Source organism: Rousettus aegyptiacus, unplaced genomic scaffold (assembly GCF_014176215.1).
Source record: "Rousettus aegyptiacus isolate mRouAeg1 unplaced genomic scaffold, mRouAeg1.p scaffold_m13_p_1, whole genome shotgun sequence".
Lineage (NCBI taxonomy): Eukaryota > Metazoa > Chordata > Mammalia > Chiroptera > Pteropodidae > Rousettus > Rousettus aegyptiacus.
The window spans coordinates 137,961,095-138,030,195 of record NW_023416284.1 but is presented as its reverse complement, the minus strand read 5'-3'; the positions used below and the strand labels follow the sequence as shown (position 1 = coordinate 138,030,195).

Here is a 69,101-nt window from a genome sequence, read left to right as displayed (position 1 = left end):
CAAAACATAATTGCTTTTATTAACTTACAATGTGCCTTTATTAGAAGGGAAATTCTTATTTCACTACTAATGAAATGCAAATGACATGCAAGCCTTCCCAGTCAAAAACCATGCTGACACTGACAGTTCGCATGAAAATCAAGCAAAAGAATTTATTGTGAGATCAATAAACCTCTTGTATCCCAGCAAGAAAAGGATGCAACTCATATAAATGAGCCACTGTCTAGAAGCTAAAAGGCACCAGTTGGACTCAAAGAAAGAAATATGTTCACAAGATGATGTGGGCAGAGCTAAGATTGGGGGCAGAAGACTTACAAGGTAAATATGGACACCAGAAGTTTCCACTTTGTTAGCTTTGAATCCTTGTTTCTTGTTGACGGACAGGACCTAATGGACATAGAACTCGCTAGCATCACATAAGATCTTCATTGGTTTTTCCTGACTAAAGCAGGCCCTGTGTCTGGGGTATACAGACGGGATTCCAAAATAGGGAGCAAAATTGTACGTGTGTATTTTTCTGTTGAGAATGTCCCATAGCTTTCATCAGAGTATCAAAAAAGTGTACACCAAACCCCTAATCCTCACCTCTGACTGCCCCTCACTCCTCCAAAGAAAGGTTAAAAATTACTACACTAAAATGCTGCTGTGGGAGAAATACAGTCTTTGCTTGACAGAGTATGTCAGGAAAAGGAAAATACAATTACTCACTCTTCTGCCTAAATTTTGTAAAAGTGAACACGAGGGCTGTTAAAGGTGTGAAAGCCAAAAACTGGGACATGATTTAAATGGCCTCTTTTTGGTCATTCTTTTGATATTGAATCAGAAAGACATTCTGGGATTCTGTTTTTAGACTTAGTTTTGTCAGGATGGGATGGTAGAAAGCTAGTCTGGATTAATTAACAAACATTTATGCATTGTTTAAAGAATTTGAACTCATATGAAAAGATTGCTGATTTCGAATAGAGGTAAGTAGTTAGATTAATGGGTGGCTGGCTGGCTGGCTGGATGGATGGAAGGATGAGAGATACTCAACCATAATGTTATTATCAAAGAGCCTTAGGGAATGGCCATAGTGTGGTGGGCTATCCAGGCAGCTCCTATCCCCACCCTGACTCTCTCCCACCCTTACATACACCTCCAGGTGATGCCCGAACCCACACCATGACTTGACCTTTGCCCCTTCAGGCCTCTGCTGTCTGAGTACCCACAGATCTGGCAGTTTTGCACCCAGAGCTTTCCCTGAGAACCAATCTATAGAGACTGAAACTAACTCTTGCAGAGGTAAATCTCTCTATGCTCCCGAGATGACATCTTCCTCTGAGATCAGTCAGTTCAGGCCCAGGGAACAGGCACTCCAGGGACCTTCTGGGGCCAAATGCTTTTGATGTTTTTTGTAGCCTGATAAGCATCTCTGCTATCCCTATTCATCACCCATCATTTTGACACCATATACCAGCTCTTTCCTATAATCTCTCCCTGAGACTTGTGAATCAAAAAAAAAAAAAAGTGGGTTCTGTGAAAATAACCTCACAGGGTGATCTGATTATAAGTTCCTAACTGGGCAGGTCATGATGGGTAGTCATGCCCTAGGCCTATGACTTCTTTAGCAAAAGGTTTCTCTTTGCCTTAAGCCCACCCTGTCTATTGTTTCTGTGCATCTAGGTTAACACACCTTTGGAATAAATTGGAACCACCCTCAAGAGAGCACTTAATCCTGTTAACTGTGCTGTAATTCAATTCCTGCCTTGCTATCTCTCACCTTCATATAATCTTCTTCTGTTCCCTCCTTAATTTTGAATGCATTGAATGCATAAAAGAAACTACAAAACTGCCATTCTCTGGAGCATATGAGATCTTGCTTCCCAGCACATGTTGTCAGTTTGGCTCAAATGACCTCATAAAAATTCTCTACAGTTTTGGATGTTTCTTCCTTCGACAGGCTGTTTCTTGAATTCATCTTCCCTAACTTTAGTCTCTATAAGTCCCATTTATGATTTACTAATTATCTTAATTCTCAAGTCTTTATTGAAGTTTCCTTTATTTTCTACCTTAATGAAACATGGCTCTCCTCTGAGAGAGCCAGTTTGAAAGGCAGTTTCACATTTTCTATGAACCTCAGAGTTGGCTGAGGGGGTTCATACCCTCTTCACTCACTGACATTACTTTTGCGTAAAAGCTCTCGCCTCTTCAAGTCTCAAGTCCAGCTCTCCTGTCCTCTACTTCTCTTCGGTAGCCAAAGCCCCCTTCTGGTCACCCCTCTCAAACACAGGTGCTTGTTCTTCTTCCCCTCCATATGTCCTCCCATCTTTCTGAGTAACTCCATTGTGGACGGTTTGTATCCTACCTCATCAGCAACAAGACTTTGTCTCTAGAGGCTTTAATCTTCATGGTTACATCCAGCACTTGGGTCATCTAAGAACATCTAAATTCATAGATTGGAGCATCCCACTCAGAAGAAGAGGCCCCTCTAATTCTATGATAGAAAAACCAAGAATCCAAAGAAGAAAAAATTTAAAAATAACAAGCTGGGGAAAATATTTGCAAAACAATTTACAGACAAAGAATTGTTTTTCTCACTTAGGAGCTCAAAAAAGTCAATAGAAATTACCGATAACCCAGTAAGAAAAATGAACAGTTTGTAAAAAACTCGGTACAAATCCATCTTTCAAAAAAAATGTACTCAACCTCACATGTAATAAGAGAAATACAAATTTAAAACTAGAATGAGACACTACTTTCTCACCAAATTAGAAAAGAGAAAAACATTTGAAGAGTATGTGTGCTAAAGGTATGAATAAGGGAACACTTTCAAAACCATTGACAACACGGCCGTATGTATCACGATTACAGTTCACATCTCCTTTGACCCAGAAATCCTTCTAGAAATATATACGTATATATGTAGATTTATTTATTTATTTACTTCTGCAATATTCTGTGCTGCTATTTAAAAATAAAGGAAAGAATAAGGAAGTTTGGAAGGTCTATATTTAAGACAAAAAAGAAAAGAAAGTAAGGTGCAGGATAGGCAGTTAAATGACACAATTCGTATAAAAATAATTTAAAGCAATATATTTGTACATGTATACGTGTACATGTATATGTAAGAAATGCTTTTATAAGGCATAGAATATCTCTGGGAATAAACACAGAAGCTGATGGCTGTATTTGTCTCTGGGGAGGGGAACTAGGGAACAGAGTTGGGAGGGAGACTGTGTCCCTTAGAGTCCCAGCAGGAAGCTGAACTGGCTATTTGGAGGAGCATTTAATCAAAGGACTATTTACAAAAGTGCAGAGCCCCAGGGCAGGAAGCCATTACCACCCATCCTGCTTCTGCAGAAGGAGAAATGTGTGGACTGAGTTCCTGAAACCTGAGAGGGTAGCCATGTGGAAGAGCTGCCTGAGAGGAGCCATGGCCTAGGGAGACTCCACAGGAAAATATACCAAGGGTTAATCATCCCTTCCTTACCCTCCTCCTGTCCTCCAATCTCCACCTAAGGTAAACTCCCTGAGGGAACTTTCAGTGCAAAGATGTCACTAATGTCCTTCATGTAAGTGTCCTTTATGTGGGTCAGCCTCGGACAAGGAACAGGGTGGGGAAGAGTCAGAGTATATCTGGAGGCAAGGGGGGAATAGCAGCATAGAGATTTACTTTTCAATGCCTTCTTCAATATAGCTTTTGAATTTTGTATGTGTTCACGTATTGATATTAAACATAAAATTCATAATCTCTTTTATAAAATAATTGAAAAATATTTCTTTCCCCATCTATCACCCTTGCTTTCCTCTTTCACGGCCAAATTTGTTGCAGGTATTATCTGCTCTTACCATTCAGCCCTTCATTTTCCAAGCCTAGCTTCTGCCCCCTTGACACTTGAAGGAGCTCAGCCACCAACATTAGCAACATTCATTCTTCTGGCTAAATTTATTTTACTTGACTTTGGGGAAATATATGACACTATCGATCCTTCCTGAACCACCATCTCCTTCCCTTGGGTTCTGCTGCCCCAACACCTGTGTGGCTTTCCCCTTGGCCTCCTCTCCCTTTCAGTTCCCTGGATGAGCCTCCCTTCCTTGGTCATCCTCTAAATCTAGTATTTTGGGTGTTCTGACCTTAGCCCTTCTCCCCTCACACATATCATTAACCCTCACATTTTACGTATACTCCTTTGCCTTTGATGACCCCCAGCCATCTCAATTCCAGGTCCATATTTTTTTCTCTAAACTCACACATCCAGTTGCCACTGGCCCTCTCCACTTAGGATTCCATAGGCTGTCTGTTTTGGGCTGAATTGTGTCTCCCTAAAATCCATATGTTGAAGCCCTAAACCGCAATACCTCAAAATGTGACTATATTTGGAGATAGGGCCTTTAAAAGAGTAGTTAAGGTAAAATGAGGTTATTAGGATAGCCCTAAAATCAATATGATTAGTGCTCTTATAAGAAGAGGAGATTGGGACACAGAATAAAAGAGAAAAGACAGTGTAAAGACACAGGGAAAAGATGGTCATCAACAAGCCAGGGAAAGGGGCCTCGGAAAAGATCAACACTGCCAACACCTTGATCACAGATTTCTAACCTCCGGAACTGTGAGATTTATGTTAAGCCACCCAGTCTGTGGCACTTTGTTATGACAGGCCTAGCAAACTAATATACTGCCCAAGCTCAAAATGTCCCTTCTCATGACACACCTTCTTAATTGCCCCTCACTCACTTGAGCCTGGTTCTTATTTGCGTAACTTTTCTTAGTATCAAGCTAGTCTTATAGAAAGCGTTTTCTGGTTTATAAAATGCACAAGTCCAATGGGTCAGAAAGTAGATCGGCAAAGTTACCTTATGGTGACATACTGGCTTCCAGCTATAATATTAAGATTCAGGACACCTGGGTAGGGTAGTACTAGATCTCTTCTCTACAAGTCGAGCTAAGAAAGCAGAAACTTTACAATAAGATTTAGGATAACATTATCAAGTAAATTATTTATTTTTGAATAATATTGAGATATTTTAGTACAAAACATCTTAAATTTCATTATGTACAACCAGCAATAGTGTCAACATCACATCCACTTTTGCCACAGTGGCAAGGTCTTAAATCTCTTAAGTTATATCTTGAAACATGAAGTACATTCTTGTGAAAAAATTTTCCAAGATTAATGAAATTTATAAAGCATGTATTTGTTTATGCTCTTTGTGTTGGCACCTGATACAGGAGCTATGATAACACTAATCTCACAGGATTCTCTGTCTTTTCTCTCTCCTCTCCGTTACTCCTCCCCACCCCATCTCTCCTGCCAGCGACTTCCTCCTTCAGCTCCTAGCACTTGGACTAAGAGCTCTCAAAAGGGCTATGCATTGCTGTCCTAATTGATCTTCTTGAATCTTGATTTGTTTTCTTTCCATGTGTGATTCTACTGTTGAGCCAACCCTTTAATCTGTATGTCTGATGTCTAAACTTATCAAGAATAATGACTTGATTATTCATTAAGAACCACCCAACTTGAGGGGGTCCCTTTGGGTAGAGTCTTTGATCCTCCCCATAAGCCAGTGGTCTAGACTATTGTTAATCAAAGTGAAGTCTGGTCTCACCTGGAAGCGTGTTAGAAATGTGGAATCTCACACCCCAACCCAGAGCGTCTGAGTCAGAATTTCTATGTTAAAAAGGTCCTCAGTGATTCACAAGCACAGTAATGTTTGAGAAGCACAGATCCAATTGCTGCTCACTTGATCAGCACTGATTTAGTTGTCCTTTGTCATATCATCATGGCCAGGCTTCAGAGTCACGTGACACAGACATAGCGATATCTGTATAAGGAACTGTCTGAATCCACCTTTCTTGAAAGGTGACAGTATAACTGGTAGGCATTTGAAGCCTTGTAGCCAATGGATTTTGACATAGTTCAGAATTGAGTAATGTAAAGAAGAATACCATGGACAGCGCTCCAGCGCTGGTACTTGGTGTGAAAACATCGTAGGTGGTTAAAATCCCGAAGGGCTGCTAGTGTGTGGCACGGTGTGTTTGAATCCTGGCACTATCATTCTCTAGCTCTTGAAAGTGACCTTTACCTCTCTGAGCCTCAGTTTCCTCATCTATAAAGTAAGGATGACAATACTCATCTAATACACGTTGTTTTGAAAAGCTACTGAAAAAAAAATATCGTTAGGCAGGCAGGTGTTCAAAATATATTAGTATCTTCCCTTTTTTCGTCTTGTAACACCTCTGTTAAAGTTATTAAACCAAAATCCTTGAGAAAGAAAAGTAACATGTCTCTAGCTTGTAGTTAATGTCCATGGTGATGACACCAAAGCTGTCAGAATTGGTGGTGGCAGTGGGAGGGGTGGATTAAAGATGCCCTCTGTGGATCCCAAGGTCTTCATTCCGTTTCACTAGCAGAAAGACCCCAGATGGGGACTTGGATGGCAGATATGCTCAGCTCCCTTTACTTCACCCTGCAGGGCAGGGTCCTACACACTGTGCAAGAATCCAGGGGATTGAGCCTAGGATCTGGCTCCACATGGGATTCATTCTGAGAAGCCTTTCTTTGAAGAGTCCCCTCAGCAGCTCTGCTAAGCCAGTTCTGTTCAGTTCCCCTCTGGCTGTTAATTAACCACCACCCCTCTTCTGGAGCTCGGTCTGCCCCTCAGCCACAGTCTTACTTCTCTCCGTGGCTGCATCGCACCCCATTCATGTAGCAGCCTTTCCACGTAGGGAGGTCCGATCTTGAATGAAGACCCACTAAGACTTGCACTGCTGCTTTGCAGTTACAGCTGTAGCTTTTTTCCTTGTTTCTCAAAGCTTTGTTTTGACATTCTCATACCAAAGTTTTGCTCAACCCTTGGGTTCGTTGACTCTTCAAAGACTACTCTGCCCACTTTCACCTTTATACAGACCTGAGTTTCATAATCTTTCTTTCATGCCACGTGTCTAAAAACTAAACATCAATCTGCACCAGATTAAGATTATATTTTAGTTTCTCTCATGGGATTTTATTTTACCTACACTTGCATCTTACAGGAGTTCCCTGTAGGGTGTCTCTGAAAATTTGAACGAAAGACCAGATAATGCTCAATGATTATCTGATACTCCCAGGAAGCAGCAGTGGACCACCAGCCTCCATGAATGGGTGGGGCAGGTCTGCCTGCCAGAGCACTTAGGAGAGTGAAATGCTGCAGTGGCTCTCTGGGATCAAAAATTAACCTTCATCTGGTTTTTAATTTGTTTTCTGGGCACAAGATGTGCCACTATGGATTCTCCCTTTGCCTTTTATACTCTCCCACTCAAGGTGATTTATGCTCATCCTTATGGCTGGACCTACATACACACTCAGGCAAATAATTCAGTTACCAAATATCAGTGTTATATTCTTTAAATATTGGTTTGACACTTTATGAGAGCAAAAGGCTCAGTGTGATGTGGGAAGGACATAGAAGAAGAATGGAGAAGCACTGGTGCCAGGGCTCTTTGTCCTCCCCCTCTCAGCACAGAACATTTCTGTTCTGATCCCAAACTTGCTCAGTACGTCTTGTATGGACAAGGCCCTGGAGTCTTCTGGTCTTCTCCCTGGAAGGCAGTCTGGTGACCACCTCTGTCTCTCTAGCAGGCCCTTGAGTTCCACTCTTTGCCACCTGCTTATGGAAGCTTTACTTACAATCACACACTGCTTCTTCCAGAGAGGTCGCATATACAAACATATACAGCCGTGTTGGAACCCATTACTGCTGGTGTTTGGGCATCAGCCTGGCTATTCCCTCCCTTCATCGTGTGGGCTTATATTTTAACAACATGACCACACTCGCTGCGTGATATAAGGGTTGGTGTGGTAGGGGAAGTAAGGAAAGGCGAGTCCCCCTTCACTTAAATTTCTGCTCCCTCATGCAAAAGCCCGGAGGGTTCCTAAATTCATCTTTTCACCTTAAGAGTGATAAATCCCCTACTTGAATTTTTTTCAGTTCCTCCAATTTTATCCACGCTCTTGCTAAAATCTGTGTGTACCTTATAAACTTCCATGGAATGCAGTCTTATTTTTGAACTTACAAACTTAAAAAAATGAAGTTAAAGGAAAAAAAACAACACGCACACAATTTGACATATTTTCTGCATCGAAAAGGAAAAGAAAAACAAAACACCCCACATCAGCGAGTTCCCCAATAATGATTTCAAAGGGGAAAGACATGAGCTGGGTTTGTCAGAGGGAAAATCTTGGGTACATTTTTATTTGTCACACCAGACATCTCTTCTTCGTAAGCACATGGCCACGACCTGAGTATTTATGCAATGTAATGAGAGTGTTTTTATAAGTTATGCAAACACAGTGTTTTGCTGATGGCCAGAACCGTCTAATTCCCGACCTTGATCCGGGTCCTGCTTCCAGCCCCGCCGGGGGGCGTTTCCTGCCCGCAGCTCCGCGCGGCCCCAGGTGAGTCCTGCGCGCTCTCCCCTCTCGGGCCTGCGGGAGGGGCTGGAGCGAAGGCGGAGGGCGGGCCGCGGGTTGGGGGGACCCAGATCCGGGCCCTGACTGCAGTTTCCTCCCGGCGGAGCCGCATTTTCAGCTACTCCGCAGCCCTGCCCCAGCGCGCGGAGCCTTTCCCGGCCGTGCCGCCTGGAGGCGCGGAGCCCGCCCGGCGCGCCCCAGCTCTGCGGCTTCGGCCGGGGCGGAGGCCGCCGGACCGCGGAGATGCGGGGCGGGGGCAGGGCGCGGGGTAGGTGACTTTATCCCGCCTCTGTTTCTCTGCCCCGGGGAGCAATGACATCACGCGGCCTTCTCCAGGCGCCGACACAAAGAGAGGCGCGGAGAGGCCGCTGCGGGGGCAGCCGGCGGCTGCCGCTGCCGCTGCCGCCCAGGGCTCTGGGGCCCCGCCGGCCAGGCCCGCCGCCCGCGGCCCGCGCCCTTCCTCCTCCGCCTCCTCCTCCTCCGCCGCCGCCGCCGCCGCCTCTGCCTCGGTCGCAGCCGCCCGCGCCGCCCGCGCCCCCAGCGCGCAGCTGAGCCCGCGCCCGGCCGCGCCGGCCTCTGCCCATGCGGGCGGCGCGGGCCCTGGGAGGGGCGCCCGCAGCCAGCCGCGCAGCATGCACTGGGGGGTTGGTTTTGCCTCGTCCAGGCCGTGCGTGGTGGATCTGAGCTGGAACCAGAGCGTCTCCTTCTTCGGCTGGTGGGCCGGGTCCGAGGAGCCCTTCTCCTTTTATGGGGACATCATCGCTTTCCCTTTGCAGGATTACGGTGGGATCATGGCAGGGCTGGGCTCCGATCCCTGGTGGAAGAAAACACTTTACTTGACCGGGGGAGCTTTGCTGGCCGCAGCTGCGTATCTGCTCCACGAACTCCTGGTCATTAGGTGAGCCGGAGAGAGGGCCCCGCGCAGGGGCGCCGGAGGGGCACCTGGCCAGGGCAGGGCTGGCGCGAGGGGTCACGCCGCCCAAATGCCCAGAGTCCTGTCCTTATCTTTTCCCCGAGGCAGTCTGTGGTCACCTGGCCGTGAGGGGCAGTTTAGAGTTGCCAGGAGAATTAAACTGGTACTGAGAGAGAAAAACATTTGTTTCCCTGTCTTTTGGTGCTGAAAGCAAAAAGTCTCTGGGTTGTTTTGGAGCAAAATAGCATGTTATGAAATGCCCTTAGGAAGGTCCTAAGTGCAATATGTTTGCAACAATAGAATTAGGCCCTTTAGATATACTAAGTAACACTTTTATGAAATGCTTTATTTATTTTTAGGTAATAATGCTGGAATATTACCTTCTAACCTTATCTTTTACTTAAAGGTTAGTTCTTTACATTCCCTCCCCAAATGTTTAACATCATCAAAAGGCTGAAACTGCAAAACCTAGAGAGACCTCTGGTTCCCTGTTAAAGATGCATGGCCGAGTGTAGTGTGCAGTTTTGATGCGGCCTTAACCTGGTTATCTGGTATCTGGTATTTAAAGCTAAGCACCATCTCCAGTTTAAGTGCCTTTGTTGTGTGAGCAGTAGGAGGTCTGAGGACGGGACTAACACCAGATGAGCATGTTGAACACAGGAGTCACCCGGTGCTTTGAACCGTTGCATCTGCTGCCTGCCGCAGGATGTTTACAGGATTGACTTGGAAATACCAGAAAATGGAGGCCCCTGCCGTTGGTACATCCAGCCGGACCCGAGATCTTTGTTTGAGTAGGGTAATACTATAGGCAATTGAGAGGGTCGTTTGGCTAATTGATACGTTAATTTGTGGTTAAAATTTCTCTGCGTTTGAGCCCTCTGTCACTGGGAGATGGCCAAAAGCAGGCAGTTTTCAATGGCTTAGAATGTTCCTCTTGGCTAGTATATTTTAAATAGTGAGAAATGTGTCCACATTGCCCTTTTCCAGTGGGGGAATCCCACACAATAGGTTGTAAACAAAGACAGTGATAGGTGACCTTTAGGAGGCCTGCAGGGATTCCAGGAGGACATTGCGAGGGGCTAACTTAGGTACTGTGTATATTATGAGAGGTGGGAAATCATTTAGGTCTGGAGAAATGTACTGGCTTTCATATTATTTAGCCATAATCGAGAAGTTTTATTTTGACTTTATTATACATTGAATGCTCTCACTTCACACAGTGCCCTTCATTCTAGTTGAACCAAATAATTTTAAAGCGAAATTCTCTCTAGATCATTTTATATTTTTGCTACTTTTGGAACTCCATTTCAAGCTGTATGATACCTAAAACATTTGTGCAGTAATTTAAATGGTAACCCTGTTGTTTCTCAATTATATCCCAGTCCAAAACCTTTTCAAGATCCCAAACTATGTGGCTTCTCACCAGTTGTACACTTAGTGAGGGATTGAAGGCTCAACTACACAGGACTGAGTCTAAACCTTGCTTAAATGACCTTGCAGAAATAACAAGGATTTCAGAGTTCATCCTGGAGCAGGCCACGCCCTGATAGGTGTGGTCACTGGACTGAGAGCCCTCTGCCCACAGATGTGCCCTTCCCCACGTAGGGGACTACCTGGATACTTTAGATTGAGACGTTTATAATCCTTGGTTTATTCACTTTTGTTTCTTGACATATTTAAGTTGATTTGGAAAACTCTGTTTTAATGCAAGTAATAAAAATGGCTACCCATTTTTGAGCCCTTAGTAGGGTCTCTGCATAGAAGTGTTTGAGTTACATGGTTGCATTTATCCTTTACAACTAGCGTTGAATGCTTGATCCCCATTTTATAGGTAAGGATATTGTGGCCACCGAGGTTAAGCAACTTGCCCATAATCACATAGTAAGAGGAGTTGGGTCCAAATTCAAATCTGAGAATGTGTGTCAGCACAAAGTGAGCCTGCACTTTTTACCCTTGCCTCCTAGAAAGTACCAAGTCTGAAATAGGGTTTGATGAGGGAGAAGAACAGAAATGTAGAGAATTGGGGCATAGTTCAGGGAAGACAGGCGTATGGCAGGGACCTGAGTTTTTGACAGCCTCTAGGCACAAAGGGATAGGGAAAAAGACTGAGGAAGGTGGGGAACTGAGAATCAGAGGTTACTGTTAGAGACTTCCACTTAAGGTAAATCTAAGTTTTAATTGTCTCTGCAGTTTAGACAAAACACAAAACAATCCAAAACATATAGGATGGACAGTATACCTTGAAATGGCTACGCTGAGTTCACTGGCAATTTTAGTCTTCACCACTGTACTTGGATTTGCTGCTGCATAGACTCAACCGTAATCTATGGCTATGTCTCCAGAATGGAAAGTAAATTTGAGAATTATTTATGTTTCATTAATGAGTATAACCAAAGTGGCTATTTTGGATTTTATCCATGTTTTCTTCACTACAATATTTTTAAACAAATATAGTCCTGACCTTCTGTTTCTCTCTTTCTGAATGAAGGTATCCTAGCAGCTATTTTAATTTCATTTGGTATTTGGAAACGTATTGTTTTAAATTAAATGACTAAATAATGACTTTGTTATTGGTAGCTCATTTGCACTTTAGGCACAGGGGCATACCCTGTCCTAGAAAACTTAGGGAATCAGCAGCCCATGGGTCATCTGATCCCCATAAACTAACAGCTCATCAGCCATTCACAGAGGCATGGTCATCTGTGATGTCCTTCACCATGAGAGTAGAGCTAGTCTTGCTGCTCTAAAGCTGTTCTCTTATCAGAGCACTTTAAAAAATATAGGTGTTCAGGAAACAGGTCACCTGCTCCTCTGATCCTAAGTTAGAGAAAGGTTCCTGATGTGTGGAAGGAGGGTCCCAGGACCAAAATGGGTTCAAATTCACTGTGCTTTTAATCAACTATGTGACTCTGGATCTGAGAGTAAGCTACTTGGTTATTCAGTTTCTTCACCTGTAAAATAGGGATGATAATAGTAGCCTTCCTCATAGAGTTGATTAAATGAGTTAACATCTGCGAAATACTTAGCACATAGTTTGGCATATAGTGGACTTTCAAAAAAAGTTGGATGTCATTAGTTATAGACTTTTATCAGAAAGTTTCAGGCTTGAGTGGTATGAGTCAAACTGTCTGTTTTAATAAAATTAATTGAGGACTTGTCTATTTTGGTGTAGTTGAAGTGCTTAAGATCTTGGGAACTGGAGCTATTAACAACTTGATCTTAAATTGATATTCCTTGGGCAAGTTATTAACCTCTCTGAGCTTCCATTTCCTTGTCTACTGTAAAATATAAGTACAGTATAATATACTAATTTTAAACTATAACAGTATCCACTCTATAGTGTTACTGAAATAATTTAATATGTATTATGTATAAAAAGTCATTGGCATATGTGTTTGCTACATGTTAGCATCCATTCTTATTATGACATGGCTTGAGTCAGCCATTAGAATTAGATCGTTTCTAATGGGGGTTTTAGATTTATCAAGTGGCGCAGGGCATTTGATATTTATCTCCTATCCTTTCAGTTCTTAAGTATTTGCTCGGCTAATTTCCATGACAGTACTATTCTGTGACTTGAATTACTTGACTGGACAAAATCAGTTAATTGTCAAATTTACAGTTTTCACTTTTTAGGAACATAGTTTAAATGGCTTCTTAATTTTAACACCTGACCTCCCAAATATTTCATCTAAACGAAAACATTTATTTTATAGTAAAAATTGCCAGAAAACAGCAAATATTTTTATTCTTTGGACCAGTATTTAAAAAATGAGTCACTCCTCGCTTGTTAAGTGGAATGGACACTCTGGTAGTAAACTTCTCCAAAAGAGTTTATTTTATTGACTGGAGATGCTGCAGTAAGTGAACATCTGTGTCATGATGTGATGAAGAGCTTGTCCTTGCTTGGGTACAAGTACATGAGGGATTAAACCAGGAATGATGTGAGGGAACCAGAGGCGCAGGGAAGGCCAAGGGGAAGAGTGGGAAGTGGTTGGGTATAGTGAATGATGGAAATTGCAGAAGGTTCCTGTGGTGTATGAGGGGCTTTGTGGAATGTTAAGATTTAGTAGCTTAAGGGGATAAGATCATATCTCTTTGAGTGAGAATAAAGTCCACTGCTCTTAGAGAATGCTTGATAGGTCACCAAATATTTACAGATATTATCTTATTTAATTCTCAGGATAATGCTGCAGCATAGGTACTGCCCTCACTTTCTGTGTGAGAGAGCAGAGGTCAAGGGTAACGTGGCCAATAGGAAGCAGGGCTTGGACTTGACTGCATGTGTTCAGACTTGGTATTCAGCATTTGCTCTACTTTTGATGACTATTAAAAAACTGTACGAGGGAAGTCCTCCCCATCCAAAAAAAAATAGCCAAAGGAAAAGGTAGATATGTGGCTGAGACAGAAGAAGGAGAAAAGGCAGAGGTAATAAGCTTCATGCTGTGTGGTGAAAGTGGGGGCTCTGGGAAGGTAGAGGGGATGAGAGAGCTCAGAATCTGGCTTCCTCAGCACCAGAAGTGAAAGGCCAGGTGCAGGGATGGATAGTTTGGAAGAGGTACCAGAATACTCAAAGTCTTAGATTCCCTACAGATTTACTTAGAGTAAATCTGCACTGTTATTCCATGGTCCTATGGATGAACAGACCACTAGAGCAGTCTATGGTCAATTACATAGGCTCTGACTACCTGGTTCAGTCCAGGTCCTGCTGTTTACTAGTAATGTGACTGTTGTAAATTAATCCTCTGTGCCTCAGTTTCATCATCTACAAAACATGGATAACAGTAGTACCTACCTTGTAAGGTTATTGTGAAGCTTAAATGAGATAATACCTATGAAGCCCTCAGAGTGATGCCTGACACGTAGTAAGTGCAGAATATCATTTTTATCCATCCAACTGGATAGCCAGTTGGGGTAGAGGTGGACCTGTCCAGACAGTACTCTTGCTGTCCATAGGCTACAGGTACCAAAGGCAACCGATACGTACTTTTCTGAGCCATTGGGGTCATAGTAAAATCAGAGTTTGTAAGGTTCTTTTGTATTTTGACCAAGCTTCCACACTCTCAAGTGCTTCTGGGTGAGGTAAGACCCAGTGACAAACAGATCTGCTTGTTTGTTGAGAAGCTAAAGGAATCTCTGAGGAACTAAGGGAACTGAATATATAACTGAATATATAACACGTGGATTGTTCTTTATTTCTGTTTTGGTTTTAACAGGAAACAGCAAGAGATTGACTCCAAAGATGCTATTATTTTGCATCAGTTTGCAAGACCTAACAATGGTGTTCCCAGTTTATCTCCTTTCTGTTTGAAAATGGAAACTTATTTAAGGATGGCTGACTTACCCTATCAGGTACTTGTGTGCACATGTTTTGTTCTCATGACAGCAGTATCCGTTAGAGAGCAGTGCCTGATCGCTCATCATGAGAACGGCTGGCACTTGGTGCTAGAGGGAGGGGGTGTGGCTGGCACTTGGTGCTAGAGGGCGTGGGTATGAAAGTAGCAGGGCCTAGTCATAGGTAGATACTTAGCAGACTTGACTCTAGGGTCCGTTGATTTTTGCATCCAATTTAGTGAGGGATCAAAAGGACCTGGAGTTTTTGTAGGGTTCAGGGCCATTTTTTTCTTGATACTGAGTATACTTTGGTTGCGTTTGGGTTTGCCTACTAGGCAGCTATTAATAAAGGTGGATCTGACGTGGTTTTTCCTTTAGGTTTCTTTTTATTGACAGCTTATATTTTGTCTCTCATGACTTCTGGGGGCAGAACACCTAGCAGACCACCAGGGAGATATCTGTAGATTTTGTGAGAGTGTTTCCACAGTGCTCTGTGTTGGGTGAGTGACTTTCAGGGAAACAGTTGCCCATTTCAGCATTAAAGAATGAAGAAAAGAATGTATTTAAGGGTATATTTTTTCTCTAAGTAGTGTTTAAGCTGCGTTTCACAAATTTGACAGGTCGTGTTTTCATTGTCATTCAATTCTGTGTATTTTTAAAAAAAATTCCTTTATGTTTTTCTTTCTTATATAAGTTCTATTCTTATGCATTTTTTTTTTAAAGCTTGACTTTTTAAATTAAAAAAAAATTTATGGTCAAAGCAGGTAGTTTTTATGATGTTAATTCCTTGTCATTTACTGACTAGAGCCTAGTGCATGGCTACTTTTTTTTATAAATATTGTAAATAATTATGTATTCTCTGGGTATAGAGTGCTCTCTATCTACTTGCTCAGGCATGTTTTACTATATAGTTTAGACCTTCTGTATCACTGCTTCACTTTTTTGTCTGCCTGTTCTAGCACTTTCTGAAAGGAGTGTGTTAAAATGTACAAGTGTACTTGTTAATTTATCTCATCTTGTCATTCTGTTAGTTATTCTATATGTAAAAGTATTTACGTATTAGAGGTTATATTGTTAAGTTAATATAATATGAAAGATCACATCTTTTACCATTTTGTTTCTTTTTCTAGCATATAGCAGCCATTTCTGTCCCTTATGACTTTTTTAAACCTTGAATTCTATATTATCAGATATTGAGATTGATTTGCCAGCTTTCTTTTGACTCCTATTTGCTTGGGATATCTTTCTCCATCCTCATTCTCTATTTTTTGTTTATTTGTCTTGTATAGACAATGTATTATTTACAGCCAATCTGAGAGTTCCTAATTGGTGAGTTTAATCCATTTATACTTGTTGTTATTGTTTTATTGGGATTTATTTCTAACATCTTATTTAATACTTTTATCCTTACTATTACTTTGTTTTTAATTTTTCTCATTTCCTGCTTTATAATGGATAGCTTAAACTTTTTTTTGTCATTAAAACAAATTCTGTTTTTGTTGTCATAATGGTTGCTCTTAAGATCTAAATCTGTGTTTATTACTATTTATTTCTTAAATGTGTCACGTTCTGTATTTGCCTCTAATGATGCAAATATGTTAACAGGTTCATGTGAACCTTGTGTTCCTCTTCCCAGCCCTCATCTCAGTCATGGTGCTGTTTTCTAATGTTTTACTTCTGGAATTTTGGAAATACTATCTCCCTCTCTCGTTTTTTTTCTTTTGACTCTTTTTTGGACAACAAATCTTGCTAAGTTATTTGACTAGCTAAATTTCCCATATATCTAGCCTATAGGATTTATCTTATTATCTGAGTACTTCCTTGATGCCTATTTTTTGTGAGACTTTAAGTGGCAAATCTTCAGTGGCTTTGCATGCCTGAGAACATTGTTATTATGCACTTATATTTGATAATTCTACATTCAAAGTTTTTTTCTTTCAGTGATTTAAACATTATATTTTCTTTGGGGTGTAAAAATTAAAAAATATTACTCCATTGTCTTTTCGCGTTGATGTTGCTATTGAAAAATCTAATGTTAATCTGATTCTTTTTCATTCTTTTTCTCTCTGGAAGCTTTTAGAATTTGCATTTAATCTCAACTTTCTTAAATTTCACTCTAATGTGCCCTAGTGTGGGTATTTATGTATCTCATTTGGTCCTCTATAAACTCTTTTAATCCAAAGTCTTTAATAGCTTTTTTTAATTCTGAGGAATTATCAATTTTCTTCAAACAATTTTTTTTTTTGTTTTCCCTTCTTTCCTCGTCTCTATTTTCTAGACACTGAAACCTCTGCTTTTATTTTCTGCATCTCTTAATGTATCCCTTTATTCTTTTCTTCTTCCTTCTGGGAGAAGTTATCTCTCTGAGCTTCCATTGCTTTGCTCTGTTCTCTTCCTGTATCCATCAGAATATTTCTCTCATCTATGGTGTTCAGCTCTTATATTTTTCTTCTTAATATTTCCCCTTGATTTGTATTACTAATTTCTTCCTTTATCTCTTACAGGAATTTTTTATGCTAATTAATTTTTTTTGGTCCATCCCAATAATTCTGCTTCATGTTGTGTATATCCAGTTGCTCTTCCCTTACAGTGGTTGTACTCCTCAAGCGTCTGGTAATTTTGGTTTGAGATCTTTTTTCACCTGGGATGTCAGCTTCCCTGCACGAGAATTTGTACTGAGCAAGAGCTAAAGCTCAGGCCACAGATCGTGTGCCCCTGAGGGTGCTGAAGAAAGGGAAGGAGGTGAGCCCAAGGCATCCCCAAATCAGTGTGGTCCCTCCCGTTTGCTGCCATTCCTCCAACTGGCTCCCACTGATGAGGGGTTTACCTTTACATTCTTACAAAATAGCGTTGGGAGGAGGTGGCTGGAAACAGGAGCAAGGAGGTTGGAAGGGGAGGGCTCCTCACCCAGCCAAGCTTTTGGCTGTCCTGATAACGATATTACCCCTCCAACTCCTGATGCCGCATGGGTTGTGCTTTCTGAGCCACTCTCTCTACTGGAGAGGGAATGGGCTCAGCAGTGATCTTCCGAAGGCAGCGCTGGGATGAGATGAATGACATACTCTCAGCTTGATAAGGCTGTAATTGAGCCTGAGAATATGACGCAGTGGCACTGAATCTGGACTTGGGTACTGGGGAGACCTGGGAGGGCATGGGGTCTTTATGGCTAGGAACCGGAACGCGAGGGTCAGTCTGGAGAGAGAAGCCGGGAGATAATTCAGGACTTTCTAAGCCAGTGATGGAGGAGAAAATAGCAGTAAGAACAGATGGCTTGACTCATCTAACGGCATTGAGTCAGATTTGAAAGATTGTTCAGCTTGGTGTTGGCGGTCAACATTTGAAGTGTGTCACTGAGGGACGCAAATTGAAGGAAGAGGCTGCTGTCCAGCAGGTGCCTGTCTCTATTCTATCCTCACTCTGGACCAAATTGCCTCCTTTAGCCATAACAACTTTGGGTCCAAAACCTGAATTTTGTGCTGTGCAGTCTCTATGTCTGCTTTCAAGATCTTGTGGCACCCCTACCCCTGATTAAGTAATCCTGCTTTTTGCAGCAGCTGCAGCTGCTGCCAGGCTGTTCTGCCCTTTCCTTTCTTGTCTTCTAGTCATCAAGTGTTGATTGCCGTTGTCCTGTCTTTACCAGCAGCCTAACTACCTTTGTTCATATTTTAGAGCTATTGCGTATAGTTAATGTAACTGATGCAGCGGAACACATGTCTCACTGTGAAGCCTGAAGCTATTACGGAGGCCTTTGAGAAGGCCTTCCAAAATTGTCGTCTTGTTAAGTATATTTTTAATAAAAGGAATGGTATACAAGTAATTTTTTCTTCCGTGAGGTCTCTACGGAAAATAAATGGAGGGGATGTTCAGCGTGGGGCAGAGATCTTAGGTAAAAGGAAAGCGGCTCCGTGGTTGGGAAGGGGATGCATTCTGCCTGCCTGGGTGCCTTGAGCCCCCGTGCCATCCGCGAGTGTTTGTGTTGCATTCAGGTGGTGCCTGGGAAGTGCTGGTGAGCTCATTTCTCCACGATCAGTAGAGGGATTTTGTCATATTCCTAGGGAGTCCCACCCTCTGCCACTTCTTTGCTCTATGCATTTTAAAAATTAGGATTAAAATGTCATATTCCTAAGAACATGACTTTATATTTGAAGATTTTTTATTTTAAAACCTAAGTGAGCCTAGAATAAATATTTGATGACCATTAAGCATTCACAGGGCCTTTTAAAAAAGCCCAATGTATTGGTCATAGTTATCATCCTTTTAAAATCAGGGTATAAATATTGGTAGATCAATTTTTAAAACTTTTTATTTCATAATAATTATAGATTCATAGGAAGTTGCAAAAAATGTCGGGAGATCTTGTAAATATGGTTAATTTTTTAAAAACCGAAAATAGCTTTCCTTTTTTTTTTTTTCAGATTTACATGAACATGACATATGGTTTTTCTGAGTATTTCAAACAATACATAAAGTGTTAGTGGAAAATGAAAATCACCTGACATCCTACTAGCTAGAGATTACTGTTACTGACATTTTGACTGTCCTTCCTTATATTTCTCTAGACATGTATAAAGACATTTGCATGTATTTCACATATTAATTCTTTTTTAAATAGTAAGAGAAAGAAAAAAGAAAGATAATGGCTTCTTGGAATTCTCTGCTTTGGCTCTCAGTCCTAACTTTTGATGTTCTATTTATTTTCTGACCTTGTTTTTTTCCCTCCTATCTTTTTGAAATTCTTCTAAGCTACAGACAAGTTAAAAAAGTATGCTGAACACCCATGTGCCCTTTATTTAGATTAACCAATTGATAACCTGTTGCCTTCTTTGCTTTATTTCTCTTTATATATTCCTTTATGTTCGATTTTTTCTTTTTTTTGATGAACCATTTAAGAGAAGGTTGCAGAAATAATGACTCTTCACCCCTCACTACTTCAGTATGCATCTCCAAAAAATAAGGACATTCTTCTATACAACTATAATACATAGCGGGTACCTGGATTTTTTTTTTTTTTTGGTATGTTATATTCCACAAAACTTGCTCAAATTACCTCTAATTTAGTCAGTGGGAGGCCTTTCAAGATGGCTGCAGTGGTACAGAAAATGTAATGAGTATAAATATAGCTGAAAAGTTGGGGGCATCATGGAAATCAGAGACCTCACGGAAATCAGAGTCCCAAGACACTGGGATTCTTTTAAGGTCTCAACTTCTCCGTCTCTAGATGGTGATGGTGATGTTAATACTTCTGGTGAAGGCAGTTTGTCAAACAATTCATGTGTGTTTTCTGATTTGATCCTAGCAACTGCTATTACATTATCCCCATTCTAAAGATGAGGGAATTGAGGCCCAGGAAAAGGTAGGGAGGACCGTGAAGGTTCAGGGCCACATAGTGAATTAATGATGAAACCAGAATTTTAAATCCAGAGCCTATGGCTTCACTGATGTACTAATAATGTAATTATGTGTAGGTGCATTAATCACATCTGGGACAGAGTTGCAAGGGGAAACAATCACTTGGAAAAAATATAGAGGATTAACCTCTTCATCCTTTGTTTCAAAATTACTTTCAGAAACTACCCTCAGTGGGACCAGTTAGACTACAAGTGCTTAAATAAAAATAGTCTAAGATTTCTTTAATACATTTAAAGAAGTTTAAGAAATTATTATGTAATATAAATATACACTTATATAAATGTAGTTGTTATTTTTAAAACGTTTTTTATTTTAAAAGTAATATAATTACATTCAGAAAAATTGAAATACATGACAAAGTAAAGATCACCTCCATGTCACATAATCTTGCCAATGACTTGACATTTTTGTGTTTCCTTTTAAAAATATTTTTTCAATTCATCTAGTTTTTAGTTAGATATAATGACAGTGTCTCTAAAATGTCTCCTGCTTTTTAATCTCATATGCAGAATAAAATATGATGAAGAAAATATACTAGAACTTTCATTTTCATAAGAGTTGATCCTTAATTTTTATTACTCCAACTTAAAAAAGTGGTCTAGATAAAATATACCAAATACCCAGGGAGAGAGTAGTCTAGTGGGAAAGGCAGATGTGTAAACAGAAATTTTATAAGGGGAGGGAAATGTACACTGTACAGTGGAAACATAGAAGAAAGGGAGATGATAGTTACATCTTGGGGAAATAGTCATTAACAAGGTGAAATTTGACCTGAATTTTTGGACAGGACTTTTCAGAGAATGGGGAAAGGGATTCCTATAGAAAATGAAGAGTGTACAAAGTCAGAGAGGTGGCAAAGAATTTGACTTTGTTTGGAGTAGGTAGTTTGGAATTCAAGAGACCAGAGGGACTGATGGCAAGGAGGCTGGGCAGGTGGGCGGTAGCTAGTGTGGGCCTTGACTGATGCGAAGGGGCTTAGACTCGATCCATTAAAGCCCTTGGATAATTTGAGCAGCAGAGGTCTTGTATCTCATTTGCATTGCAGACAGTTTCCTCTGATAGTATTATGGAGGCTAGATTACATTTGTGACTGACAGGAGTCCAGAAGGGGATATGTTAGGAGGATTTGGGTGTTATCAAAAGAAATCTGAAACTAGCACTATCTTATATGGTAAATTTACATCTTAGTGTACAAATTACAAGAATGTCAGATGTACTAGAAACTTTTAGAGATATGTGACATTCCCCCTGTCAACATCAAGGGTGATGTCTAGGGCTGCCATGTATGGTTGTGCAGGTTGTTTACTGTACAGAAGTACCTGGCCAAGGACTGGGGGCAAGGAGTACTTGCCAAGCTGTGAGCCCTGGCACGGACTCTATTTACCCAGAGGAGGTTCCATTTCCCAAATTGCACAAAAGCACAATGGCTAACAACAGCCCCAATAACTCCCTTTTCCAGGCAGGGCCCAGAATAAATTTCTTTAAAATAAGCAATGAGATAAAATATCAAGATACCAAGAGACAGAGTCAGAGTTTCCAGTACTCTCCATCAAGGACAGAAATATGCAACATTAAGGGAGTGCCTGCTATTTTCAGCCTTCCAAAAAGGTGATATTTCCTCAAAGGTCTGAGAAGCCTGGGACCTTCCGGCATAGTCCAAGCCCAGCCCTCTTGGGCACAAATGGACAGCTGCCTTTAATAGCCATGATATCTAGCTGTAACCCTGTTATCTCACTGGAGGCCAAATTCAGGGATCATACATACCACACACAATATACAAACATAATTTTTAGACACAGAGAGACTTAGCAATTTTGCAATATTCTGGGTTTTTTTTTGTTTTTTGTTTTTTTGTTTTTTGTTTGTTTTTTTTATTCCTTTGAGATGTGCTGTTTGGTTTTTGGGAAAGGCAAACGCACATTTTGGTGTGATTTAGGTGAGGACAATTAGAGCAATAGTCACCTTTGTTAATCTTAGTGATTTCTCACATCAAAAAACAAAAAACGCCCAACTGGTAATTTTTTTCATTTCACAGCAAATTTTGGTTTCCAGTCTAAAGGAAGATTTGACCAGAGGTCTTCAGGAAGGGGGCCGTCACAGAGTTTTCTGTCATCTGCATCTTTGCAAGGCGGTATCTTCCTGTGCCGGCCCTGATCCCAATTGGATGCCCCAAAGCCAGAGATGGGCAGGTCGTGTGGGTCTGCAGGCCAGATTAGGCCCCTGAGCTAAGAAGGATTTTCACATTTTTAAATAGTTGAAAAAAGTCAAAAGACGTATAATATTTTGTATATTATATTCACATTTTAGTGTCCATAGCAGCTTTTTATTGCTACTTTCATTCATTTCTGTGTTGTCTGTGGCTGCTTTCATGCTGCAGTTGCAAAGGTGAGTCGTTGAGACAGAGACCAAATTTACTGTCTGGCCCTTTACAGAAAAAGTTTGCTAACCCCTAATCTCGAGAAACAGTTTAAAGACGTAAATGACTGATGTATTTAAAATGTAATGGTGTTTTTCAAAAGAAAAAATAGCTGTATTGAAATAGAATAGGCAGACTGTGGACTGCACATATTTAATGTATACTTTAATACATTTTGACATATGTAAATGCTCAGTAAAACACCACCCCAATCAAGATAGTGAGGTTTGCATCACCCATCGAATTTCCTTGTGCTTCTTTGTCATCCCTCCATCCTGTCACTTCCTGTCCCCCATCTTCTTTGGCAAACACTCATTGGCATTCTGTCATGTAGATTAGTTTGTATTTCCTAGAGTTTTATATAAATTGAATCCTACAGTAAGTACTCTTTTTTTTTGGTTTGACTTATTTCATTTAGCAACGCTGTCTTAAAATTCATCCGTGTTATTGTGTGTATCAGTAGTTCATTCCTTTATATCGCTGAGTAATATTCTATTGTAAGTTTATAAAAGAATTTACTTAGTCGTACCTCTTTCTGGGCATTTGCTTTTCCTCTGGTTTTTGACAATTGCAGATAAAGCTTCTCTGAACACATGTGTGCAAGTTTTTGCATGGATTTATGCTTTCTTTTCTTTCGGGTCTCTCTCTCTCTCCCCCCAATAAGCCAGAACCCAAGATAAAAATCTATGGGAGTAAAGTAATATTGTCATGTGAGAGAAATCTTTTTTTCTCCAAATGTAACCATTTATTCTTTTAAAGAGTTTATGTGCTGAGAACATTAACTTGAATAGTATAGTCGCTATCAAATATACAGTTGGAATGTCTGTTTCTGTTAATCATTCAGTGAAATATAAATAAAACATTGTTTTTATCTTTTTAAAATTTATTCTGCTTAGAACTATTTTGGTGGAAAACTCTCCGCTCAAGGGAAAATGCCTTGGATTGAATATAATCATGAAAAAGTTTCTGGCACAGAATTCATAATCGACTTTCTGGAAGAGAAACTTGGAGTGAATTTAAACAAAAACCTTGGCCCTCATGAAAGAGCCATCTCCAGAGCAGTGACGAAGATGGTGGAGGAGCACTTCTACTGGTGAGTTCCACAGGGTGCTTGGTGAGTGCTCAGGGCCTGTCCCCATCCTTTGGAGTGAGCCAAGTTCTGTGTCCCTTTTCAGATACTCCCAAACCTTTTGTTTTGAAAAGAAAACTTTTCAAAAGTTTTCTGCATTCTGACTTACTTAGAAGTTACAGTGGTGACTGTTAATTTTCTAGGTAATCGAGAGCAGGATTGACGCTGTCCGTAGAGGCCCAGCTTGTACATATTTTAGGCTTTGTGGGCCATGTCTCCGTAGTAACTCTAGTTGATCCTTGAACAATGTGGGGACTGGGGGGCACTGACCCCCACGCAGTTGAAAATCCATGTGTAACTTTTGACTCCCTCAGAACTTAACTACTAACAGCCTAGTGTTGACCAGAAGCCTTACAGATAACATAAACAGTCAATTAACACATATTTTGTATGTTATATGTATTATATACTACATTCTTACAATAAAGTAAGCAAGAGAAAATGTATTAAGAAAATCATAAGAGAAAACACATTTATGGTACTGTACATATTTATCGAAAAAAAAATCTGTGCATAAATGGACCTGTGCAGTTCAAACCTGGGCCATTCAGGGCTCAGCTGTACTCACCTCTGCCCTGCGGTCGCAGTGCAAAAGGGGTCATAGATGACATGCAAATGAATAAGAATGCCTTTGTTTCAATAAAAGGACTATAATTTGAATTTAGTTGAATATGAAATTTTATACTTTGATTTTTTTCCCTCAACCATTTAAAAATGTAAAAATTACTTAGCCTGTGGCAGTCTTTGGCTGACCCCTGATCTAGACGGCAACTCACCGAAGTGAGGTAGATATTTCAGTAGATGGGGCTCCTCACCAATACAAGCTGCTGAATTAAAGTAACAATGCAGCAGATACCCGGAGGAGGAAGCAGAAATCTAAGTCAGGAGTCCTAGGCGAAATAAATTATGCCAGCTTTGTCAGATTATTGTCAGTTTTCCTTAGTTGACAAGAGAGTCTCTGTTCCCGAAGTAAAGAATCTTACTGCTTTCCAAGTGTCTGTGCCCTGACTGCCTGACTCCGAGCTCATATTCCCGGAGACAGAAGCATCACACACACCGTGTTTATGAGCTGCCTCCATTCTGCACGTGGCGCTCTGCTGGCTGTGGCACCGTGTGGGTTAAACAGATACGGTTCTTCTTGCTTTACAAACTCATCATCATGTGGGTTTTCTTTTTCTTTCATCCATTTTCTGGAGTTTTGGCACCTTTCTATACACCTCCAGTAGGTAAAAGACATTTTTTCTCTGATTTCTGCAAACTTTTATCTTTTAATTAAGAATCGCTAAGCTCGCTCTTTTTTGGGGGACATTAATTGTTACTCTTGGGTCAGTAGCTTACCCAGTAGCTTTTACCTCCCCTGCTGAAAGCTATCTACTCAATGTGGGGTTGACTGTAGAAGGTTCTTCACCATCACCTTCCTATTTCATCTCTTCAGCTCTCTTTCTAAAGAGAAAGCTTACTGTTCTGTCTCTTGGCCTTTAATTAAGTGATCCTCTGTTTTTCTTTTCCTCTTTCTACTTTCAGTTCTTGCCCAGTTTATTCCAGGGCTGACCTGAAGTACTGCTTCTCTTCCCATCTCACACAGAGGTGAAGGTGGTGGGAACAAAAAGGGAAGCAGGCAGAGAATGGAGACATAGGTGCAGATCTGTGTGGGAGTAATCACAGACTTAGTGTTCCTGGAAGAACCAGGTCTCTTATAGTAACACGTGTGGAGAACTGCTGGACCTCCCATCTCAAAGAGTGCAGGGGTTTGCAGTGTGGACCAAAATGCATGGTTGCAGGTGACATGTTTAGCCCCAGAGAAAAACCTGTGGGACAGAGCCTGTCTTACCTACTTGCCAGGTTCCAGTCCCAGATTCGCAGCGATTGAGGGAAGTGATGAACCAACACAGGGCCAGCATGCTGACCCCTCAGTGCCTTGCCTTGATGTGGCCCTCCAAAGCTCTTTCTTATTTGATCAAGGGGCCCATTAATGGAGGGGAGGGGGTTGCTAACACTTTGTCAGCTGCTTGAAAAGAAGCCGAAAACCTTACATTTCAGTTGGTGCTTCTGTTACAACTCTTTGATTTCTGTGGTGGTTCATAAAATTTATATTCTGATTAGAAAGACTTGTCTGGCAAGATTCCCAAGTACCACCCATCACTGCTTCTAGTTCTAGGCGTGTGCAACGTTTTGCATATGTTTACTTCCTGGTAGATGTTTATCTTCTCTTCTTTCCCCTTCTCTTCTTCAGTCCCTGCTCATATTTGCTGGGGGGCAGGGTGTAGTGGTGGGGGAGGGAAGGGTGGTTGAAGGGAGGTGGGGAAGAGACGGGAGGTGGTACCCTGGTAGGGAAGAACCTTAATTTTACAGACCACAAACCTCCAAGTGCTTGCGGAATTGTTTGAGTCATACGTAGACTTCTAGTCTCTTTAATTAAGAAAATACTTTTTTGGGTTAGCTACTATTTCTCGTTTGTATCTCCTTAAGAGTTAATTTGAGGAAGAAATAATGAAGGTGGGTTGTCAGTTCTTGACTGAAATGCAAATATAGTGAACTTTAAAAAAAAAATTCCTGATTCCTCCAATTCCCCTAAGTTTCCAGTAGCAGAAGGAAAAACAGATATATCTCTGTTTCACAAGTTTTCTAAACCTTTAGCCAACTTCTCGCTCTGGGGAGATGCTGAACAGGTTTTCCCAAAAGCTCTAAATCCTAATGGAGAAAAGACTAGGTCCCCTCATGGTAAGAAAATACCAGAGGCAGAGACTCTGTGAACTCTCCTCCCTTGGCCACCTCGCCTCTATCCCCTTATCAAGTCTCACAGGCAAAACACCAAATGTGCACCTGTGGACACTGGGGCCAGCCTAGGAAACTGACCACTGTATGTAGGAAGATATTATAAGATGAACTTTCCATGAAAGCTTGTTAAATTCTGAGAATGCAGAGGTGGAATTGATTGTTCGATTCAGTGTATTCAATTATCTGGAGTTTTCAGATATGTTTATTTTGTCTTAAACTTTAAAACTATTTCACTTCAGGTGTGATTTTCTGAAGAGCAAAGACAATGGAAAGCTTTCAATATTATGTAATGTGACATAATTCTGAAGCTCGGTTTTAGGTCTGTTCAGATAAGCACACTCAGCTAGCTAAAAGTGGTTTTCCTTGCACTTGAAAACCATACAATTATGTTCCACTTGCTTTATAAAACTATTATGAAAGATGAAGAAGACAGATTTTAATCTCCTTTGTTCCATTGAATGCATAAGTTAGATCCAATGCAGGCAAGTCGGTATAAAGGGAAGTCTAGAGACACAGGGTCACATTGCTGGGATGAAATTGATTTTTGGTAACAGAAACCATAACTTCTGTGTGACATACTGTCTCCTCACAGACATCAGAAAGTGTCTTAAGAGACTTCCAACCCTACAGGGAAGTGTGTAGGGCACTGTTATCAACTAGTCATAACATTTTCACCCGTAAAAATATAGGAATTAGAACAGGGAATTCAAAGCCACTTCTTAGGTGGCCATAATTTTTAAATTTTGAGTTTTGTTTTTGGTATAGTTTCAGTGACTGGGGAGATGGGAAGCTTTAATAAAATGACTTACCCAAGATCTTCTCTAACAGCCAGGAGACTCTCCCTGATTACCACTCAGTTACCTTATTCTCCTCTGATAACTCCCTCCCAGTGTTAGATGCAGTGAGTGAAGGCTCTTACTTGGAGGAGCTAATCTAATACCTGTGAAATGTCGTGAAATTACAAAAGCCCATCATATGCTCCTGCTGCACCCTTGAGCATTTAGAGTACAAGCAAAATGTGGCAAGGATGTGGCGCAACACTGAGAAAGGCATTCATGGTCGGGAAGGCTACGAGCAAGGCCTCACTCATCAAACAGTGGTTTGCCATGGTTTGCAGTTTCCCACACACTGATATTCATTAAGCTATGGGCCAGGTCTTATGTTAGGTTGTAATGAGAGAGATTTTCATTAAAAATCCGGAGTTGGCTTTTTTCCTCCCTGTCGTCTTGATCTTTTTTAAAAAAAATGTTTGATCAGGGTTTGTTCTTTAGTTCTGACTAAGATAATCATCATTAAAAAGAAAATTCTTTGAACCCATTTTCTAGGAGAGATCAGATACATCAGTTGCAATAAAGAACATGAGTATCAATTTCCTGGAAAGAGGCTCTCAGAATGATCAACTATTTTAATTGCTCAGCCTAGTGTAGTTTCCAAATTAGCCCTCTGCTGCCTCTCCCGTTAAGAAGTCATGACTCCTTGTGCAGCAGGCCTCTTCCCAGGGGAGAGTGACACAAATCTCAGAAGAGAGCAGTGGCAGCCCCGTCTTCATTCTCCATAGGTACTGCAAATCTTTCCATTTTTCTATTTAAATATTGTTACCCCTTAGAAATGGTGGTTAGTGGTAGCTGGTTCAGAAGTGAAGCCTTTTTTCATTCAGTCAATAATCCATTCTTTCAGCAAATTTAGAGAATGAGTGACTACTAGTGGCCAGGCATTGTGCAGCAGGGGGTGGGAGGTGTGGGTATGTGTGTGTTGGGGAAAGCAAGGTAATGAGAAGTTATCTTTGTCCTCAAGTGGCTCACAGGCTGGAGAGAGACATCGAGCCTTTATAATGATTAGTGCTGGAGGAGAGTTTGAGGGACCAAGCTAAGGCAGCCAGTAGCCGCTGGAGAGATGAGGGGAAGGCTTCCCAGAGGAGACAGTGTCACAACAGAATCTAGGGCCAATCAGTGTGGCAGGTGAAGCAGCTGGGCAGTAGGGAAGGATTAGGATATCCAGCAGCATCTGCAAAAGTTTTGAGGCACAAACGAGGCATTTGGGAGGCACAGGTAATTCTGTATAGTGGTGTATGGGGGTGGTGCAGAGTGATGTGCTGGACCATGGGGAGGGAGCTGACATACAAAAGAGCTATGAGGAGTTAATGAATGACTCTGAGAAGCAGTGTGATATGATTAGATCTGTAAGCTCCTTGTGGCTGCCTTGAGGCAAATGGATTTTTGGAGGACCTTGAGGGGATGTCAGGAGACCTGCTAGGAGGCCACTGTCCTCGAAGATGAAAAATAATGAAGGGCTGAACTATAGTGTTAATTGAGTTGGAGAAAAGGGCAAACTGCTAGGGTGACTGGCTGTCAGGAGCGAGGGAAAGGGAGCATTGAGGAATAACTCCTGGGCTGCTTTCTGGGTTGGGTTAGGAGGAGCACATTTGAAGGGAAGGAAGATGATGAGTCCATTTTCGGAAGCTGTGGTTTGCAGCTCCTGAGGACCTCTTATGACATCCATGGATCTGAGAACAGGAGTCTGGGCTGGATATGGAGTTGAGAGTCATCGGTGCAATCATGGGTGGGAAATAGATCGCCCCATGAGTGAGACATAAGAAGATGAAGGGAATAAAGATAAAAATCTTGAGAATGCATAAGAGATGAGAGAAAAAAGCAATGGAGATGTAAGCTAAGGGAGAATTTTAAGGAAGATATTAATAGTGTTGGATGCTCTAGCGATTTCAAGAAAGAAGTTTGATTTGGATTTGGCAACGAGGAGGGATTGTACAAGCGTGGTATCATGGAGTGGCACTGGTGGAAGCCCCGCCCCGTGGACAGAGTTTTCAGGAAGTGTGATTGCAGGAGGAGGTGGATTTGTGGTTGCAATGGTGGGAAAGCATGTGTCAACGATGTTATTGACCTGTGGTAATTGATTTAGGAATCCATGAAGCTCTCATTTTCTTTGGTATTTAAAATTTATGTATACTTCGTAGGGCTTGACCTTGAAAGAGCCTGTCTGGCCCTCGTTTGCTCACTCTCTTCCTGACACGTGTCTACAATATTGGGCTTAGGGAGTGAAAGAGAGCACAGAAATCAAGAGCAGGGCAGGAAAGAGAAGGGAGGAAGACCAGACAGCTTCTGAGATTATCTAGCTGCAAAATTCTGAGTCAGCCCAGTGTTCCTTCTGTGGCCTGCATTCAGCCCGCTACTGCAGGTAGAGAACCTTACACCATTGCAGTGATGGGGGCTCCTCCCTTCTCAGCCGTGTGGCCCAGACAGCCGCCTCTTCCATCTGCACCTACTACTCTAATCCATTAGTCTTACAGAGCTCTGTACCCATGCTGTGTCCTCATCTTCTGTACGTGGCCTTGTTTCTTGCTCTACAGAGGAAACTGAAGTCATCTGGCAGAAACTCTGAACATCTCTGCAGCCCCTTACCTCTTGTTATACCCTTCTTCTCTCCATCTCAGAGAAAGCGGTGTCCTATTTCTGTCCAAGCAGGCCATCTAACTTTCTAACTTGCCCTTGAACTGTCGTTTCCCTAGCACCACTCCTCAGCCTTGAAACTTCCTTAGAAGACCTTTTCTCCACTCACAGCTTTAAAACTGCCACTAACGCCCCTGCCTACACATTCTCTATCTTGATTCTAAAGCCGTCTCCTGAGTTCTCATCCTTTAGGACATCCTCAGCTGGAGGGTCCCATGGGAACCTCACATGTGACAAGTTGACTCATCTTTCATCAACTAAGTCTGTTCCACCTTGTGTATTGCCAGTATTGGTTCATAGCATTATTACCCACTTAAATCATCAGCTTCGGAGAAAACACCTAATTTCTCCTTATCGCCTAACCCTGTATATACGTTGGTCTTTTTCTCATATCTCAGTATTTTTCCTGTGCATTCTCTATTCACCATCCTCTGTGCCATCACCTTAGTTCAGTCCGTCATTTCTTGCCTGGTCTCACTATGGTGTTCTAGCCATCCATCTTCTGCCAGTTTCTTCCTTTTTAGCCCTTCCTTCACATCACCGGAAATCTGATTATGTTTCTTGTCTGCTTAAAATCCTTCAAATGGTTAAACTTTGATTTCAAAATAAAGTTCAGCCCCCTTTGCTTCAGACCCACACTGATCCTTGCCCCATCCGTCCAGCCTCAAACCCTTACAAGCTTCCTCAGGCATCCTGACCCCACTCACTGGTCCTGAAGTTCTTGCAGTTTATCAACCAGCCAGTGCTCGCTTCCTGCACACACCTTCTTTCTTTGCTCTGCCTGGTGAGCTTCTGCTTATCCTTCAAGATCAGTTATGTTTATGTGTACTTTGCCCACAAAGCACATATTTTTTTCCCATATCAACTTGTCAATTTAGGGCCGCTATATTCCTTATTTTTATACTTTATGTGCTTTCTGGATGCTGTTATTACCTGGTCATGCTTAATTTAGGATAATTTAGGGTTTTTTTTTAGTTTTTATTTTTATTATGGTGACATTGGTTAACAAAATCTAGTAAGTTTCAGGTGTACAGTTCACAGTAAGGTATATATATTGCATTGTGTGTTCACCGCCCATAGTTGGATTTCTTTCTGTCACCACATATTTGACCCCCTTTACCCTATCTACCTCTTCTCTCCCTGGATAATTTAGTTTTATTCACAGATCATTGTCTTCCAAAATAATGAAGATTGGTTTAGCCATTTTATTGTGAATTTAGATCTAGTACAATTAGAATGAAAGTGCTGAGTTATTCTAATGGAAGGTGAAAATTGACACCTTAATTAGTTGCAGGTGTAAAGAAGAGCAAATGGAAAAGCATTTAGTATAAATGTTTTTAAAGAATTTACTAGAATAAATGTGAGATCTTTTATATCAAAAACTCCATTGACTACACATTAATTAGTCACCATTGCAATGTACTTTTTCCTCTTGTCAGCAAAATCCACTCCTTGATTCCTCAGTATATTATTTTGAAAGACTTATGAAAAAGAGGTACACAAAGTTTTCTAACAAGATTTGTAGGCATTCCTTTAAAAAGGTAATAAAGAAGACTTATGGTTGTACAGAGTGTGTTCAAATTGGTTATAGGACATTTCACTAAAAATTAAGAGTGCTTAAAAATTTTTAAAGAAATCCGTTTTTCTTATTTTCATTTTGTAAAGGAAAGAACACTAAAAACCATGGAATAATATAAAATGATCAAAATTTTGGGGCCCCTTTTTTGCCTTTTTTGAAGTGGAAAGTAGTGACAATTTACTATCATCCCTTGTGTTCTCTCTGTAAAAATATTATTCATTTTTCTAATCTTGTTGAAGTGGCCATTACTGTTATATCAACCAACAGTAGGAGTTGAGATGATTGCTAATACATCTTTTATTGCTAATTACGAGGAAAAACTAAATATCTTATGACTGTACACCCATAGCTACATTTTTTCTCAGCTTTCGATAGGAAACTGCTTTAATTTCTATCTACCAACACTCAACACTGTTAACCATAAAAAAATTCCTGCAGCCACAGGTTCAGAGAACAGTATCAGCAAAGGCCCAGATATTACAACCAGCGTAATGCTTGAACAGTCAATAGCTGCTTAAGTGTTCATACATACATATTACGTAGGAGCATCTGGATGGGTGAGTTTGTCACAGGCACCACCCAGATGGGAAGAATGATTCCACCAAGTTTTTTTGGTATTTATATTCACTTTAGGATCCTGGCAAAAAAACTGAAGCAGAGATTTGACTTTCTGCAGAGCAAGTTGTTAATGTAATATTTATAATATATATTGTTGATAACAAACATACCTACTCCCTAATCCTGTCACAAAGGCAAAAGTTTTTTTAATCCTTTTATGTCATGAAGTATAAAATGCATGCACAAATGTGCCAAACAAAAATGTGCAGCTTAATTAATTAACACAGAGCATATACCTGTGTAACTGAAAGAGAATGAAGCCAGCACCACAGCCACTGCCAGGTATTCCCCTGTAGGTACACACTGTCCTTCCTACTTGTTGTCTGTGGAGTAGCCTAAGAGAAAGCAAAACATGGCCTTGGGGGATGGGACAGGAGGAGGGTCCGAAGGTGGGTACCAGGAGAGATTTGGCAGAATTGTAGCATGGCATCATTATCTAGATTTGGTACTGTGTCCCTCACCGGCCCTAAGTCTAGGCATCAACTAGAGCCTGTCGTAATTGCCATGCAGAGTGCTTTTTTTTAAAAAAATAAAAGCTGCAAGGATTCAGTTCCTCCAGAGTGTGCCTAATTCTGAACCGTTGGTTGGAAATGGACCCTGTGGAGCTGGTATGTATCTAATGCACAGTAGTAACTTGTTTCCACACAATTCCAGGACGTTAGCTTATTGCCAGTGGGTGGACAATCTCAATGAGACCCGGAAGATGCTCTCTCTTAGTGGTGGTGGTCCCTTCAGCAACCTGCTGAGGTGGGTCGTATGCCACATAACGAAAGGAATTGTGAAACGCGAGATGCACGGCCACGGCATTGGCCGCTTCTCAGAGGAAGAGATTTACATGCTGATGGAGAAGGACATGCGGTCCTTAGCAGGGCTTTTGGGTAATGTATCACACCTATTTTATATTTTCTCTTTTTATTTTTTGCATGATTGGTAAAGCACTGTTAGTTTACTGATTTAAAGTTTTATTTTGGTTGGTTTCTTTGCTTCCATGTGTAGGTTGCTGTCCCACCATGGGTTTAATTGTGCTTGGGAAGCCCCTCAAAGAGAAGCACAGAGCTGCGTGTGTCCATGGGCGGGTGAGGATGCTCAGAGTTGAGTGATGTGCCCTTGTTTATCTGGTTGGCTGTAGGTGGCTGGGCTGATGTGATTCTGTACTGGGCAGAGCTTGAGTCTTGGCTATGACAATTCATAAATATCATTTGAATTGGAGCTTCTATGTATGAAAAGTTGTCCTCTCCTGGGGACAACTAATGTGTAGGGAGCCAGGCCCTCTGTGTGACTAGTCACATGATCCGGTCCTTTGGGCTGCTGATTTTGTTTGGGGAAGGTGGGTGTTCACTGGCCCTCTCTCAGTGCCCTCATCTCCATTCTGGAGCACATTAGGTACCTCATCTCCAGGAAGTGGGGTTTGGGATTTGTTTTGTTGAAAACCGCCTGGGGCCTCAGAACTGGTGGCTTTGCTGGGCGTAACCTGCCCCCTGCAAGGGACCCACTCTGATTGGCTTACTGGACCTGGAGTCCTCCCCTGAACCCCAGCCTGCAGAGGGAGATCCTAACAGCACATCCAGCTCTCGACTAGCTTTGTCGTGGTGTGTGTGTGTGTGTGTGTGTATGTTGAGGGGCAGTTTGATACGGGCTGCATTCCTGCTCTAAACAGACATTCAGAAGCACCGTCTGGCTTGAAGACTGTTTGGACCTTCTGGTGCTTTGCTTCTCTGGGTCCAGGTGGGCCTGCCTGATGTGGATGTGAATTATTCTCCAGTTTTGCCCATCCCTTTGGAAGCTTAAACTGGACTTGGCCTCACAGAGCAGGTGTGCACAAGGTCATTGTCTTCTTAGCAATGGCTCTGTTTTCTCCTGGCTGCCTCCCTTTTCTCACCAACTCATGCTCTTGGGAGCCCCGGCAAGCCAGGTGTTGAGCTCTCAAAGTTAAGACAGAGATTATGCCAGTAAAGTATTGCTCATCTCTCACAATTTAACAATGTTGGCTCCTTAACCAGAGAGGGGTGGTCATCACCTTTCTGAAGCATTTCCGGTTGGGAGAACCAGGGAGCAGGGTGCTAGCTATAATGATGATAACTGCTGGTGTTTCTCTGGCATGTAATGCATCAGAAAAATGCTTTCTCTTAAGTTGTGGTGAATGAATTGCTGATAGCCAGATGGGATACCTGACAAGTATTCAAAAACAGTATTCCAAGTCTAGATGATTGTTTGCAATGAGAAACTGAGTGGGCTACTCGAAAGCTGGAGTTATATTCTGTATGGGGGCCCAGGGAGTAGTCAGACTCTCTCATAGAAGCACTTTTTCTGCATTTGTGGAGGGAGAGCTTTTTGGCTGAAAATTATAGTTTTTCTTACTCAGTGAAGCAAAAATTATCTTTTCACCCAGATTTTGACTTACTTTTAATGTCAAGGTGCATAAGAGACTCAAAATATAAAATGACTTTTTGTTGAGATTGTTCAAGGTTTGGAGGAATTGTCCATGAGTGTGTTTAATCCGTCGGGATAAATTAGTTATTGATGTTTCAGTTTAATTGATGTCAATGATTTGAACACCTCTGTGTGCCAGGAGCTGGGGAATATAAAAAGGAAGAGGTTGTCCCCACTCTTGGGCAGCTTATAGTCCAGTGGCAGAGATGAGACTCTAAACTAGGAGCATGCAAATTATGTCCCATAGCTGGTGGCCTGTTTTTTTTTTTTTGTTTTTGTTTTTTGTTTTTTAATGGCCTATAAGCTCAGAATGTTTTTTTTTTTTTACATTATTAAAATGTCAGGACAAAAATGCAACAGAGATTAAACGTGGCCTGGAAATCCTAAAATGGTTGCCATCTGATCCTCCATAGAAGTTTGCTGGCCCCTGCTCTAAAAGTGGAACTATGTACAAGCAGGGTTGTAGCAGGTCCCATGCCAGAGATCTATACTTGGTGCTCTGGGGACACAGCAGAAGCAGGGATGAAATAGTGGGGAGGACTGGGGGGGAGGGGGCCCAGAAGAGGTGGCAGTCGTTTTGGCTCAAGAAGGTAAGCAGTTGTCCTTATGAAGTAAATAAGGAAGGACCTTGCAGGAGAATCATGAGAAAAGGAGACATGAGTGAGGGGCATTTTGGAATCAAAATGATTGAAATAAAGATTAAAAGGTAGGTGGGGGCTGTGTTACAAGAGGTGATGCTTGTGCTAAGAGGTATGTACTTTATCGTACAGAAAACACAGAGGCTTTGCAGATTTCTGAGTATAAGGAAGAGCCATATTTGTGATTTAGAAAGTGGCTCTCTTGGTGTCATAGAGGATAGATTAGGCCTGGGGTATAGGCGGTAAAGAGACTGATGTACTATGGATGTAGTTTTAAAAATATAGTTAAATTCAAATTCAAATTTTAAAAAGTTACTTGATTTCAATTTTGGTATATTAAAAGAAAATCTTTACAGCCAGAGCAGGTAGAAACAGAATGTAAAATATGATTCAATGAATCTAAAACACATTAATAAGATTTGTTATGAATAGCTTGAGGAGAATCATAATTATCTAATCACTGAAGAGGCTTTTGATGATGAAATTCAATATCTGTTCCTAATAAAAACTATTTGAAAAAGGGACTTGGAGACTAGTTCCTTAACATGATGGAAAGATTAAGCCAGTAGTCAGCGTCATTCTTCGTGCTGTCACTAGGAACATCTCCACTAGAATCAAGACAAGGATGCCTGGTCGCTATTATCTAATGTAGTTTTTGGAGGGCCTGATAATGTAGTTGGACAACATGAAAAAAAGATGATATCTCCATGTTGGAAAGAACAGACAAATGATTTTTTATAGAAATTAAGAGATTATGTAGCTAAAATAATGGTGGATCAACTAAAGTTCTAGTTAATAAAGTTTACAAAAGTTATAAACATGTTAATATCTATAGTTTTTCTAGAGCATTGCAAATAACAAGTTAGAAATATAACTTAAAAATCCCGTTCACAGTAGCAATAAGAATTTTAAAAAATATGGTTTATGAGAAATATTCAGGACCTACAGAAATAAAATTAAACAATCTTAATAAGAGTTTTTTTTTTTTTTAAGAAAATAGAGAGTGTACCTTTGTTCATACATTTATTCATTCATTTGAGAGCAATGACTCCATGGTCAAAGTCAAACCCCAGCTCCGTCACTCACTAGCTCTGTGACCTTGGGCAAGTGTCTAAACTTCTCTAGGCCTCAGTTTCCTTGTATGTAAAGTCAGGACCATAATGATGAGAAGAAAAGTAATACATCTCAAGTGCTCAGAATAGTGCCAGACATGTAATAAGTAACCAGATAACAAACAAATGTGAAATACAGCTGTGACAAGCATCAGGAAGGAGAGGTTCACTGTGCTGTGAGAGCCCATAATGGTGGGGTTCGCCCAGTGGTCAGTGCTAGTCCCTTTTGGTTCTGCATGTTCCCATGTTCTCTTTGGGAAGCTGTGTGTGTTTAAAGCAGAGATAACTGTGTATGTACAGTGAATGCCTGATCTTTGCCTCATGCATGAAATGCACACATTGTCTATTTTCATCTCCCTCCCAAAAGGGTGAGAGTCAAAAAGAGCATGGAAGATACAAAAATTAAGAACAAAAAGAAAAAGATTATGTTTTTTGGAAGCACATGAGTGAGGGGGTTCTGGAGTTGTCACCTGGGTTCATATCTTGGGTCCCCCCACCAGTTACCAGCTCTCTGACTTCACATGATTAACCTGAATTTTTTTTTCATCTGCGAAATGAGGTTGGAACAATACCTACATCATAGAGTATGGAGACTAAATGAGAATTTATGCAATATACTTTCTGTAACGACTGGCACATCATAAATACCCAATAAGTATTAACTAATTTCACTTTCACAGATTTTAGATGTAATATAACTGCATGAGGAGCATTGTTTTCTGGGGAAAAAAATATCTATAAAGAAACCTTTTTTCTGATTTTAAAAGTTATCAGTTCGTTGTAGAAATTTTGGGAAGGTTCAGAAAAGCACAGAGAAGGAAAATGTCACTGTAATCTTATAACCTGTTACTCACCACAGTTACTATTTTGGTATATATCATTCCAATATTTTTATGCATTATATGTATGTATTTGTACATGAACTTAATTTTCCAGCCTGCCTTTTCCCCACTCATACACTGCAGATATTTTCCTCTATTCGAGTATTCAATACCATGCAATTCTGTGTACTTGACATCACACCGATGCCATAAAAACTGATATAAGACCCATCAACCAAAACTCCACTTTGCCCTCTGCCTCTTTTATATTTCTCTTTAATTATTAATCTTGAGTCTATGGATCTGACCTTGAAGCAGAAGGGAAATAAGACAGAATGAAGATAGGAAATACATGGTCGTGTCCCATTTTAGTGCAGAGATCCCCAACTTTGGCCATTACATATGAGATTAATGTAAGACTAGAAGATGGAATACAGTACAAAATCAAAGTAACACCACCCCTTTGTTAGATGAGGAAACTGAGGCACAGAAAGGTTCAGTGACTTGCCTACGGTCTATATAAGCAGTAAAAATTGGAGGCAGGAATCAAATCCAGGGTGTCTGACTCCAGATCCCTGTTATTTTTGGCCCCCAAACTACCCCGAAGTTCCTCATGAATCATGACTTAGAGTTGTGTTATGTCAAGATGACTCCTATTGAACATTTCCTAAAGTTACCAGAAATTTAATTGGCAAGTTAAAATGTAGTTATTAGAGTAATTTTAAAATATGTTTTATAATGTTGCTTCTGGAGGTTGCGTATGGAGTGTTATCATTGATTTAGATTTCTTGGGTTTTGAAAGTTGAAGTTGTACCCTTCCTTAGGAGGCTGGCTCCCCAACAGAGAGATGTGTTAAAACTCCAGGCTGAAGTGCGTAAGTACTTGAGAAATGATCTCTGTTTAGGAGCTGCAATTAAAAGAGCCAAGTATATGAAGTGGAATTTGTTAATGGAAGTGAGAAAAAGAAGCTGAGTGCCAGCCAACTATACTTTAATAAAAAATGTAAAGCTCTTTCCCCAGTCTGAAGCCTTTTATTAAGACATAAAAATCAGGAGTCTTTATTTTTCAGAAGCCTTGTTGACACTGGGTTGGTATGTGTCAAAGAGTCAAATCTATTGGTTATTTTAATAAACATTAGTGTGTGATCTTGATAGTTTAATAAAGAGTAAAGGGGTGCAAAGTAGTGCTTCCTTTTGATAGGCAGTAACATGAGTCAGTTACCATGCATGCTTCATGTTACCCTTCTTAGCACATACAGTTAGAATGTGGTATAGTTATCCAGAATGATTGTGTTTTGCTGTTGAGTTAAATAATTTTGTTTTTCAAATATATAGATATTTGATCACTTAGTTCTTAAATAATATACAGAAGATTGAACAAAGCTTTTGTGATAAGTAATAGAAAATCTGTAGCCCATTCTTAACCAAAAATGCCTTTGGGGTTCCACACCCCAGACTGGGAAGGCTCACTAGGGGGCAAAAGTCGTGCTGTGGCACAGGACGAAGATGGACTGTGGCAGAGTTAGGGGACTCAGGAAAAGGTGGAGAATATGGCTGCAGTTATGCCTGGACGTCTGGGCCAGAAATCTTTGAAAGGCAGGTGCCACTTTGCAGACCCCCTTACACTCTGGCATGTCAGGAAGAGAGAGAGCTGGTCTCAATGACCTGGGACTCCAAAGGAGGAAGCCGGGCTCTAGTAAGAAAAACATTAGCGGGGAGTGTGTGGTCGCTACAGCCCAGGAGCTGCCCTTTTTGAGCAGTGTGCCTTAAGTTGTTGCCAAACCCTTTCGATGGGTTTATACTCTTCGTTTTGTGGTTCAGACTTCTTTTGGTCACAATACAAGATTGCATTTTGATCCGTTTGGAAAGAAGCTTTCAAAAAATTTGACCAGAGCTGAGTCATTAAGGAAAGTTGATGTGGCAACCCCTTGTGTGGGTTGGGGGAATTGCTGCTGGGCCTGAGTGTTCTCTTATCTTTTCTGACCCCTAGGGCTCAGGCTGGGGTAACAGGCAGCAGGATGGGGGCTGCTGGTGATAGTTCAGACTGTTACAAAGGACTCTTGAGGTGGTACATGTATCTGATTGTGAAGAAACAGCACAGACTACTAAAATCTAATGTTTCTTTTGCTTTTAATTGGACTGTTATAGACTCTGGTGACACAGTAGTTTTCTCATGGGAAAAACAAGTGAACGATTGGTAAATAAAGTTGGTTTGGGAGAGATAATTATATAGGGGGAAAATATTAAAAATACAGTTTTAGTTATGAGGCTCAGCTATGCACCATTGGTGTGAAATAAGTATCTATTGGATGAATGAATGAAAGAAGGAATGAACATCAGAATGCATTTAGGAGACAGCCAATCCTGGATGCTAGTATCTGTGGATCTGAAAGTATTTTCCAAGGGAAAAAAAATTGAAATTTGTGAATGTGTTTAAGGAGTGGAATCAGAAATAGTGATGGTTTCTCCAGGTGGAACCTGCAATTTTCTATCAAAGAATGTTTTTTTCAGCTAGGAATAGAGACTTAGGAGGGAAAGTGTACTTGTAAACATTAGAATTTGGACAGAAAGGCAGTGCCTTTGACGGAGGACTGTGTGAGTCTGACTGTATGGTCAAACACACAAATGTGTTCCAGGCTCTTTGTGAGGGGCTGAAGAGACAGTGGTGAACAAGTTGAGCACAGCCCTGAGCTACTAGGGCTGCCACCCAAAGGAGATATTGTTGTAAGGCTTTATAACATATAGAAACACTAATGAGAAGTGCTACAATGGAGAAGTACTAGGTGCAGCAAGGGCATCTTTGCAGGGCAACTAACGTGGTTAGAGTGGTGGCCAAAGGCGTCTTTGAGGGGATGACATGTAAGCTGGTCTCTGAAAGAGAAGCTGGAGTGAGAGGCAGGCGTGTGTGTGGGCAAGAAGGACCGGAGTGGGAGAGGGAGGTTAATGTGGAACATAGGAGGAATGCCTCAGGTGAAGGCTGGGAGCCTTCAGGCGATGAAAAGCCGGTCATTGTGTTTGGAAATTGTGCGAAGGCTGAAGTGTGGCATGGGGTGGAGGGGGGCAGGGGCTAGATCACACAAGCCTAAATTATTCTGAGCTTTGTTCTAAGAGCAGTGGAAGCCATCAGAGATTGAAAGTAGGGAGTGGCCTAACCTTGTTTATGTTGAATGTGCTGGAGGAGCCAAGAGTGGATTCGGGGGCCCAACGAGGAAGCTGTTGCAGTCTAGGAAAGATAAGATGGTTTTTTGGACTATGGCCATGGTAATAGAATTGGGCATAAAATGGTGGATTAGAGCTATATTTTAGAGACAGAATTGATTTAAATTGAATGATTTGATATGTGTGTGCGGGGAAAGAGGTAGTGATGGAGAGGGTAAGGGTAAGGAATAACCAAGTTCTTGACATGAAACCTCGGTAAACAAAGTAGTCATTCACAGAGTTGGAAACCACTGGAGAGGTGGGGGAGAGCATGAATTTCAGTTGTGGTTATGGTGAGTTTGAGATCCCCGCAAGATAGATATATTAGTGGAAACAATGAGATAAAGACAGACTTTCCACTCAGCAGAGAAGAGACGTTAATTCAGTCAATGATGTTTGGACAGCTGGCTAATCATTTGGAACAAAATAAGTGTAATCCTGACTTTATGTCATATACCTGTGTAAACGGCAAATGGATTAAGCATTTAAGTGTAAAAAATAAAATAAACCATAAAGGTTTCAGGATAAAATATGGGAAACTTCGATATAATCTTGAACTTGGGAAAGCTTTTCTACATATGGCACCAAAGGAAGAAACTATAAAAGAAAAGTTGAATCGCTAGGTTATGTGAGAAAAATAAAACAAACCTCCTGTATGTCAAAAGTCACTGTAAATAAAGTTAAAAATTGAAATGGTAAGCTGGAAAAATGTTTGCAACACGTGACAGAATTAATATTGCTAAATATACAAAGTACTTCTACAAATCAAGAAGAAAAAGGAATTTCTAAAGGCGAAAATTAGGTAAAAGACATAGTAATTAGAGCAATGCAAGTTAAAAAAATGAGGCACCACTCTGTCAATCAAATGGGCAGAATGTTTTATTTTTAATAATGTGTAGCAGTGGCGGGAGTGTGCAGGAGGCACTGACATACTCTGCTGGTAGGAAGGAAAACTAGTGCGTACTTTCTGAAACTGAGTTCCAGAGTTTGGAGAAGCATAACATTTTACACATTTATTTATTAAATAATTCAGTCGTTAGGATTTTTCCTAAGAAAATTGTGACAAAGATTAATCTATAAAGAGGATTATAATACTGAAACACTGAAATCTTATAGTCATTAATAGTATGGATTTTTGTCTGGAGTCTCTGGTTTTTGTTTGAGAAGGGAAGGGATACTCAAGTTACTTTAGGTACTCATGCCCTACTCTCCCCCCTCTTATATTGTCAACTTTGGCTTCTTTCAGCGGGGAGGGCCTGAAAGTTTAACTGTGGCGGAACTCATAGAAATCGGTATATCTTTAAGTGCCAACTTGTGGCTCATTTGTGAGTAATCTGCATTCTTGAGAATGAGTGATGTCATTTCATCTGTTCTCTTTGGTCACAGACATACCTAAAGAAATGATTATTACTGCAAAGAATGCTCTAGAGGACTAGGCAGTGAGCTGTGGTGTCAGGAGTTTGGAGCCCAGTGGACTCTGGTTTGTGGTTTGAAAAACAGCTTGGGACAGCTAAAGGTTTTTTTAAGGGTACAAAGTTAAGTGACAAGGAGAAAATAAAACACTCAACACATAATTTGCTTCTATATAGGTAAGAATTGAAATACAAACTAAGTGCGATCTCTAGAGAAGACTTCAGTATTTCTAAACAACTAACAGACTGGCAACCTAATTAAACTTATTTTCATCTTTGTTTTACACCAGTGCTATGCTAGGCTCTTGGGAAACAAAGATAAATAAAAATGATCTCTACCTTCGAGAAGTTTATAATCCAGTAGTGCTCAGATTTCTAGGCCCAAACAATGTCTTACGATGTGAAACATTTCCCATATGGTCTTGGAACTCCAATTGTAATCTTTCAGAAATGTGGAGAATAGGGAAAATGTCAGAAGATGGACATAGGAAATTGCCCTATTTCTTTCTTTTTTTGAAATTTTTAATTACAGTTGACATTCAATATTTTATGTTAGTTAAAGGTATACAGCATAATGGTTAGACATTTATACAATTTACAGAGCGATCCCTTGGATTAGTCTAGTACTCACTTGGCATTATATATAGTTGTTACAATGTTATTGACTGTATTTTCTATGCTGTACTTTCAATCCTCCCTCACTGTTTTGTAACTACCAATTCATATTTCTTAATCCCTTCATCTTTTTCATCCAGCCTCCCAAGCCCCGTCCCATATGGCAACCATCAGTTTGTTCTCTGTATTTGTTAATCTGTTTCTTTTTTGGTCTTTAGAGTCCACATATAAGTGAGATCATATGGTACTTGTCTTTCTCTGACATTTCACTTTGCATAATACCTTCTCAGTCCATCCATGCTATAAATGGCAAGATTTTACTCTTTTTTGTGACTAACATTCCATTGCATATATGTGCCACATCTTTATCTAGTCATCTATTGATGGGCATTTAGGTTGCTTCCATATCTGTCCTTTTTTTCTAAAAGGTGAGGGAGAAGTAGATTCTGATAGTGAAATAAAATAGTAGAATGAATTTTTAAATAGGTGGTTAGATTTCATGAAGGACTATTGTTGGTTCCTTGTGAATAAATCATACCAAAAAATGATCATTGTGTCTTCTTAACTTGCTGGACTTACTAGTTGGGTAAACCATCTCTTGATTTCCTCAAACTTTTGGATGCCACCACTTATGATATTCTTGTGGGCAAGATGATTAGATTTCAAGAAGGGGCTTCATGGGTATGGATGCCACCACTTATGATATTCTTGTGGGCAAGATGATTAGATTTCAAGAAGGGGCTTCATGGGTATGTATGGTGCCACCAAGGTTTTTTGCTGTGGTGGGATGGAGAGCGACTCTCTCCACCCCTGCTTCACCTAAAGCAGCTCCTCTGTTTATATATTGGAAATCTGCCGCATTTTATTTGACAGAGAACTTCCCCTACCAAAGAAAAAAATGGATTAATTGTGGTGGATTTGTGGCTGGTTAAGTAACTGCATCCTCACTGTGCCGATTGATGGATTGATAAAACCTGAAGAGAGCCCTCCAGGGACTCTGCTCTTGACTTTTCTCGGTGGCCTGTTGACAACTTCAGCGTCATGGTAATGGTTTTAGAATGACTCCAGGTCGAAGAATAACTAAAAAATTGGACAGGAAAATAGGGATATATATAAATCTTTCAACCTTAACAAGAAGAAACCTAGTAGGGATAAGTGTCAAATTCTGTGCTCAGGTCCCAAATTGAATTGCACACATACAGGGCGGGGAGAGACATGTGAAAAAAGGCTTGAGGATTTTATTTGATTTCAATCTCTGTATGTCACCAGTGCGATGGGCTGCCAGAAAAGCTCATAAAAACCTAACCTGTTTAAACAAAGCATAGTGTCTCGGATTAAAAGTTGTTTCTTGAAGGACACGTTTCTGGATTGCCAGAGCATGTCAGCCAAACCTGTTCTGTGTGCCCAGGTACCTGGTACTTTCCTCCTTAGAGCATTCCCTGCACCTTCTCTCAGTGACTAAGTTCACCTGTTTCCTCAGCTGAACTTTATGCCAAGCCTGGTGGATTCATTTCTGTCTCTAGGGCCTGACTGGGTGCCTGGCACACATGAGGCATCCAACAAGTGTTTGTTGAACTAAGGAGTGCCACGATCCGTTCTGGGATCCATCTTTTAAAAGGAATGTGGCCAAACTAGGGTATATTCAGAGAAGAGAGGTTAGGAAGGTGGTTTGTCTCAAAATAACTTTATGTGAGAAATTCGAGGACCCTGGGGATAGATAGTCTGGATAAGTGAAGATGTACAGATCATATACTCATTAATTTCAGATATTGAAAGTGGACAGTGACTTTGGTGTTGCCGCACATGACGGACGTATTTGGAGAGAGAAGAGGAGAGGAAAGTGGGTTGTGTATGTGGGGGAAAGACAACAGATTACAGCTCAGGGTAAGGCAGCACTTTAAACTAGACCTGTGCAGAATTGGAAGGGCTTGTCTTTTGTGGTGCGGTCAGAGCAGCCTTCTTTGGAATTACCCCAAGGTGAGGTTGATGATGGCCATCAGGATAGCTGAGGAGTCTTTTTATAGATGATGAGATATCTATGTAGAGATGGTATCTAGGGGTCCTTCCATTCTGGTGGTTTCATGACTTTATATTCATTCTAGAGAGGAGCCTACACAGTTTACCGAGTTATAAAACAAGGCAGAGGCCAAGAGTTGACCTCTTGGATTGTGCTTTATGTTTAGGCAGCTACTCATGTCTTCTGAAGGCACGGCACTTCAAATGGTCTGTGTTTACTCTCTCGTTATTAAATCTACTTTTTGAACAATGGTTGTTTTCCAATAAAACTCTGTTCTAATTTTCTACTTCTTTTAAAGTGATTTTTTACTCAGAGGCTTTAGACACTAGCAAACTTGTTTTTGTTTTTAAGGGAGCTTGGGAATAGGCTATTTTAATAGCTGCTCTTCTTACCCTGTTTAATTATGTCATGCAAACAGCATTGCGTTCACATTAGGCCTTCTGGCCTAGACCGGGAGCCAGTGGGAACACAGCAGCCACACACCACGCCTCCCAGTGAACATGACAGGGGGAAAGCCTTCAGGACTAGGCAACAGAAAAGGATGAGAAACATTATATCTATGCTCATCTTAGCACATTTAGTATATGTTGAGTAACTGCGAACAGAGGGCAGAGGAGGAGAATAAAGGCATGTAAGTAATTGTGCCTGTCAATCTAGCCAGAAGGATAAAACCCCCAGATAAAAGAAGAAAATAATAGACACTAAGAAGACTGTGCTGGAACCTCAAAGCAGAGTTTCCTAATGCAGATTCTGAGCCCTTTCCAAATTACCTGTCTAGAACATGATTCTCAGCCCTGATTGCTCATTAGAGACTCCTCGGGGGCTTTTAAACACAGCTGCTCAGGCCCTGCACCAAGCCAGAGAATTCAGAGTCTCAGGGGCAGGGCCTGGGGAAAGGCATTTTTTAAATTCAGAATGTGATTTGAATATGTGATTTGAATAATGTAGGGCAGGGGGTGAGGACGGAAGAGCCGGCCTGGGTGCTGGGAGGACGGTGGGTGAAGGGCCTTGGAAGGGACCACTAGAGACTGTGCCTTGGGCTGGGAAGGTATGAAAGGGAGACAATTGTAGTCTTTTATAAGGGAGGTGATACAATTCAAAACAAACAGGCCTACTTCACAGTTTTGTCAAGAGGGTGACCGCATGGGTCTGTCTGCATGGTACTTTGCCCTGTCCTTCCGGCTTTCTGTGTCAAATCCTGTTGTGTAGACTGAAGATATTTTGTGTGGATAATTTTTAGATGCTATTTTCAACAGCATCTTGAGATGTTGTAGCCTTATAGCACCCCTGAGAGCTAGTTATTTTACAGTGGAGAAAGCCAAGTGAGGGTCAGAGAGGCTGGGGAACTGGGTCTCAGGCTGCTCAGCTAACGACGGTGCTTTTCTTCTGCTCCAGTGCCACTAATGTATGTTCGCAACTGTGGTTTATTAAAATCACATGCAAGGGTGGTAATAATTTGACTAGGAAACCATAAATTCTATTTTTACCTCTATCGACTGGTTTCTGGTGAGAGCCTAAGCTTTTTACAACTTCATACTAGAGTCCTGTACTGACTGACTTGAAGTGGAAGTGATTTACTCCGAAAGGCCTTTCCATATTATTCAATAACTCTAAATTGCTTGCTGCTCACTAATGGAGAGGACCATTAGATCACATATTCAGAAAACATCAACTCTTCGTTTCAAGCACCCCCTCCATCCCAGACTTCCCTGGAGGAGGAATGGATGGCCGGGGGCCCAGATCTCCTTAAATAACCAGTGATTGGTGGGGCCAGGACTTACTCTTATTTCAGTGTTTGCAGCATTATGGGGACTTGGCAATTGTGGGCCAGAGTGGTGGCTTTTCCATTTTTATTGTTGCTATCTCAATTGGTAAAAATGTTGATTATTCATGTAAAAATAAAAATTCCTTTTAGCAGAATACAATTAAATGCTAATCAGTACTGAGTTCTTAGAAATCTTTGTGGATTATTTAATAACAAATTGGTTGGTATAATTCTGACAGAAGCGATCTGGTCTCTATCCAGGGGACATTCTGAGTGATTCTTCCTCTGAGAATAGTGACTTTGACTTTGTGTTTAAATTTTCAAGGTTCTAATTCCTGAATGATTAGAATAACAGAAAGAAATCTTCACAGATAGCACCATGTAGATAGTAGGTCTTTAAATCTTTATCAGTACAGATCCCTTAGATTGATGCAGAATGACACGGCTCAGTGCTTTCCCGATGTTGCCAGGTATGGTAGCCCTCTTTATTTGTGTTTTGTTGGCTGATTTGTCTGGATAAAATTCATTAAGTAAATTGCCTGACTCAGGGAGGAATGATAGATAAATTATTCCTAATACATCAAGTCAGTTGATTGGTCCTTGGTGAACTCAACAGCATATTTTTTATTTAAATTATTTAATTTGTATTTAAAAAGATTATAAGCAACATTTTAAAAAAATGAAAAGAATTTAGATATCTCTCATCATTCTATCACTTAACTCTATTCTATTTCCCTATATCTTCCACATGTGTATTTTTAATGAAATTTCATTTCTGATGTACACATCTCTGTATTTTCTTCATTTTTTAAAGCAAACTCTAAACATATTTCTGTTTGACCTATTTAAAAATGTTATTTCCTTTAATAGCTGTGTACTACTTTATTGTGTTGGAAAGATTAATTCCCTTAAAGTTGGCCCTATTTTATTAATAGATAAAATTAAATATCTTAATGTTTTACTTCTGCCCAGAAATTATTTGTGAAGGGGTAAATAACATCCTGCCTCACCACCAGATCCAATTAAAAGCCCTTTATTTTAGTTTTTTTTATTTTGACTCTTTGGAAGTATGAAACTTCTTCCTGAGGAAATGACTTTGAGAGGTCTCCCCTGATGTAAGGCTAATAGAAATGAGGTTTCTTAGGTGTGTTGAAGTACAAAGGATTCAGGCTTTATCTTCTCCATCTTCGATTTTATGGATTCCCAGGTACTCCCTGAGGAAATTTAGGCCCCTCAGAATAACTTGTCCATGGACATCCAGCTAGTAAATGGTGGAGCTTAGATTTGAACCTAAGTGGTCTAATAGAAGCCAGAAGTTATTGCTGAATACTTTTTAGCCTTTAATTTACTTATTGTACAAGTAACCATCTCTGACCATTTTTCTCTGCTTCTCCTTTTCTGGTTTCTTAAATATTCATGGTTCCCAGGATTCCACAATGTACCCTCTATTCATCTTCTGAATCCAGCTGTTTTCTGTATTTTCACTTAGATGTCCCACAGCCACCTCAAATTCAGCACATCTCAAAACAGAACTCTCCCTCCCACCAGACCAGCATGCCCTCCTGTGACCTCTCCCAGTGAACAGCACCCTCATTCCTTGTTATTCAAGTCAGATGTCAAAAAGTAATTTCAGATCACTCCTTCTCCATTATCTTCCACCTGGCTTTCAAAGCCCTACACTGCCTGGGTCCTGCCTTCTTTCCAGTCTCATTTCTTAAACTTTAACCTTTGCTCACTATATGCCAGCCATATCGGTCTTCTCTCTGTTTCACAAACCCACCAAGCTTATTCTGACCTTAGGACAATTTTCTTGGCTGTTTCCACTGTCTAAAATTCTTATTCTCAAGTTCTTTACATCGTTGGATCATTTTGACATGCATATCTCTGTGTAAATATCATCTCCACAGAGAGGCGTTCCCTTTCCATCCAATCTAACGTAGCTGTCAGTAACTCTCAATGGCATCACATTACTTTTAATTCTCTGCATAGCACTTATCACCAGCTAATACTTTCTTTTTGATTGATTGATTGATTTGTTTATCATCTCTCCATGTGATGTAAACTCCATGAGAGCAAGACCTTGTCTGTTCTGTTACTCCCTGTATCCCAAGCGCCCAGGGCTATTTCTTGCATATAATCAAATTAATATTGATAAAAGCTGACATTTATGGAACATTTCCAATACGCCTTTGCAAATAGTAATACAATATATAATACCTTCATATGTAATGCAATACATGCTTTTATAATAATATACAGGATGTATATTGTACATAACGTACAATATAATAAAATATATATTACACATGCATATATAATATATAATATAAAATACCTACGATATATATTTACATAATATACACATATGTGTATATATATGTGTGTGTGTGTGTATTTATATATATATATATATCTTCATGGTTATATAATAACAGTACTTATTCTCATAAGGTTTTGGAGAATTAAATGAGGTAGAAACTATTCTCATGAATTCTCACCAAAGCCATATGAGGCAGGTATTATCATCATCATTGGCATTATTATGCTTGGTTTGTAAATGAGGGAACTGAAGTACCTAGTAGGTAACTAACTTACCCGAAATCACATGGCTAATGAGTGGGTTTAGGCTTGGACCCAGGAGTCTGTCTCTAGAGCCGGATGCTCAGTAAGTGCCTGCTTACTGAAGGAATGGATATAATTCATCACCAGGATGCCTCCTAAATACCTTCATCTCCTGCCTCCTTTCTGCCCCACAGCCATAGTCGAGGCACCGATGTCTCTTGTTTGGCTTTTGCCACAGATTTTTAGCTGACGTCCCAATCTCCACTTTAGTTTTTTAAGTAGAGTGGTTAATCTAAAATATAAATCAGATCTGTAGGCTCCTGATTCTTTTAGACTGAAGTCCAAACTCCTTTTCCTCACAGTCTGAATCCTGCTCACATCTCTATTCTCATTTCCTCCTTCTCTCCCGTGTGCACCTTGATTCCTATCACACCAGGTTACCCTTGAATCCCCCATGCCCACTGTGCTGTTTTGCTGCTTCATGCCCTCGCATAAGCTGTTTCCCTTGCCTTGCTTAACTTGACAGATTCTAAGAATTTATTTTCACTTGCTTAAAAATTTTCCGGACGTTCTCCCCAACCTCCTCCAACCCCATGGGGCTACCTACATTGAATGTTTCTCTTCTCTCCTGTTTGATTTTTCTGCATACTTCCATCATAGAGGTACTGCGTGGTACTTATCGGGTCTCATCATGTGCTACCCCCCATCTCCTTTCCTATAGTGTTACCTGCAGACATTGTCATTTTGAGGGCGTTGGCTGACTGGCTTCCCTCTAACGCTGGTACCTAACAGAAAGCCTGATAAATAGTAGACACTCAATAACTATGTGCTGATTAAATACTAACTTTTAAAAGTAATATGAGGCAATCTGCATGAAAAGCAGGTCAATATAATGTAGCTAACATTAATACAAAAGTTTCAGAAACCAATTAGAAAAAAAATATTCTTGGAATGAGTTTATTTCTGGAATTGAGCACAATTTAACTTGATGTTTTTGGATACCAAGATGGAAAGGGAAATGTATGGGGCAGGTTTGAGTTTAGTTTCTGGGAAAGGAAACACATGGAATCTTCAAGTGGGACCAATTTTTTTTTGGGGGGGGTGGGTCCTCAATTCTAGGAAGAGATTCTTCCATGGATATTATGTGAGGGAGACTGGACTTCCTTATGGACAGTATTTTTTAATATAAACACTTGTGAAAAATTTTCTTAATGAGAGCTCAAGGACTAACATTGAATTGCAGTTCCAAGGCATTTGTTTTGGGACCACTTTAACATAGTTACTATATCTTTTCTGATATAATTTGTTATGGGGCGGAGCTAAGAGATCCTACAAGTTATGATAACTCGCACTTCAACCATAGCACAGGCACCTCTTAGAGCCACCTTCTAATGTAAGTTATATTTTGGAGGGAGGAGTTGAGGGCAAGCTTTGGCAAGTCCTGAATCAGCTATTTTACATTTAATTCTTTGGTTATTACCAGAAATATAGCTGTTTCTTGTTGGTGGTTAAAGAGAGTTCTTGCGTTAGACACCAAGCGGTCCAGATTTAAATATTCTCTCATAAGAACTTAAGGGCCTGACTTCTTGTGCGGCCTAATGAGAAGGCCATCTTGCCTCCATAGAAAGTGAGGTATAGCAGTATGGGGCATGCCAAAACAGTTCTTTGTGAACTGTTAGGTCAAGTACCTGTACAAGCCCTTTTGGATGATCCCCAGTGTTCTACATCCTCATCATAATTTCGGTCTAAAAGATTTAAGGGCAAGGTTCAAAATAGTTGCTATTCACTGAAAAATATGTTTACGGAGCATCTACTGTGTGCTGGGCAATGGGCAGGGTACTGGGGAATACAGTGTGAATGCTCAAGTTGAGCTCATTGTCTAGTGTGACTTCTGTACTGATTTTACAATTCAGACAAAATCACAAGAGAACCATTCTGATGAGACTGTCAGGGCATCTAGGTACCAATAAGCTCCCAAATAGCTGAGTTCATTCACCCGTTAGATGAGGCTCATTGAGCATTTTCTGTTTGAATATTGGGGATTGTCTGCCAAATGTTGTTATTTAAGATCTAGCATAGTCGATATATTTTTTCCTTGACCTTTTGTTAATGAACAAGATCAAGTTGTTTTGATTTTTTTATTATGAAATTTTTTTCAAACACAGAAAAGTGGAATAGCAGTCCAACAAACAGCTTTATGACAATCACTTCGATTTAATAGTTGTTAACATTTTGTCCCATTCGTTTCAACTATTTTTTGGGAGGAGATGTAGAACTATAAAGCAAATTACAGGTATCATGATATTTAACCTTCAGACACTTTTGAATATAGCTCTGATGTTTTCCTCCTACATTAGGCAGCCTCCAAGATAGATACCAGCAATCCCCGTCTCCCAGTGGTCATCCTTTTGAATAAATTCCTTCCCTTGAGTACAGGCCAAAATTATGGCAAACGCAAGCAGATGTCCCTTCTAAGATTAAATTACAAAAAGACAGTGGCTTCCATTTTGGACATTCTCTCTCTCCTGCTCTCACTCACATGCTCTAATGGAAGCCAGCTAGCTCTGTTGTGAGCTGCTCTATGGAGCAGTCCACTTGGCCAGGAGCTTATCTCTCTGGGCAAGAGCCAGTGAAGCCCTGAGGCCTTTTAACAGCCTGTGGGAATGAGTTTGGAAACATATCCTCCTGGAGTCAAGCCCTGAGATAATGACATCTTGATCGCAGCCTGTGAAACACCCTGGTCCAGAGGCACCTAGCTGAGGCTGCATAGGTTCTTGACCCACAGACACTGTAAAGTAATGTTTGTCGTTTTAAACTGCCAAGTTTTGGGGTAATTCTTTATGCAGCTCACAGTAACTAATATATCTACATAGCCCCAATCCTATTAATCCCAGTAGGTGCCTCTTTCAGTTGCAGTTGAGTTGTAAAGAGTAAAGCCAGGTTGTCAACAGAGGAAAGAGTGCTTATCTTGCTATGGTAGGTGGCAGGCGTCAGATCTCAGCTGCCTCACATTATTTAGGTGAAAGGTTTTACATCATTTAGAAGTAGAATCTTATCTTTAAGTCTCTCAAGAGACAAGTATTATTAACTATTCTGATTCTAGCAGGAGTATTCTCATCTCCGCTGTGAAGAAACCTGGCTCTATTCCAAGATTATAGAGCTTGGCACACAGGAGGTTTCTGCCTCTGGAATCACTGATCTTTAAGGAAGTATTCTTCACTCAGGAGAGAGTTGTACGAAGGATTCTTAACCATTTAACGGCCAAGAAACAGTAGGGAAGTAATAAGTCCACCTATAGAGTAGGAGATAAAGAGATGAAGTCCTGCTCTTGAGAAGAAGCATCACACAAAATTTTGATGTGGTGCCCAGCACACTCATAGGTATATCATATGAGAAGTTATAGAGTTCCCAAGATGAAGTTGATAGCCATTTGATTTCATCCTAAGGGGCCTGTGCCTGCTGCCTAAATAAGTAAGGTCCACCACCCTGGGCAGGTCCTAAACAGTTCTGGTGGTTAAAAATCTTTACCATTTTTCATGATTGCTCAGATATTGGAAAGTGGTTGAGGGTCCTGGGATCTGTAAAATAAAGAAAAATCCTTTGGGAATGTGGAATTAGCTTGCATGGCCTCGATGGCCAAACACCAAACCCCTCATGCAGTTTCTTAAAAGAAGAATATATTCTTTATAAAAGTATTTGAACTTAAATTTCAACATGACATTGGGTTCTGTGTGATTTGTTGTTTCATTAACTTACCTAGACTTTGGGGACTACCAGGTAGTCTTTATTAAATAAAGAGGGAGCATAGCTCATTCCTCTGATTGCCCAAATACAGGGCAGCCAAGGCAGAAATGAAATTAAGGGGAAAGCCTCTGGGATGTAGTTTGAATTGAGTGCTCTACATTTTTTACTCTAAGAAAGTATATTTGGGAAAGTGAAACTGAGAAGCCCCCTATAACTTTATACCCTTCACACCTCTCCATTTCAGTCAAATACGTAGTCAGATTCAGAAATAACCATGTTGCAGCATCTTCAAGAAGAGAGCTAAGTAAGTAGGCTGATCATCAGTGATCATCACGTCATCATTAGAGATGTTAGTTGTATTCTTTGTGACCGCCAGGAGCTGCTGTTTAATGATACTATATTATAATAATGAGTCTGAGCAGGTATTTGCTCTCCTGAGGAATACTTTCCTAACTAGATCTCCTGTGTGTGACATTTTTCCACAACTGGTGCAAATCCTTTGTCCAGGTTTTCTAAAATTACAGTATATGCCTGTGGAGACTCTGAGTTCAGAAGGTGCTCAGGAGGACTGCAGTACAGAAGAGCAAGTGCAACCCATTCTTTGTAGTGGGGAATGTACATACTTCCTTGTGTGATCATAGGGAATTTTAAGACCTGGGATGTCAGCAAAGAGAAGGTTGGGAAGAAGAGGTGAGATAATTGGTTTTGGTGATCAGTGGGGAAGGGGTCAAGATACTTCATACAAGCTGAAAAAAATTTCTTTTGTGAGTTCTTTCAGCCAAGTTTATAGAAAACTGCAGGAATATCTAGTTGCTTTCCAGAATGAAACCTGGGGAGAGATTAAATTTAGGGGCTTCTTGTGCGTCCTCCCACCCACCTTTTCCTTTTCCCAGAGTATAAACCAGTTGGTGCAACGAATAGGTATCAGAAAGCTGTCAAAGTCAATTTTAATTCTGAGATTTACCCATAAGGATCATTAATAACCTTACATATAAGATAGCTGTCCCTTCCCTGCCACAGCTGAAAGAATCACATACTCGGTGATTTTTGGAGTATGCTAGGAATGTGAATAAGAACTCTTTAAAGGGAGAGGCTTGTCATGTTATTTCTGACAAAGAGCGTCTGATCAGGAGTGTAAGAGAGAACAGAAAATAGATTTTATTTTCCCCTGTAGCTTTGGGAGATTCTCATGTAGAAAAAGAGCTTAATGGGTATGTTCTTTGAAAGTTGGCTGGTGAGATTACTATGACCTGTGCTGTCCTTGGGGAAAGTAATCAAAACCTTTGTTTCTTAATTTTCCTTAAATTCCCAATTAAAGATGAGAGAGGGACAATTAGAAATAAGAATGGTATCCACATTGATCTCACTGAAATTAGCTGCTGATAAATCATGTCAGCAGTGCTCAAGTATACAATTGAAAGATACAATTACTTTTTATTTCTAAGACTAAAAGAAAAATGAGTGTTTGAAAATATTTTGACTATTCTCTTTAATTTTTCTCTTGAACTTATATTTTCTAGAAAGCTAGTTTTTTGTTTGTTTGTTTGTTTGTTTGTTTGTTTTAATCTTTGCCATTTACAGCACTTGGAAATTTAGCTAAATGGCAGGAGTGGAGCTGATAGTGACAATTGGCAACTGGGAACAGAATCAGTAAAAGAGGAAGGAGATGCTGTTCAGAGGCTCATTTTTGTGGCAATTCCCAGTGCTCAAAGATAAACTTTCTACCCACTTTTTCGCAGTGATATATGTGAAGACAAGTAATCAGCTTTTACTTATAAGTATGTTAATAGAGACTTACTTTCTTAGAAATGGGTAGAATAAACATGGCCATCAATTCTTTGTGTGATTCCAGAGGAAAGAACTGGAGTCAATGGTGGAAAGTGGAAGGAGACTGAGCAATTTTCACAGGTTGAGGAGACCAAGGAGATGTGACAGCTAAATGCAGTATGAGATTCTAGATTTAGATCCTACAACAGAAAAGGACATAATTGAAAAACTAATAAAATTTGAATGAAGTGTATAGTGCAGTTAATAGTATTGTATTAATGTTGATTTCTTAGTTTCGATAAAGGTACTGTGGTTATATAAGATGTTAATATTAGCAGAAGCTGGTTGAAGGGTATACAGGCAACTTTGTTATTTTTGTAACTTTTCTGCGAGTATAAGATTATTTACAATAAGATGTTTAAAAAAAATCTTCCTCTCATCCAGTACTCTGAGGACTTTTTAATAACAGGATATTTTTATATTCTTTAAATGTATAACTGTTGTATGTGTATACACATATATTTTGTATCTACCATTCAACGTTTTCATGATGCTAAATTCCATCAATGTTGTTTGTATGCACTTTTAAAAAGCTCTGAAACTTCTTTCTTCCTTGCTTTTTTCCTATATTGTTTTCCCTTCTGGCTAAAGCATCTTTTTGTAAGCATTCTCAGCTCAGCCCTCTTGCTGTTCCATGTGGTCGTTATTCCTGAGATGATGATTCATGTGGCATATCAGGCAGAGCAAAGAGCATTGGCCCGGAAGTCAGGAGACTTGGGTGCCAGCATTTTAGTTTGGTTCTATTATTAATTAACTCACTGTCCTTCCAGTTTTAATGTTTTGAGGCCACTAGCAAATTTGGGCTGAATACTGTATGTACTAGTTGATGTGTGGTTTCAAATGATTATATTTCTATTTTTATCAAGGTCCTGTGAGTTCTATTTTTAGGTCCCCCCCCCTTTTTTTAATCAATATATATTTTTTCCTCTTGCCTCAAAGTTTTAGGATTCTATAGCATACTTCATAATTTACGGACTTCACTCTGGCATTTCCCATAGATTCTTCAGCAATTTGAAGGAATCATCATTTTTTCCCCCTTTTGGTTAGGAAGCAGCTCTGCTCTGTCTTGTTTTCTTCTCTGTGAAACAGTGTGTATCCCTTCTCGCGGTATTTCCTAAAATCCCCACGTGGCTTCCACTTGGTGGGCTTCCCCATATTCAGGCCTTGAATAAGCTAAGCCCTGGCACAGTCTGGTTGGCATAACCCTCCTGCTGTGCAGGATGGTGTGAGAGCTCTGGGCCAGGGTTCCCTCTGCCTGCCTACATCCCTAAAGCCAGCAGGGGTGTGGCTGAGGCACGGAACCAGCAGGATGTGCCATTAAGAAGTAAATGACACTCTTGAGAACAAATGACATGCCAGATTTTTCTTTGTTAATTTTGTGCAGGTAATATTTTTTCCTTGTATTCCCAGTATTTGAAAGGTAGTAGGCTTACATCCCAAGTAACATGGAGAAGTTGGTTGACAATGGGAAACATCTAAGGACTCAGGCATGGACAACTTGCTTGTCCTCACCAGAAAAGACAGTTTTGTTAAGTTCAGCATATTGCATTCGTGTAGGGTATTCCTTGGCCCCTGAGGAATATACAGTAGAAACGATTTTTTAAAATATCACCTCCAGCTCCATTTGGTGGGTTTTATTGTTTTATTTTTTAAAACTGAGATCTAATGATGTATAACATTGTGCAAATTTAGGGTATACAACTTGTTGATGTATGTATATCTTGCAATGTGATTATCACTGTAGGGTTCATGAACATCTCCATCAACCTCCAGCTTCATTTCATTGGTCTCTTAGCTCACATTCTCACCTCCAGCCATTCCCCCACCTGGATGGCCTATGCATTGTCATCAGATATTTAATTTTCTTAGCTTGTCACTCAAGAACAGTGAAATGGGTAGATATTTGTAAAGTACAGCATGTAGAACCATGCCTGGCATGTAGTAAACACTGTATTAGAGTATGTTAAATAAAAATAAGAAATTACCCTTACTTTCAAAGAGCTTGTAATTTTGTTGGAAAGATAAGATGAATAAATGAAAAAGAACCAATATCGAGAACAGTATGGAAAAAACTGCCACTCGAGAGACCTGGGTGAGAAGAGACAGGAGCTATCTGCCCTGTGCTCTCCTCAAGCCACCTCAGTTATTTTTCTAAACAACTAGTGATTCTTCTCATTTTATGTTTCAAGAAATTGAGGTTAATTGGCATTAAGGTCATTAAGTCCTATAATATTCTATGTGTAAAAGTGAGATTTGAACATGGGCTGTCTGAACTAAAAGCTCCTGTCGCCACCAGGTAGAGTGGACAGAGAAAGCTTTGAAAGGAGGCTTGGGCTGGACCTCAAAGGGTGAATAGGATTTATCATATGGAGAGAAGTGGGGAGCACATAGAGATTTTGGTGGGCAGGGAAAGGGATGAGCACAGCATGAATGAAGGTGTAGCAATGGGAAACATAAAGTGTGCTGGGGAATGGGGGGGTGTTCCCCAGTTTTACTACAGTAAGGGAAGAATGAGGGATAGAGCTAGAGCATGGTTGGAGGCAGAGTATAAATGAGCCTTGAATTCCAAGTTTGGACTTTATTTCATAACCCATTTCATAAACCATTGAAGGTATTTGTGGAAGGGAGTGATGTGACGAAAGAGTATCTTAGAGACTTAAATTCTGGGGAGTGGAATGGACTGGAGAATCAGAGCAACTATCAAGAGAGCTAATGTTTATCAAGTTACCCAGATACGGTGCTACGTGCTTTACATGCATCATGCCATTTAATCCTAATGATAGCCCTGCGAAGTGGGCACTGTCGATATCATTTCCATTTTCCAGATGGGAAAACTGAGGCTTTGAGAGGTTAAGTAATGACCAAGCTCCCACAGTAAGTGCCAGGATGTGAACTAGGTGGATCAATTCCTTTGCGTTGCAGTTATATGCTACAGTACTTGACAGTAGCCCAGGAGACAAATTTGGGACAATATTAATATAAGTCAGATGGGATCATCCAAGTGACAGGGCCTGAACTGGATCAGTATTAGTGGAAAAGAGATGTGGGAGCAGCGTGTGAAACATCCTTATATGGGAACTTGATCCTAGTGCTGGGCCTGTAATTGTAGAGCTGCTCTTGACGTAGTATTTCCTGTGGAAGCTGGTGTTGGAGGTGAGAACCTTGCCAAAACCATGGGGGCAATGTGGAAGACCTTGCCTCTAAACTTCTGAAGTAGTTTAGGCTTCTTGTTTTTCCTGAATAAATGCATTAATTTAATAAAGTAAGTGCTGAGGTTGGGTGTGCTTGTTGGGTTATTTTTGAGGTGTTTAAGCAAACTTCTAGATGTTCTCAAGCTTTTCAAGCTTTAATTACTGGAATTAGCAATGAGGAGGTGCCTCCAGAGGTCTGTGGGTGAATGGTTGTCCCTTTTTTCCATGAACCTGCTCCTTTATCTGCTGATCTTGATATGTTCTAAGATACTTCTTTGCTTTGCTATTGTATGGTTTGATATATCACAGAATTGTTTTTGTTTTACTTTTGTTTCTAATTTTTCTAAAGAAAAGGAGGTGTGTGCATTTTGACTCTGTAAAGCTTTTGATGCATGGTAAAATGAGCATATAACATGAGTGTACTGAATGCCATTGTAACTGCATGGGGCAGCACAGGCCAGCCCAGTGACCTCTCTGTTCCCTCCACTGCAGGGGATAAGAAGTACATCATGGGGCCCAAGCTTTCTACTCTCGACGCCACTGTCTTTGGACACTTGGCACAGGCAATGTGGACCTTACCTGGGACGAGACCTGAACGGCTGATTAAAGGTAAGCCCTGTGAACCTCTTCAGATTTGAGTTGCTGGGAGGGCAAAGGAGAGGGGTAACACAATGGAGAATTCTAAGCTGATGCTTGTGAGCTTGACTGTGCTTTATGGAGACACCAGACTGTGGTGTCCGGAGTCAGGGTCAGTTTTCTTTTCCCAGGATATACACAGGCAGAGGAGAGACTGGGCTTCTCACCTGCATCTTGGTCAGCTGATATTCTCAGCAAAGCTGATGCAAATCCTGCCATGTCCTACACCAGAGCTTCTCTTCCAGCTCCTTACATTGTGGGCTTAACACGTATTGCTGAAATGGGGCTGGAATTTCACCTAGCGCCCTTTTTGTTTTGTTGATCTTGCTTACTTGCCTTTGGTCAGTGGTGGTTCACTACTTTCTGTTGTATCCGGTGTTGCTTCAGCCACAGTGGGGTGGGTCTGATGGACTCACTGCCCATCTCAGGTGCTCTATTTGTTTTACCTGGTCTTAGATATTTTACATGTAGGTATAATGTATTATTTGGTTCCAAGCACTCCTTGCTCCCATTTTAGTAGGGTGTCTGTAGATCATACACAGATAGTAGTAGAACTGGAAAGTTCAAGATTGTGGGAAAATAAATGTCAACAAGTGCTTTGTAAGTATTATTTTTAATATTATATGTACATTTTGACCAATGAAAATAATCTCCTTTCTTGGTTGAGTGATCTTGGCCATTTAGCCTATCAGAATTATAATTCTGGACTGGATGGGTAGAAGTGGAAATGAATGAGACCAGAGCTAGAGGATGAATATACATGTGGAGGGGGGGTGGTGGTCGTACCCACGGGTAAAATTCATGTTGACAAGGGAGCAGGGAAAGCCAGTTGGATTTGGGTTGATGTCAGGGGACCAGGTCTTGGTGTGTATGTACATGTGTGTGCATGTGCATGTTTGTGGTGGAGCTGAGTGGTGGTTTATACAAAGCAGCTGTGCCTCTGGGAGAGGCTTCTTCTGCATTGGTGGGTAGAAAATGGATTCATCTCCAGTTTGAAGCAGCTCCTAAGCAAGTGCCTGGGGGCTGGAGATGTGTAGATAAAGGTTTAATGTTTGGGTTTGGGGAAGGAGATTGACAAGAGTTAATCAAGGTGTTTATGCCCCAGCTGAGAAGGCTGGTGGTAGATGAAATCACCAGTGAATAGCATATAGAATGCTTTTAATTAATGTTGGATGGCTGGAAGGATGGGAGGAACCAAGCAAGGCAGAATTGTACATGAAACTGAGGCAGGTGAGCAGTCAGTCATGTGTAGTGATTACAGGTGGTGAGGTTGGTTAGTGAAGGCTGTAGCTCCATGTGTGTGTGTGTGTACACACTTTTGTGCATGCCCAGAATTTTAGACCAGGCAAAAGTCACTTTCTAGATCTTTCCATTGGTCAGGCTGGGCCTCCAGATACATTACCAGACTGGGCTGGAATGGATTAGGCATTGATTCAATATCTTCCTAGATTTCAGCTGATTAGATTTAGGGAAAGTATGGATTGATATTTACTTTTCCTAAATGATCAACATGGAGATGTTCCTTGTCTTGTGATGTGTTGGAACTTACCTAAATTAAATTCGTTATTATATTGGGGATGTTTATAGCATTTAAAGTATTAGTTTCCCTTTATTTTAATCAGATTTTCCATGGTGGTCTAAAATATATTGATTCCTTTTAGTTCATTTAGGAGTGTGTTTTATATTTACTCTCTCTTGCTGTTAATTTCTACTCCCTCCATTTCCCTCCTGTACCACCCTTATATACCCACAGGCACACAACCCGCATCTACTTAAATACTTCTTTACAAACACCGTATACACACTCACTTGTACACATACACTTTCACTTCTATGCAAATATGTTCACACACACACTTATACACACACATATCCTGTGCATATACATATACACTCATTTAATGAGGTCATCTGTTACTTAGCATTTAGGTATTCATCATCAGTAGAACCCTCAGATTCTATAGTACCTCTTCGTGCAGAAACGAAGCATCTTTTGTTAATTTATTTATGACTTGGCCCTTTCCTCTATTACTTGCTGGAAGGACTTGAGACATTTAGTGATTTTTTAAAAGAAATGATCAGCCTTTTTGGAGGATTGATTTTTGAGTCCCATCCCTAGACATAGAGGAGTCTGACATCATCATCTGCAGGGGACTCCTGGCATACAGTTGCATGTACTTTGATTCTTAAAACAAGATAGTAGCTTCCAGCTCTCCCAGGGGACTGATGTAGCATGAATCATTAAAGTGCAAAGAGAGTCTCTAAATCTCATTGTGGTCATTAGTTCCGAGCCCCTTCCAGACCTTTTGATCAGAGCCACTAATATGCAGGCACACTACTAAGTTGAACTCAGTTTTTTTCTCTCCCTTTGTTTTTTTCTGTGATGGAGACTTTCCTAAGAAATAACAAGGGAAAAGAGACTCAGAAACAACCAAGAATCTAGATAATTTAGAAATGGCTCAAACCCAGGAATATGAATGATTTGGTTCCAGCAATTTTCTGCCTTCGCTTTGGAACAGTTACATGTGTGAGTGTATCTGTATAAATATTAGCTTTTTGGTTCTAGATATTATTTACAATATCTAGCCACACAAGCTACTTTTGGAAACATCTAGGATAGTGAGAACTTTTCCTTAATTTAGGTGAGTAGTAGAATAGACTTATGAATATTCAGCAATTCTTAAAATATGTGTTTATTTACATATTTCTATCTATAGATATACAAAGTAGTATTTCCTTACTAGAGAAAAATCTGGAAAAGATAGAAAAGTTAAAAAAATAAAAAATAACTTGTGACTCCATCACCCACAGAGAACTACTGTGGTATGTATCCTCATCTTTTATCAAGTCCATGCATGTATATATTTTTAAAAATTGGGACATGCTGTTGATACAGTAATAACCTGAAGTTTTTAAATTAACAATGTATTATTGCTATTTCTCTTGTCATTAAATACTCTTCAAAACAATATAGAAGTTGTATAATGTCCTATCCTATAGCTACATTGTAATTTAAGTGATTAATCTTTTTCTGAATTCGTGGATTGTTTCAAATAATTTTTACTGATAAACTATAATGAGTATTGTATAAACACAAATTCCTGTCCATTGCTAGTTATTTCTTTAAGGTAAATTTCTGTTTTGGGGAGGAGGGAATTTACTATTGCAAAGAGTATAAGCTCTTGGCCTGTACGACTAAATTGCTTTTTAGAAAGACTGTAGTAGTTTATATTTTCATGAGCATCTGAAAGCCCCTCAAATTTTCTTCCTCAGTTAAGGTTGAGTATAATTTGTTTTGATTGCCATTTTTTCAGTCAAAAAAGAATCTCAGTTTTATTATCAGCAACACTCAAAAGGAGTCACATTTGGTATTTTGATCAGAGTATCCTTATTAGAGAATTGTGTGTGGATTTGGATACTCTTCAAACAGACATAGAGAATTGCAGAGCCTAGAGAAGTGAAATTGAAGCAATAAAAGGGAATGGTTTCTGCAACACATCTGTTTGCCCTATAGAGCTGTATCAAAACCACAGAACCGAACACTTTTTCTGAATTTGAAAGAAACACATTCTTCTGTGTTCTAAGAAAAACCTTGATCAGTAATTCTTTTACCAACCATTATGTATTATAGTTGTGTGTCCTTTTTGCTTATTATTTGATAGATTAAAAGGTGAATAAAATGCCGGATATCCTTGATAGACACAAGTATATCCTCACCCCCACACTCTTATGTTCTTTATCCAGAAGTATTCTAGAAGAGGTGGTTGTGGAAACAGTCACGTCTCAGCAAAGGGCTGGCTCAAATGACCTTTGTGGGTCTTTGTATTTTGACATCTATAATGTCCTTTAGTTTCAAGGAGATGATGGGAAGGGAGATCCCGATTACAGCATTCAAATTTGCTAATAACTTTCCTGAGAAAGTTTAGTGCCCTCCCTGCCTGTATGACAGAATGCTGAAGGGAGTAACCAAGGGCACAGCTAGCACCTTGCACAGGTCTGGAACAGGGAGTTGCCAAGTGAATATTTGTAGACCAAATGAGTGTGCATGTGCTGTCCCATGGTTTCCAGATACTTGCAGGTTAACGACTAAGGGCTGAGCTGGTGGTGCTGGGAGATCCTGGCAGGCTTCTTGCTCGTTCACGTTCCTGTCATGCATGATTGGCAGCTGGGAGAAACTGAGTCATGGGTTCTGGGTCTGGTTGACAATGTTTCCGGTGTATTATATAGAACATTTTTGAATATTAGAGAAGTTGGAGTGAAATGGGAAAATAAAACCAACCACTTTTTTCAAAGAGTGATGGGGAACTTCAAGAGACAAGTTCTGTATTCTGTCTGGGAGTGTCCTCTGGGTAGAGGGCCATTCGGCTTTCCAATAAATGTCCTCTCAAGTTGTCTGAGATTATTTCTAATCACTCAGTATTTTACTAGTTTATTTTATTGTTTTTTTTTTTTAAATTAAGAAAGTAGTACATGATGTCACAATAAGTTGAATAATACAGGCTTATTTTTAAAGATTTAAGACCTCTCCCTTATTCATGTCCCATACCCTACCAATGCAATAGCCAATATTAAGGATTTGGAGTGAAGCCTTTTTTATGTACAAATTTATATACATATATATAGTTGTTTTTGTTTGTTTTTATAATTTTTAAACTAAACAATGAAATTACTTTATAACTTGCTTTTTGCATTTACTAGACTATCATGTCTTTTTAACAGCAATATCTATAGAATTGATACATCATAATTTATTAAATCAATCCCTATTGATGGGCATTCAGGCTGTTTTTCTTTCCTTTTTAATTGACATATAATTCTGCATCCACATACATATTTCTTTATATGCTGATGCTTTTAGTAGAATAAAGTACTGAAAGTGGTCTGATATGTACATTTAAAATTTTAATAGATAACATCATATTACTTTCCAAAAAAAGTGTATAGCAGTACTTCTACTAGCCATTAGTACAGTCCCTGCCTGCCCCTCCACATTGGATGTTATCAGACTTTAATTTTTACCAGATGGAATGAAATTATTATCCAGTTGTTGAGTACAGTTTGAAAAATGCAGTTTTTCTATTATTTCACAAAGTTTACATCTTCAATATAGGCATTTATGTTAACAGGCCTCTGTCTCTGTGTCTCTTTGTCTCTCTGTCTCTGTTTTACACACACACACACACACACACACACACACACACACTATACAACCTGATTCTACTTCCAACTTTTTTCTATTTTTTTGGCTGATAGCATGTTGAGTGGGTCCCCTAATCTAGGCACAGGAAGGATTAGCAAAGTCAGATAAAGGTAGAGCTCAATAACAGATTTTCATTCTTCATTTCACTCTTTTTATCAGGGGCAGGGTGTGAGGATGGGTGTGTGAACTCCCATTCCTTGCTTAACAAACCAAACCCTTCCTTGACTGCATAATAGAATGATCACGTCTTTCATGACAACTCATTATCTTTGAGGGGTGACATCTGTTCTCTCATAATTCTTTGAGACCCCAGAAAGAATTACAGAAAAATATTCTGTGACAGATGATGCAAAGCTATTAATTCCCAAGCCAGGCTGTCAGCTCAGCAGTAGAGAGGCGGGGTAGAGTCGTGGTGAAGGGCATGGAGACTACTTGTGTTTGAATCCTGGCTCTGACACTATCTGGAACTTGAACTTTGGCAAGTTAATTAACCTCTCTGTTGCAGTTTTCCCATTACAATGGGGGTGATAATATTTCCTGTCTCATATAGAATTTTTGCAAGGACTAATGGAGTTACCATGAATTCATCATGAATAAAGCACTTCAAACAGTGCCTCGTACACAGTAAGAACTATATACGTGTTTGCTATTATTAATTTTTATCACTGCACACTGAATTGGTGTTAATGTCATACAGTCATAAAGGGGGCAGCTCTACTGAAGAAAAGGTGAAAAAACAGGCTGTAAAAAGAACAACCACTAAAGAAATGGAGAGAGTCATAGGTGGTATAGATCCTTTGAATCTTGTGAATAGATCCTGACTTTCTAGCAGCTCCTAGGGAGCCCCTTGTAGGGAGTGGACCTGAGTAAGGCAAACAGGGCTGTCCCCAGGGCCTCTTGTGAAGTATCCATCATTCATCATTGATGTCTTCTCTACCTCTTGCTTGCTGCTGCTTCCACATCTTTATCCAATTCTTGGTTACCTGTGACTGGCAGCATGCCTGGTGAGGTGTTTCATGACTGCTTCTCTGAGGGAGAAAATGAGTGAATGTTTTACATACATCTTCCCAAAGGGGGCAATGCTGTTGGCTTCCCTGCTTCTTGTTCCTTAGTGTATACATAAAAATCTTGAGTAGGGAGCAATCAGAATGGACTATTACATAGTGTGAGTTGAGCTCTTATGATCTGAGAAGACCTTGAAAATGGTGACCAGGAACTAATACAAGAACATTGGTTTATAGGATCCACGAAGCAGGAGGATTTGCTTTATTGTGTTTTTTAGGGGATGTGCTTATTTAAGCAAAACAACAATCAAATTTTTTTCTTTTTTAGGTGAGTCAACCCTTAGTTGACCTCACAGATTGCAAGGACCCTGTCAGCTTACAACCCCTTATTTTTTACTTTTTTATGCTTATAGTACCTGGTCTTTCTAGATGGTCTCCCTTCCAAGTACTAACCAGGCCTGACCCTGCTTAGTTAGCTTCTGAGATCAGACAGGATCGAGCTTGTTCAGGGTGGCATGGCCATAGACAACAGTCAAGTTTTGAAAAACTTTAATGACATGAGAAAATGTTTGCATTAATTTTACAGTAGGTAATAGGCAATAATAATGACAATAAATAAAAAGTAAAAAGTACTGAAAGAAATGACACCACAATGTTAATTGTGGTTATCTTGGATTGATGAGATCATAGCTCTTTTTCTGTTTTCTTCTTCATACTTTGTATTTACAGAACTCTAATTTTCCAAAATGAGAATATATTATTTTTTGATAGAAAATAAAAGAGGAGGTATAGACTACAATTAACAAAATTATTTATACAGAAACAACCTAGATGTCCAGTGATAGGGGATTGGCAAAAACAAAATCAAACTGTGGTACATCTATCTGTATAATGAAATACTTACGATGCAAGTATCAAGGTGATGATAGTGTAAAATCGAAAGATTTTCATTATATGTTTGTTCAGTGGGAAAAGGTAGGATAGGAAACAGAGTATGTAGTAAATGTTATACAGCAAATGTAAATATATGCAAATGTATACATAAATATGTTAAATTCTGGAAGAATGCAAATGAACATATTATTATGGAAAATAGGATTATTGGTAATTTTATTCTTTGCTTACCTATATTTTCTAATTTTCTGCGATAAAGCATGGATTACCTACGTAATAAGTGAATGTTTATATAACTTGAAAAATAAACATCTAAAGAATATTTTTATGGCTATAAAGTCCTATGAGAGAGTGACAAATTATATATTTATAAGCAATGTTGCCATCTGGTGGATTAAAGGCAAAAACTCACCCTTTTCCTTTGTTTTTCATTTGAAATTAGGAATGAAAGCCAAATAATGTTTCAAACAAATGCCTGGGTGATTTTAGGGACTTAACCGAAGTGTTCCTTTGATTCACGTGGAAAAAGGGTAGTCCAGTCATTGACTGTGAACCCAGTCATGGGTGCTGCTGTGGAATTTTAAAAAATTTAGAAAATATCTTTTACTGAATGTGGTTGTAGGTATACTTATCAATAAAGACAATTCTGAGTTATCCATTTTATGGATTATTTAGAGCAAATTTTCCATCTTAACATAACATTTGTTAACCACTTGGCATAGTGCCTAGTAGCCTGTAATAACACTACAAGTATTTGTGAAATGCATTGCTTTTGGCTGACTTAATCCAACTGATGGTGTATTTTCATGGACTATCAATTAACTTGAATATGAACCAGTCAAAGCACTAGTTCTCTTGATATGCAAACATAAAATAATAAAATGCTTCACAAAGCCAAATGATGTTAGTTTAGCTACCATTTCAGATAAACTACCTACCCTCTGCAACTTCTCATTACCGTAGGACTCACTCCTAAATTTCATCCAGCCTGCTCACCGAATTTAGCTTTTCCCACTCATCTTAAAAATCTGAATATTTTGACAGTACCTCTGTGGAAAATCATTGTTAATGTCTGCTGTGCTTCATTCCACCAAGTTCCCCAGAACGCCAGTGGCGGGTAAGGTATTGCCTTTGAGAACTAATCCTTGCTGTCTTTACCACACTGCAGGCGAGTTGATCAACCTTGCCATGTACTGTGAGAGGATAAGGAGGAAATTCTGGCCAGAGTGGCACCATGACGATGACAACACCATCTATGAGTCCGAGGAGAGCAGCGAAGGCAGCAAAACCCACACACCCCTGCTGGATTTCAGCTTTTACTCAAGGACAGAGACCTTCGAAGATGAGGGAGCAGAGAACAGTTTTTCCAGAACCCCAGACACGGATTTCACCGGACACTCGCTCTTTGATTCTGACGTCGACATGGATGACTGTACAGACCATGAACAGTGCAAGTGACTTTCAGCCTCGCTGGCCCTCTTCTGCTGGAGCTGCCACTCCCTGGGGATGGTCCAGTGTCCCAGGTAGAAATCCATCCGAGCTGGGAGATCTTCGTGCTTGGCACAGTTCTCACAAGCTAACTGGACTATAGCAGCCTTATTTCTTTTTTGTATAAACAAAACACAGAACCATTCATGTGGCTCCATTTAAAACAAACAGGCAAAAAAAAAAAAAGAAAAAAAAAAGTCAGCATGGTTCCTGAAATCCATTTTTGTTTTCATTAGAAAACTAATATTGTGAGGTAGACCAGGTGCAAGAGTGGGTTTTCCTCAGATTGTTTATGTTGATCCTCTTCAACCTTAGGGCTTAGCTGCAAGATGAATTCTTGAACATCCTTCATCCATCAGGGTTTGAAGTAAGGAGAGATGTCATCAGAAGAAATGTAGGAGATGAATGTTCTTTGGTGGCTGCTTGTATTTTATGTGTGTGTATTGTATGTTGAGCTATAAATCAAATAAAATCCATAGATATTCAGTGAACACCTACTATGTGCAAAGCACTGTGCTAGGTGCTAATCAGTATAAGTTTTATTCTAAGCCCCTGCCAGTGACTGGCTGTGTGATTTTGGGCAAGTCCCTTAATTCTTGTGTGCCTCATTTCCCCTACCTGTAAAGTGGGGATAACAATACTCTCCACCTACCTACCTCGCAGGGGTGTTGTGAGGATTCATGGGGTCACATTTGGCGCTTCAAACCTCTTGGAAGAGGTGTGACATAAACACAACATTTTATTCTTTATTGTGCATTGTATGTGCAATGATTTGAGGGCAAAGGAATTCTACATCCAGGCAACAGCAGCCACAGTCCCTTGAAAAAGTGGAGCAGATACAACACACACAAAGGCACAGTCAAGACTCTGCCATCATTCCTCTTTGTGATCTTCCTTGAATTGAAATCTTTGTTGAAAGAACCTTGGAAATATTTTTACAAATCATCAACAGCTACAAATGGTCTTCAATTACGTGTATTTGCAGAAACATTTTTCTTTCACTGCCTGAACCACACTGGAATGTTGTCCTTTGTTGACTTTCGAGTGTTGAGTTGCCTTCATTTGATTTATTTGGTAGAAATAAAGCTCAGGAATGTGATGAGCCTAATAGAGGTGAAAGGGGAAGTATTTGATTTTTGTAAGCAGAAGCTTGCCAACTTGTAATGTCTTTTTGAAAACAAACCTTGCAAGAGGTGTTGAAAAGGTAAAGTAGGAAGAGGGTCATGCTATAACTATCAAAGCACTTTGTGCAATGTAGACTCTATGCAGTTTTATTAATGCAGCTTTTCTGGTGTTCTCAGCCCTTGCCCAGTGAGAGGAAGGCAACACTGAGGACAAATTTTAATGTTTCTTAAGGATTTTCCATTCCCTCTGCACATCCCTCCTCTCTTCCCTTAGGGGCCATGCACTCTGTATTGACTGTATTAACTGTATATACTAAGGTACACTCTATCTGTGAAGACAGATGTGTTGACTTAAAACATTTTCCATTGAAAGTTAGGTTGAAGATCCGGGAGTAGTGGCTGTGGATTTGGACCAGGAGAGTCAGTGTTAAGATTCACAACTGCAAACAATACTGCTTTGCTTCTTGACCACAACTGACTGACTGGATAAGGATTATTCCTTATGGAGTTAAAGAGGCACTTAAAAGAGAACGACTTCTTCTGAGAAATTTATGTACTGTACTTGAAAAAGACTCTGAATATAGCTTTTGCATAACAATCCTAAAATGCTATGGATTCACAGAGAAATAAAGAGGGAGAGTTTTTGAGGCTGTTTCCTATTTAAGCAATTGTGTATGGCATATGGAACAGGAAAAAATGCTGAGACAACCCTAGGTTAGAAATTCTTATTCTGTAGAAAACTCCATTGTTAGTATCTTCTTAAAAGCACTTATTTTTGAGAGGACTATTTGGTGCCTAATGAGAGTGTGGTGGCAAAGATATGAATTGATAACCTTGTTTATTCTCCACTGTCATTTGGGGGGACTGTTTGCTTCTTTTCTCTTTAGCACGTGTGCCCCCAGGCCAGCTGGTGGTAGTTCTGTGTGACAAAGGGAGATCCTGGCCTGACAATGTGAATGTAATGAATGGTTGGACTGTGGACCTGTCTCCACAAAGACTATTACCCTTTCTTCACCTGCGGCTGGAAAGAGTTGTGTTTAAAATTTTGTCTCCAAAATTTATTCTTACCGTATAGCTCCAAGTGAGAGATGTCATCAGAAATGATTAAGTTATGAGTCTGTAGATTAACAAATATTTTTTATTGTGTTTTACTTGAAGGGCAAGTACATGGAGAGCCAACAGTCAAAGTGAAATTGTAAAATAGTTCATATTATCCAGGTACCTCACACTGGGGCTTGGATGGACATTGTCACCTGGTGTCTTGGGTGATGGCTTGGCAGCTCATGACTGGGATAACTAACATTATGTCAGTGTAACATGATTTGGAATTCTAGAATATATTCAGATTTTACTTT

At 40.2% G+C, this 69,101-nt stretch overlaps 1 protein-coding gene across 5 annotated transcripts; it reads left to right on the top strand.

Moving 5' to 3' along the window:
- The first annotated feature begins 8,395 nt into the window (after positions 1-8,395).
- FAXC (failed axon connections homolog, metaxin like GST domain containing) lies at positions 8,396-67,730 on the top strand. Of its 5 annotated transcripts, none has more exons than XM_016151981.2 (7): positions 8,396-8,414; positions 9,206-9,327; positions 14,559-14,694; positions 23,398-23,594; positions 32,724-32,947; positions 57,893-58,009; positions 66,303-67,106. In XM_016151981.2, the coding sequence occupies exons 2-7, from the start codon at positions 9,221-9,223 to the stop codon at positions 66,590-66,592; spliced, it is 1,071 nt and encodes a 356-aa protein (XP_016007467.1). In that variant the 5' UTR covers positions 8,396-8,414; positions 9,206-9,220; the 3' UTR covers positions 66,593-67,106. The 5 variants fall into 5 exon arrangements, with proteins under 5 accessions (XP_016007467.1, XP_036076116.1, XP_016007466.1 ...); XM_036220223.1 differs by lacking the exon at positions 8,396-8,414 and adding an exon at positions 8,499-8,697; XM_016151982.2 differs by lacking the exon at positions 8,396-8,414 and adding an exon at positions 33,066-33,145 and having other exon boundaries at positions 8,951-9,327; positions 66,303-66,427.
- The last annotated feature ends 1,371 nt before the right edge of the window (positions 67,731-69,101 follow it).

What these genes read in the sequence shown, in the direction of transcription:
- FAXC (XM_016151980.2), top strand. Translation starts at nt 9,062, where the DNA reads ATGCACTGGGGGGTTGGTTTTGCCTCGTCCAGGCCGTGCGTGGTGGAT. An exon ending in TGGCTGACTTACCCTATCAG is followed by an intron (nt 14,695 to 23,397) that starts GTACTTGTGTGC and finishes TATTCTGCTTAG; the next exon opens with AACTATTTTGGTGGAAAACT. An exon ending in ACCTGAACGGCTGATTAAAG is followed by an intron (nt 58,010 to 66,302) that starts GTAAGCCCTGTG and finishes ACCACACTGCAG; the next exon opens with GCGAGTTGATCAACCTTGCC.